The sequence below is a fragment of the Perna viridis genome, chromosome 13 (assembly GCF_037379345.1).
Source record: "Perna viridis isolate PV_CMFRI_1.1 ecotype Kerala chromosome 13, ASM3737934v1, whole genome shotgun sequence".
Lineage (NCBI taxonomy): Eukaryota > Metazoa > Mollusca > Bivalvia > Mytilida > Mytilidae > Perna > Perna viridis.
The window spans coordinates 4,784,058-4,856,146 of NC_142457.1; the positions used below are offsets into that span (position 1 = coordinate 4,784,058).

Consider the following 72,089-nt stretch of genomic DNA (forward strand, 5'->3'; position numbering starts at 1 on the left):
AATATCTGAATACAATTGCCTGTAATAATTTACATCAATCATATAATCATCTAATTATAAGGAATGACATTGCAGTAAATGATAGCATTATGGTATAACAAATGATTTACGAGGAAAAAGGATAAGTTTCAGCCAATTATAAAAAGAAGAAAAAAAACGACGGATTGAAAATAGCTATTGTCGACGCGTTTCCTAAATCTCAAAATATTTCTCAAAATAGTTTATATTCAAATGGACAAAAGTAGAATAAAAGGCGTGGTAGCAAAATAAATGATGACAATACATAGGCAATTTAATACAAAATAGAACGAAATAGTACAAACAAAAAGCCGGCAAGAAATACAATTCAGAGGATTCACTCTTGCAAACAAAAAAAAGGGGGTTCAAATTTCAGCTATATAGACATGCAGTACATGCTCTCCTTACTACCAATTTATATACCCGGTTAGGCTATCATGTCATTTCGGTTTTTTGTTTATACTTTCAGTAACACCAACAACTTATTCCGGAACAAGCATGTACTGTGAAGAATCTTTATTCGATTTTCGACTTAAATGTACCTTTGAAACATCCGCTTTAGAAAAATTAACACCTAGGGTAAAAATATCCAAATCATATTTGGTGTGAATCGAGAAGTAAATAATTTACATTTCTTACGGACACATTTATTTTAAAACTTTGTAGATGATTATATGACCATATTAGTCGGTAGAGCGTCCGTTTGCGTTTATCTAAAATATAAAAAAAACTACAAATGTCATTCTAAGGTTGAATGTCCTCTCCAGTAAGATAAAACATATTCAAAATATGTTTGTTGAATACTTTAGAGGAATGAATAAAAGAATAACAAACAAAACAAAATCAGACATTGGGTGCATTAACAGTCTTGTACTTCTGAACAACAGGAAACACACAAAAACACTAAATTATAAACATTAAAAAAAAAAAACAAATCAAAATACACACATACACACATACACACACACTTGGGGAAGAGATCCTGATCAACTAGATAAGTCGCACTGAGATTGCATAGTGTTGAATAAGCCAAACTCATGACAAAATTTACTACAAGTTTTAAAGTACGTTCAAACTTTATATTAATCAACAGACATTTCTCTTTACGGTAAAGCAAAAAAATAGCCACTTTATATCCAAGGTCATATATAAATACACTAAAGGTGAAAACGAGACAAGCCGTTAAATGCAGCGGGATTAAAGTTCTTTGGCGTGATCACAACCCTCCCCCTATGAAATCTGGCTTCTGTGGAAGAAATATTACACAATTTAACACACCTAATAATCAGTTCAAAAACTTCTATGTACCTTGTAACAACAAAAACAAAGAAATTGAATATTAATTTCACAAAGTCTCTTATACGTCCATATTACCAGTATCACCCATCATACCTTTGACATCTTTAGCGAAGTTCGTTATTGTCTATGAGGTTTGTTGCATGGTATTAGAGAATCATTTTGTTATAGTACACGATGTGAACACCTTTGCTGTCTTGCTTAATCCTGAATGCCTGATTTTGTAATTAACTTATCAGTAGGAATGATGCATTCTGAAAGAAAATATATCAGGAAGCGTAAATAATTTATAATTCAGATACATCAAATTCAACTCTGATTGTAACTACGGTCACAATGACGATCTACATATACTTTGTAACAAACATTACAGAAATAATACAGAAAGAAACCGAAGATTAGGAAAACAATACGAAATGAAAAAAAAAACAAAAACAAACAGAAACAAAAACAAAACAAAACAAAAGAAATAACAGTACTAACTCTAACAAACAACCGAAAGTGAAGTGCACCGGAAGAATAACCATGTTTTTATCCGCCAGCGATAGCTGCGATAATGCTGTACCCCTACAAGAGTCATGAAGGCGTTCTGTTCTACAAAAAACAAAACAAAACAAAACAAAAGAACAAAACAAAAAACAAAAACAAACAAAAACAAACAAAAATAAAACAAAAAACAAAAAATAAAACAAAACTTTTACAATAAAACTTATAACAATTACGATCAAAAAAGCAGAGAACTCAAATAGAATTATTCTTGTTAAGTTTGATATGGTAGTAAATGTAAACGATGAATTAAGTAATAGGTCAATATAAAATTTCAATGACAGTTATCAATCGTGTGTCTGAATGCTGATGTTTTAAACAAATTTATAATGAATAATTTGTATTCTGGGACCACTATCGTGATGTGGGGCAGACATACATATTTCCGCTTTAGGACGTCACAATATATTGCTAATTGAAATAGTTTTTAAATATATTAGTCATACAATTGTGAAGTTATTTGTTATTTAATACAGCAAACTTATAAAAACGGGTCCTCTTATTCATACAGAATTTATATCAGATCCGATAATTATCAACGGAACAGCATGTGGAATATTTTACATTTATAAACCTGAAAATCAAGCGAAATGAATTGCAATTTCATCATCATTTCAATTATTCTATTGAACATGTTTTTGCAATTTTCAATTTTCGAACCATCAATTCGTCTTAAATGAATCACAAATTTAACTATTTGCCCACATTGTCGAATTTTTTTCCCCAAATTGCCTGATTGTTATAAATTATATCACCTAAATATAACTGTTTTCTTTGTATCAATGTACCTAAAATTTAAATTTAATAATTTATGGTTTTATCATGTCTTCAAAACTCTCATTTCCTTACATATTTATCTGAAAATCAATTATCGTTATTATTAATTTACAAGTTTAATTTTATGAGGATACTATTGCATCAAAGTAAAACCTTGTAATGTTTCAATAAATATTATCATTTCATTTAAAATTTATTGAATATTTAATCACCTTTCAATAATTTTGTATCCCTTGTACGAAGTAAGATAAACCATTACACAAATTAATATTTGTCTTACATGAAAATGTTTCCGTGTTAATAACCTCATTTGTTCACATCATATATAGAGTTTAAATGGTTTCTATTTATACATGTATGCATGTTGAAAATTAAGTTTGAAGTCTGTTCACAGAAAGTATGTAACCTTGTTTCTGTGTTTAATTTCTCCAAAGAAGTTAATTAATTATTTATATTACTGTCATGCACAAAGGAGAAAAGATATCTTCCATTTATAATTTTTGATGTGGATGCATGGTTTTTGTTCAATGATTCATGTATCCTGTTAAGGCTTGTGTTTGTTATATGATCGTGACTAGACAGATTTTTTATTTGGTCAGAATAAATACCTGATACGAATTCAGTGTTACGATCGTAAATGTTGGCAACAAATTAAGGAATGATGTTTACAAATACAAAGTGATTGCGATTATACACGATTGACTTCTTTCGCATTGAGAGTACCTGTAAGCGTGTAACGAATTAGAAAATATGTTGGCGGCTAGAGAATCAGCATGATAATATTCACAATTTTGAAAAGTTCATTGCGATTATCTATATATCTGGATAGTTTGCTGACTATACATGAATTAGTGAATGTCAAATTACGTCTGCACATGTTTACTTTCTTGTAATAGGATTATTGTAAGAAAACATTTCACAGAGATCACCGAAAGGTCTTTAACAAGTGTAAACAATCACAAAGTAAGTTCTTCAAACAAACGTAATTATATCCACCGTAAAACAACGATGGCTCTCTTCAAAATGAACTAAAAAGCCAATTGACAACACAGTGACACATTAATGTGAATTTCAACTAGTTGTATACAGCCCTAAACCAGTCTCCTTTAATGTTAGGTCAAAAAAAGAACTTAAACAAAACACAAAATAAAATTAATTTAATGGTGGAATTCCATAACATATACCACATAGACAATACCAGATATCAACTAAAGACACTCAAAGTAACTGAAAACCTACTTAGACTATAAAAACGAATAACAAAACAATCAAAAAACCAACCTTTCCAATCATCACATTACAATTGAAGGGGATCTGATTTGATGTAATTCAATACTCAACAATAAAACAAAATACGTAGGAATGTAACTAGTGATTTGATATCTCTATGTTTTCTTAAACAAGGCTCAAATATTTGACAATAGTTTAAAAATATATCCTTTACGGAGAAATCTTTGAAAAACAGAACACAGGATTTTGTTTAAAAGACAGTCCTGTCAGTACTATATGTTCATAAAGAAAATGGGTGAACAACACTGTTTTTAATTAAGTACCGGTTAGTGCTATATTTATTATATTTATGTATCAAAAATTCGTTCCGGTGAAAATAAACTTTTGTTTTTAGAAGTTTGTGTATAATCGGAAACTATTGAAGGAGGGTGTTTCAGGAGTGTCACCATCTTGGAATGCAAAATAAAAATGAGTAATCAAGGGAACCAAGGTTAGAGCGGTAATCGAAAGAATGTAATCCAGGGACAAAGACCAGACATGGAAAACAAACATACACAACAAAGGAATAAAAATCATACATACAAAGTAACAAAAGTAAATGAGCAACTCGGACTCCACCAAAAACTGGGAGCATGGCCAGCTGCACCGGTAGGGTAAGCGTCCTCTGCCTTTCTAGAAACACCCGCCGAGTTGCTCATAAAAAGTCAAGTCTGTGGTAGACAAACGAGGAAAGGAAAACTATGAAACGTTGAATAAATCAGTTTTCATGGTGCTGAAGGATACACCATGATGATCCACGAGCTCATGATGACGACCATAAAACTCTGTAGTGATGACTTCAATCTTGTAGCAACATAACCCTGTTCCAGAAATAATATAACAATCAAATCATATATTTTTATTTCAAGGTTGCCATTTTCTACCGAATATTTAAATCTAGAAAAATGTATGATTGTTTACTGGTCATTTGAAGGATTCAAACAATTTAGCCAGTTGTATGCCAAATTTTTACTGTTCTTTGTTCAATTTTTTTGTACATTTGTCAACCAAAGAACATTTTGCAATTGTCTTATTCAATGATTAAGTGTAACTTTTTATTTATACAATTGGTGAAGCTTTGAATGAAATAATCCACCATATCCAAAATGCTATTTGACTATTTTGCACCATCGGAATCAAGGGAAAAGACAAGAGTTTCCATATCAATTTAGTATATTGTGTTACAATTCCACTGATATACATTGTAAGAGTAATCAAGGGAAGGTTCTAGTGGAAATCAAGAGAATAAAATGCATGGACTAAGACCAGACGTGTAAAACGTTGTTTGTATGGGTTCTTGTGGAGTTTGGAAATCCAGTACATAGACGGAAAATCACAATTATCGTCCTTGGTAGAGAGACCAAAAGAGGATAGCACAGATTTATGGTTTTCCACAATCTCTTCTTTGGAAAGTGTGGTTGCAGTATAGGGCTTATCAATGCTATTATTTTCCACGTCTACCTCTGATAATAAACATTGGATATAAAACATTTTGTAGACAACATAATGTTGTTTTTGGCTTTGTCTGCTGCTACGACAACATATTTGTCATGTATAGTAGACAATGTTTTTGCTACATCGGAGTCTTTGAAAACTGATGCAGCCTTGGTACTCATTGACCTACTTAAAACTTTCATTCGTTTCAAAATTAAAGACCTCACGGCCTTTAACCACTCTGACAGAGAATCATTCAGTAGGTTTTTAAAATGCACAAAAGTTACAACTTTCATTTGGTTTCAGAGAAAATAGCATTTTTAATCAAAGCAAATATTTAAAAATAGTTATATAATATACCAGTCCGTTCGGTTTTCTCTAATAAAGTATTTTATAGACAATGTTGAGGGTGATAATGGATTGGGTAGAGTCTAAGGCTTTACCTTTTATGTGCTAAAGATTCCAAATTCGTGTCTATTTCTTCTATTTTATCCGAAATCTGTATAATATGGATTCATTTTACGAATGACTATGTGTTGATAAAATGATATGGACAATGCAAGAGAAAAAAAGAGAGACATCACCATTAAACGGCTGGTTTAGATATGTTTATTTTCGTTTTAATTGGAATTAATTCATTACACACTTTTGAAATAGGTAAGGTAATCATGGATGACGCAAATATATAGTAAAATCAAGAACAGAAAACAAGACTAGGAAATAAATAACGAGACAATAAAACAAATCATAGACTTTACCAATTGTAGGGAGGAATCATAGTACCCACCAATATAATCTAAATCGAAAGGAAAACGAATCCGAAAACCAACATATCCTAACACCTACCTAAAAGATATAGGTATAATATATGAAATATTAACATAAGATTAAAGAGTAATCAAGGGAACCAAGGTTATAGCGTAATCGAAAGAATGTAATCCAAGGACAAAGACCAGACATGGAAAACAGACATACATAACAAAGAACATAAAGTAACTAAAATCACACATACAAAGTAACAAAAGTAAATGAGCAACTCGGACTCCACTAAAAACTGGGAACATGGACCAGGTGAACCGGTAGGGTAAGCGTCGTTTGTCTTTATATTGAGCTAACAAAATGTTGTTAATGAAGCAATCAGACTGTTGCTCCGTGCCTTTCAGGTATTGAAAACGAACTATGTGCATTACAGCAAGGGAACAGAAAATTTAACACACACATATGTAGACAAATTATGGCGCTAAGTCGAACCAAGAGCGTTTACGCTATTTTGCAACATCGGTTGCATTCACAATTAAACTGAAATATAAACATACATCGTGTAAAGTGATATGAGAATGATGTTACATGTAAAAATGCAAAATTGAGCATGTTTTTAGTTTTATAAATTAGTGTGCCCTTCATCATCAACATTTTCTTTCTTTATGTAACACACCTTTAAACTGCGGGTTCCGATAAGATATTGTTAAAGAGTAATCAAGGGAACCAAGGTTATAGCGGTACATAAGAAGTTAGTGCTCTATTAAACTATAATCGGAATTCAGCGCTATTACAATACATCAGTTTATCCTGTTTCTAGGACAAGTTCTTATTGGACTCTTAGTTTATTGTAACAAGACTTAAATCAGAACATTTTGAATGATGAAATTAGCCCAACTTTCCTTTTTAAAGAGGTTCTTAACTCAAAGTCAAACAATGGAATGACGACAATGATCATTTTAGTTTACCTTTAACATGGGAGTAGGCAATGACTAATTGATATGAAGTAATTTTGTTTTAAGACATAATTTAGGTTTTATAGGAAGCTATTACTATTTAATTCAAGAATACATAATGCATACATGTATTAAAAACAAACCATGAAGTCATTTGTGGAGCAGAACAGGGCGCGAATATACAGCAGTTCTTTGTAATTTATATCTATCTGACTTGAGCTTTATTTGCAGTGGTGTGGCTCCCCTTTGTTGTACTCTACATATTTTGCATGTGCTTCGAGAGCAATGTACTTTCAGAACGGGTTTTCTCCATTTAAAATTTTAATTACACTACCATCATTTGATATGGCGATACATTTCATTACGCTTCTTTTCAAATTGTGGAGTAAATTATATGCACATGACATATTGAACGCGTAACTGTTAATGTATTTAAAGTTCATTGTATTGACAACGTGTCGGAAAGCTTCACTATAAAACTAAACGTCATACTAGATAATACTAACTAGCATTATAAGGGAAAGTGCTAGCGGAGCAGGGTATGCTTAAAATTTTAAAGCACCTGATGTTACTCTCAGTTTTTACCGAGAATTACTGTTGTAGCTTGTTGTGCCTTGTTTTTCACGATCTTCAGTGTTTAATGTTTTATTGTATTTACAACAAAAAATTTGCTACATAGAGTATTCGATTGTACGTTTTTTTTTCTTTTTAAAGTACGAATACCAAGTTATATCGTTCTCACTTATTTACGACAAGAAACGTCAAGGAATGACAAAAACCATAACGTTGTCTAAAAAAATATATATATCCATATATTCAACTTTGTCCTCTTACTGGGTACAACCACCTCATACTATAAATAATAAGTATACATTTTTGAATTTGCATATATTTACAAAGATAAAAGAAAATGGATTTTTGATTGAATTGACGCTGGCACGAAAGTGTCTATCTAGTTTCACACCTGGACAATACCTTTCTATCAACAACATATATTGTAAGTATACCTAATTTGCAGAGTTGAATATGAACGAACGCAGTGGCTGTAGATCGCTGGTTATCCGGTTATCTGAAGATCTTTTACTAAAGTAAGATATATATTAAGTATTTAATTCAACATTCTGTAAATCTTTGTCATTTTTTTGTTTGTTGTTCTTTTGTTTTGTTTTTGTTTTTGTTTTTGTTTTCCTTAGACATAATATCGATACAATTCTGCATTGACAAGATTACTTAGAAACGAGTTTTATTTTGTCTTTGATGTAACGATAACAGCTCCAATTATTACACATTTAATCTCAGATGAGTATAAAATACATGGAAGGCTAAAAGAAAGACAAATAACTTTTTCATCTGACCATATATAAATTTGCAAGGAAACTTTATAATCTGGTTCAAAAACTTTTCAAACATATTCTCATTGGTATTTGCATGAATTTAACAATACAACATACTAAAGCAAGGAAAATAAACCAAGAACAAAAACAAAAGAACAAAACACACACAAAAATAAATAAATAAATAAATAAATAAATAAATAAATAAATAAAACAAATGGAGAATGTAATTACATGTTGATGTGTCTCCTGTACATGTCAATCTGGTTTCTGCATAGAGAGTCTGAATATATCAAATACAATACAAGAGTATCTATTTACAAGATAAACGATCCCTAATCCCCTAATCTATTTACAATTTATTTTTCATCCTATTTTCCATTAAGAAATCTCCATCCCTGATAGAAAACATCAAAATAGTCTATCGGACCAATTGTAATTTTAGAATTGCACTACATCAATTTTCTACATTAAAACTAAAATTCTCAATTAAATTAAACTCTTCCTAATGGAAGATACCTACATATATTTAATCAGTGTCGATGTTCTCCAAATCATAAATTCCCACCCACACTCTTTCATATGATAAGAGATATTTCCCAGTACTGTTTATTTATTTAATGATAGTTGAATTCCTGTTTAGTTGATTTTCACTTTAATACAACATACATATATATAGTTTTTACCCTGAAAGAAAAAAAATGCTGGAGGAATGTTTAATTCACTGAGATCAAAATGTCATTTTTATTCTGTTTTAATGAGGTAGACCTAGGGTAAGGGACGCAACCCTTAAAAATCATTGGAACGTTTGTATTCAGGATTTAACATGTAGGCATCTGATAAATTTGGATTCAATTTATTCTGCTTCAAATGAAAGCTTGAGAGACTTTGGTGAAATTGAATATGATACAAACAAATCACTGATTTCATGAGTTATGTCCCTTACACTAGGTGTACCTTCTTAAGTTTTGATTGAAGTTCAATTCTCTGTTAGAATCAGGCAATGGGTAAATCATGGTGTAAGATTTTAAACATAAGAGCAAATAACAACGTGTGCGTGGATATTGTTGAAAGAAGAACATTCTATATAAGTGCTAGTAAATGGTAAACAGCCTTGATATTAATTTGGTGCTAGCTAATACACCACAATACAGAAATCAGTGATCTGAATTCAGGCGTGTAGGAAAACATACATGTTACTTCTATATATTCAGGGAAACAAGATTGTAATCCGTAGTTCATCCTGTGTTTAGGTTTTGTTAAAAACGAACATTTGAAAATGAACATTTAAAATCCCAATTACTGCAGATTGTTAAACGAATAAAAGCAAATATTATGACGAATATCCATCCTTTCTTTTTCTCAGAAGGTTACGCAAGTTAATCAAATAAAAAAAAAAAAACAGACACGTTTTATTAAAAAAAATCATTTTGCGACCCTCCCCCCGAAAAAGAAAAAACATTAACAAAAACAAAAACAAAAATAAAAAAATGCGAAAAGGGAAACTGAAGTTTAACTATATCGAATCTTTGAAAGTTGGAGGGCTTGGTTTTTTGGTGTTTTCGTCTATTACACACACTAATTGCATATATGCATAAAGAATGATAATATATGGATCACAACTGAAAAGTTGGAAACCACTGCATTGGGTATTTAAATGTACAGGCATTTCCAATATGAAAGATCATGAAAATAACCACTTCAGTGATCATTTCAGTGGATGCATACATTGAATGATTGTTTTTTAATTACACAGATAATGGAGAATGACACATTCTAACTATAGCAGACTCTACTCTATTATACAAACTACGGTTATTTTTAAGAAAAACAAAATTAAGACATACCTTAATATTATATATGGCATGAAAAAGCAAAAAATAATAATAATATTAATAATAATAAGTCATCTATTACTAATAGTTTATATAGGGGATATGGAAGAGTAATCAAGGGAACCAAGGTTCTAGCGGTAATCAAAAGAATGAATGGAAACAGATATATACAACAAAGAAAATAAAGTTCCTGAAATCAGACATACAAAGTAACATAAACAAATGATCAATTCGGACTCCATTAAAAACCGGGAGTATGGACCAGGTGCACCGATATGGTAGGCATCTTCTGCATTTCTAGAAATCCGCCGAGTGGCTAATAAAAAGTCAAGTCCATAATAGTCGAACGAGGAAAGGGAAACTATAATACGTTGAATAGATCAGTTTCCATGGCTCAGATGGACACACCGTAACCATCCACGAATTCATGATGACGACTATAAAACTTCTGTTGGGATGACTTTAATCGTGTAGCAACATAACCCTGTTCCAGAAGCCTACTTGTTAGAAGTCTTGCGCAATACAAAAAGTCTGCGTAGTTTCGGCAAGCTCTAGCATAACGTATGAGTTATATATGAACACTCCATACGCTGAAGGGATGTAAGGTAAGCTAAGGTCATGAAATAGTGTATTGGACAAATGTCCAAATGTGTTTTGGTATGGAGTATTTGGGTATGAATATTTTGGCTTATAAATATCGGATGCGGAGGAAACATTACACTATGATTACGGAGCTCCTTAGCAATACGATCTGTAAGATCGGCATATATTATACTCTTTATTCAAAATCGCAATACTGCAACAGACAAAAGTATATCACTTTCTTCCGGAAAAATTGGCAAAATTATATGCTTCGTTTAAACTCCTATTTGGTAACCGACAAGTTATTAAACTGTAAATTACTCATTTCATGGCTATGCATAAGACTATTGATTCGAAGCTTCAGCTGGCTAAATGTGTCCGATTTTTGTTTTACTTTATCTTATTTTCCTTTCACAATAGGATACATACATGGATCTATTACCAACATGAAAAAACTGTCCCGAGGTAGGAAAAAAATGGAAAATGAACATATTCGTTACCTCCTGGAAACATCATTTGTAAGAGATAAAGTTAAATAAGTGTACAGTGTCAAAGTTTTACGATAAACCTCGTTACATGAATATATATGTTTTCTCAGATTGTGTATACATGAAAATTTATGAAGTAAGAAAGTTACATTTAGTTGATAACTATCATGATTGTTTGTTTTCTCGCGTTAGCAAGTGCCCGTATGGTGAGGGAATAATAATTAACTTACGCATTTGACCAAGAAATACATGGCATTCCAACAAAATAATTGATATATACTTTAAAATTTGCATCACCGTAAAAAAGGTAGTTGTAGCCAATATGACCAAATAAAGGTAAAGCTCTTAATTGACAGACTTTCCGACAAAAAATGTTGCAAGGAAGATCTAAACCATTTAAAGAAATCGTATGTGAATATTCCAGACCAAAATATAAGTATTTTCAATTAAGCTAGAAAATTCAACTTCTAAAGTAAATGTTAGACCTCCATTAGCTAACGAACGCTATAACCTTTCTGACAAGTCACTTGCTAACAGTCACAGATTGGCAAAACAGACACTGTCTGATTGACAAATAATGACATTATAATCTCATTCTACGATTTATAAGAATTATTTCCTGATTATTTCCACTCAAGAATCATGATTGGAATTAATTGCTGAGTACAGCGATGACGATAAAAACGACAACGACCTAAGCATTTAACGGAATGAGATCGAGTGAGTTTGGATGAAATAAATTTTACATGAATATCATATTGGATATTCTACCTTACTAATGTAAATTAAATAGAAAGTTGCAGAGTTGTCGAACACGGCGGAACCTTCAGAACACTTAAAATTCTAAATGACAATATTTAAAAAGGAGTTATTATACACGAACAAAAGATACAGAACAGGTGTCGTTTTCACAAAAAAAGTTGTAAGTGTAAAATTGATCGTAAGCAATGACCTCACAACCTACAACAACATCGTAACGTCATACATTACGACCAATTTAACAATTACGATTTTTTTGTGAAATCTACGCCAGTTGTCTTATATACTGAAGGAATTGCAGAATATTTATTTTTATTTTTCAAAGATAAATACACTCATGTCCGTAGATTTAGGGAGTTTTTTTTTACTCGAGATATAATTCTTGAGAAGCGAGGCTGCTTAACCTAATGTTGCAGCTGGTCCATGCTCCCAGTTTTTGGTTGAATCCAAGTTTCTCATTTGATTACTTTTGTTGCTTTGTACATATCAATTAGTTATTTTATATTCTTTTTGTGTATGCCTGATTTTTTTTCATCTATGGAGATATAACCGTTGACAAATACTGCATCCTACAACAATGATAATAATGTCATATATCGTCGATTGCACTTTCAGAAGGCAAAAACAACATGACATAAAGTAACACTTTTTTTTTTTTTTTTTTTTTTTTTTTTTTTGCATTATTTCATCATTGCTACTAATTCGTTTTTCTTCATTAAGTTAGTACAAATCACAGGCCAGTGCCATAAGATGCGTTGATATCTATGCATTGAATGATAAAAAATAATAGCCTTTCGCGTCACTTCTAATAAAAATGATTTGTTTTAGAAAATCGGTTTATTTCTAATTGTTATATTTTGAGATATCGGTTTGTCTTATTTTTTTTCATTTATATCCTATTTATCCCATGTATCTTTATAATATATATGGCTTATCTAGTATCAAGGCTTTACCATACAAATTCAACACTTTGATTCATTGAAAAAAATATAATTTTTCAAACACATGCTGTCTAAGAGCTAAAAGGTAGGCGTGATAACTTTGAAAGGCTTCATGGAAATCAATTTTCAATATCAATAAGATGCGGGAACTGCACAACAAATAGGTAAAAATTTCAGTACTGCACAACCTTTCAGAAGCCATGAGCAAATTAGTTGTACTAAACTTTATCAATGAGTGAAACATAAAGAAACTTGTAAATGGAACTTAAGGAGGTAGACAGACCTGGAGTAAAGGGCATAACTCTTGAAATTAGTGATATGTTTGCATCATATTCAATTTTACCTACTCCTCTTAAGCTTTCATTTGAAACAGAATGAAATCAATCTAAGTTACTTTGATGCTTACATGAGATTGATATAATAGATCCTGAATACAAAACGTTCCAATGATTATAAAAAGTTATGGCCCTTACCTTAGGTTTACCTTCTTAAGGAACATATTTGTCTCTAGATGATTGCGTATTTATTTATTGCTGACCCGTCAACAGCCATTCGAGTCATTAGCTTTTTTTTCCTGCTATTTTCGAGGTACGCCTAATGTATCCACGCGGAAGTTACAATATAACAATGAATTACGGCTGTGCTTTCTTTACATTCTCTTCCGCCATGCTGGGAATATACTTGGTTTGTGCCAGAAAAACAATAACAAACTATTGTATGTTGTATATTTCTAAACAAGCATTATAAATGTTGATGAATAAATGGGTATTCAAATTATGACTGCAATTTCCAGGTAGATTTAAATCCGCAAGCTGTGACAAAACAAATACATTAGTCATACCCAAGTTGATAGAATATTGACTTACATATATGTAAAAAATAATGTTTAATTATAAGAATAAAATCAACAGGCAGCAAAAAAAAAAAAAAAACAAAACATGAACGATATTATGCAAAGTAAACAAAAGCTACCTGAACTGCACCTTAGTTTATATATTTACATCTATTTTATTTCTGTTTTTAAAACTTTTTTCTTTACAACGGATATGCGTTCTTTATATCTCTTTTTTATTGGCAATTTGTTCTTTATGTTCTCTTTGTTTTGTTTTTTTTTTTTCATCATGAACATTACATTTTTCAGCATACATCTATTCATAATTCGATCGGCTACCCATTAAGAAATGCCTTTTAATTAACTGCAAACTATTATTATTATTATCTTTACTTTTCCCAGTGCATCCTTGAACCTGAAAAATGTTCATTGCAAGTAAACTACTGTTTAATGATATAGTTTTTTTTTAATGTAAGTGCAACTACCTGTTATCAAGATACCAAGTGAGTTCAAATGGTTAAATGATATATACGATACCACATAATGTCTGACCGTTTCTGTATGCAACACTAACCTGACTCTAGGCGCTTTGTATTTAATTATATTCTTTATAATTAATATGATTTTTTGTCGTATTGTTAAAGGGTAAACAAGGGAATCGATTAATAAGAGTTTCTGTAGCTTCTTTCGAGATAATTAAGTGCAAGACGTTGTAATGTGGCAAAAAAATTGAGAGCTTAGATATGTACAAACATGTATTTATATATTTTATTACTCGCTCTCATAGGTCGTCTATGAAAATGAAATAAATTGACCAAACAGAAGTGAACAAATGTTGAACCCACCTTGTTGAATTATCTACTTCTAACCATTACAGAACTTTAATAATACTAGTGCAGTCGTACCAAGATTTAACTTAGCAATTTTGTATAGGATCAATTCGTCTCAAACTTAATCTTAAATAACCTAACAATCTGTGTAAATCCATTTATGTAAATTCAAAAGCATTTTAAGTCTTTGTTTACACAACACCATTCTTTAAGTTTGTAATTAATAAATAGTTAAGTCCAAAGGGGTTTCACAGTTATACTTTAACAAAACTTGAAATAGATATTATATTTATATACTTTTATAACTCCGTTTTGAAATGCAATAAGCATATGACGATAAAATACAATCGTCTGCTTAAGATCAACTTTTGCAGATATATCAACGTTTATGAACAATAAAAAGAGAGACGGCTATTTATGTAGCTACATATAAATTATGTTGACACGTCTAAAACGCAAATGGAAACTTGCTTAAAACTTAAGGAGGTAAACATAGGGTAAGGGACACAACTCTTAAAACATCATTGGAACGTTTGTATGCAGCATTTTACATCCGTCTTAAGTAAGCATTTGATTAACTTAAATTGATTTTATTCTGCTTCAAACAAAAGCTTCAGAGGCTTTGGTGAAATTGAATATGATACATATCACTGATTTCAAGAGTTCTGTCCCTTGCCCTAGGTCTACCTCCTTAAGTATTTAAGTTTGTAGGACATGCATCTTATTTAACATCAAAAAGCATTTTAAATACCATCATTATATATGCGATATTAAACATTTTCAAACACTTTCATATAAACTTATCGGAGATGAAAGCAAATTTTATAATGCATGTGGTTCCTGCATTCGATAATCAGACAAACAGCTATTTGTTTGTCTTCAAAAAACAACCGCCGATAGTTTATTTTGCAGAACATTCGTCTCCATTCAAATTAAAAAAAAATGTGTCAATATAAGCAAAAGTGATCTGTTGATTAAAACTAAGTTCATGTAAATCATGGCAGACAATTTTACTAGCTTAGTTTTAGAATTATTTTGTCAATGCCAGAAATAAAATGATGCGGCATTACAAGTTTTACACTGGGTATGTACATTATATACAGGAAACCACTGAGAAGCTTATTCCGTATACAAAGAAACGCACGTTGCCGGTTTTGCATCAAAATACATTTGTATTTTAGGCATTTATTACGCCACACTTGCAATGTGGGGGCAGATGGTGATAGGGGTGTCTGTCCTTTCTTCCGTCCATCCTTCTGTCCTCTCGTTACAAAAGGGTATCTACCTCTTATCTGTCATTCCTAACGCTCAATAAATTGGAATTGAATGAAAGTTTCACAGAATCTTTATTGCATGTTCCTATTGTGCACATCTTATTCTAGAAGCTTATCCTAATCAATTTGAGGGTTTCACACAGTAAAGCATGGACTTTTTTAGTGTATGGAAAAAAACTGAATGTATCAATATATCTAAACAGTAATCAAGGGAACCAAGGTTATAGCGGTAATCAAAAGAATTTAATCAAGGGACAACAAAAACCAGACACACACAACAGATAACATAGAGTTACTAAAATCATACATATAAATTAATGTAAAAAAACCAAATGAGCAACTCGGACTCCACCAAAAACTGGAAGCATGGACCAGGTCCACCGGTAGGGCAAGCGTCCTCTGCTTTTCTAGAAACACTTTTTTTCTAAAGTATCTTTGTATAAAATAAGGGTTTGTTTGGTTAAATACCTTTCCAACATGGAAGTATCGAACAATTTCCTGTTTGACGCAATTATAAACAATATAGTTTAAGATTTAAAACTTGATACAAGGTCTTTGAAACTTGTAATATATTTTTTTTATATATATCTTTTTTATTAATGCTTTTTTTAAAATATATATTTATGTATGTGTTGGTATCCTATACAACATTATTATTACATTAACGAAATGATATTCAGATTACTTATGTCATCGTTGGTGTTAAATGTATGTATGTATATAATTGATTTCGATTAGATAACCTCTCAGCCGTTAAGTCATCGCGTTAACGTTTTTAAATGAGTGTTTTGTCTCGAATCGACAGCGAAAGAAAAGAAACAGTGCGCAAGTGCTAAAGGTTTGGTTGTACCGACATATACTGTTTGACGATATGAAGATGTCATTTTAGAAATAAATATAATCATGCTACTATACAATATCTAGAAATTATTTGATGTCATAAGATTTTGTTAATGTATATGCCAAAAAAAACATGTCTTAAAATTCTGCAAATGTATTATAATAATGTTTCACCACTTTTATTTCATAACAGCCACTCTAGAAAATAGATTATTCATTAACATACCAAAATTCTCATTGAAAAGATTCAACTTATCTTTTGGAAGGTACACTTCTTCAATAAGTAACAATTTTCTCCTCAGAAAACTTAAAAAGGAAGGAAAACAAATGTTCAGAGAGGAAATATTTAAATACATACAATTAATGAAGTATTTTGCTAGGAGAATGCGTAAAGTAATAACTTCCATTTTGTTTTGCGTCGTAATACTAAATATAACTTTACATGTAATAATTGAAATACCATAGCGAATTTATTGTTGAAAAAAGGTTATAACAAGCCATGTTTGATATCGTAAATAACTCATGGTCAAATTTGCATTAACATTACTTTTTTAAAAATAATTGGGCTGCAATTTGGGCTGCAAATTGGAAACAACTGTTTGGGATTTAATATACATAACGTTATATAATAAACATGTTTGATTTATATTTTTCAATTAAGTGTCCTTTTAGTTGTTTTAAGATTCGATGCGTCCACATTAAACTGATTTCATGTCCAGTGGTATTTTAACTCGTTATCACCTTCAATGGAAATCACATGACAAAGATTAAAAAGATAGAGAAGATGGATAATCATCGTCGCATATTGCTATATTGTTAAAATGGCTCAAACTATATCTGTCGGGATTAATATCTGCAGTTATGGAGTGGTTACTAAAACATTTATCGCAGACGGCCAGCGTTTACACTGTATTATTGTATTTTGTGAGTGTGCGTAAATTTCAGTAAATAAACGCAATAAATAGAACGTAAGATAAGTCATTTCTATTCGAAGATACTTCAAACGCAGAGGATAAACGTCTGACATAAAAGTCCTGGTCAGATCGTCATTAAATCTGACAATAACACCTGAGACAGTTGTCTGTATTGATCACAAATATCACAATATCATAACAAAACCATGTACTAGATGTGAAGTATGTAAGTTACGTGTCTGTAACAGATCACAAAATATCCCGGTCAGGCATACGGAGAATTACATAGAATGACAAAATAGAGCAAAAAAAATAATACAGTAAAAAAATAAATAAATAAAAATTAAATAAATAAATATTAAAATTTTAAAAAAATCTGGGAAAGGAAATTATCTGAATATATCGTCATCATTTTAAAAGCAACTCTGGTTAACCAGAGACGGAGCCTCGTGCTGTTTAGAAGAAAGTCATAATAGTATTATCACTGCACTTCTCGATAATATGTATTTGATAAATACATCATCGGATACCATTGTAAAAGGTAACAACGGTTCTTTTGTCATCCAAAATAAAGTTTACTTACATCAGGCGTAGAATGGTACATTTGGTACCAAATTCAAGGTGATCAGAATAAACTAGTTTTTTTATTCTGTTTGTCTTACTCAGCGTATATTTGCGGCTCAAGTCTGGTTATCATGACGTCACCAAACAATGACATCAAAGTCCGAGTTAATTCGAAGGATAAGTGTAATTATGAATGACGAATATCTGCAGTGTTTCAAAACAAAAATAAATCTAATTAAAATTTATGTTTCAGCAAAACGTGTAGCAGAGTCGCCCTCCGTTTCCGTATCCATTCTTGTGACACATATTGTCAATTGAACTGCTTACTCCTTTTTGACGAGGCCTTAAAAACCTAGATATCAATATTCATAGAAATCAGAAAAAGTTCAATTTTTTAACCGCAGTGGTGACTATTTTAAAAATGGTGGTCGATAGGTGACTCAAATTGCCAATTTGTCCATAGATTTTTAATAGGAACGGCCTACAAAACCCAGATACCAATTTTCATAAAAATCAGACAACGTTAAATTTTCGACCGCGGTGGTTCCTATTTTCAAAAATATTTGAAAAATCACAAAAATCGGCCCAATCTGTTGGCCTTTTCTTTACCATGACAACACCAAAAAATATCGATTCACCTTTTTTTTTGTATTATACTGTAGAGATCATCATATGTACCACCACACAAATTTTCCAGTATCTGGTCACTTCTGGGGACTAGACTTAATTTCTTCTGAGACAAGTTCACCGGTAAAAAATAATAATACAGCAAAATCCTGGAAAAAAATAAGTCTTAAAACAGTTCGTGGTCGGCTTCTTAATAATAAGAAACACAGTAAAACAATTTAGTCACTACCACTTCGTGGTTGGTGATTTAATAAGACGAAACGTAGTTAAAACAATAAGTCTCCGACCAACTTTATGGTTGACGACTTAATTATAAGAAACACAGTAAAACAATAAGTCTCTACCACTTCGTGGTTGGGGATTTAATAAGAAGAAACGGAGTACAAAAAATAAGTCTCCGACCACTTAATAATAAAAGATGGCAGATAACATTTGTGATTCACAATAAAAGATACACACATCGTGTTGACGTTTTAGGCAAAGCTCATATCATATCCTCCACGACATAATGGCAACGTACACCGGTTGTATTGGACTCATACCAATGTATAATCAACATTTCCAAAGTCGTCATTCGTTTCAAGCCGATGAGGTTTTAATCTTACGAATTATCTGAAAAATACTTACTTTGCAGATAGTAAAGTATTTTTGTCTTAAAGGAGACCATCTTACTGCTCTGAAAATAAACAAACAAAGTATTTGTTATTGTGCAAAAGTGCATATTTTTGTATATAGTTCATGGGAAACACATTTTGTATGGTTATAAAAATATCAAAAAAGTAATTTAGCTGTTTTATCCAATGCAACAAAATCTTATTTGTCTTAAAAAAGTAAATGTGTCTTTTCCGACATGATTTTTTTTTTTGCATGGACATGTACTGCTGTAAATCTTGTACCAAGCATTATTGTCCGAAAAGTTCTATATCTAATTATCTTAGGACCAAACCATTATTGATAAAGTTATTGTTGACATAGAAATAAATATATCCATTCCATCTATCATGATCAAATTATAGTAGCGATAACAGATTACATTTCCTTTTTTAGTATGCCTGTTAAGTAATGAAAGGCAAAACGTGTGGTTAGACTGTCACGTTTTTCGCCACCTCATGCTTAGTCTACACGAGTATCACTTGAGTTGTTGCCGGTATTTATGATATTTTAAGGTTCTTTAACTAAGTTTCAAGTTTAAATATGTCTTTAATGTTAAGCACGGTTTTCCTCACCCCCTTACAAAAATAGCTTACGAATAGTATAAACCTAAAATTCCCATTATCATTTTTGTCCATCCCAATACAACAAACATACAATTCCCAAATGTCCATAGAAAAAAAAATAAAATTTCTATAGTAGTAACAATAGTAGGACAAAAACAATTAAAATACGTGTTGACGTTTTAGGCAAAGCTCATATCATATCCTCCACGACATAATGGCAACGTACACCGGTTGTATTGGACTCATACCAATGTATAATCAACATTTCCAAAGTCGTCATTCGTTTCAAGCCGATGAGGTTTTAATCTTACGAATTATCTGAAAAATGCTTCATTTAATTAAATTGTTCGTTAGAACTTTTTTGTGCTTCTGTTGTAATCGTTACTTTAGAGTTTTCATATCACAACTCATACGTTATGGTAGAGTTTGCCGTAACTACGCCAACGTGTTGTATAGGGCTGGACTTCTTACAATTAGCCCATTCTGACTGCCTTTGTCCCTGGATTACATTATTTTGATTTCCGCTATATCGGTTCCCTTGTTTTCTAGTTAACACTTTGCAGTTAAAAAAGGAAAAACACTTTTTTCAAGTAGTTCTCCTGTGTTTGAACACAAACGTTTACGTTATTCATCAACAAGGGAATTCGAGTTAAAATAGATCATACTTATTACAAATAGCATAAGGTTTTGTCAACCAACCAAAATATCCAGTGATATATGAAATAAGAATGATTTTAATAATGTAAAACCAGCATGTTCAAATTATTTCAAAAAAATGTTTAAATAACAGACTTTATTGTAAAATTACCAACATTTATTGTTAATTCTATCTACAATTTGTTTTATAGTTTTTTCGAAAAAGTGATATTTTGGTATTAAAATTATTAAGGCTCAATTATCTTGAAATCAAGTTCGGTGTATTTTGAAATTACAATTCGTAATACACGTTCGTTCAAGGGCATCTTCCAAAAAAAAAAGCAAGACTTATCTACTAGAAATATTAGGTATGATCTACCTTAAATGCAAGTGTAGACGATATACGTTCAGTCTTCATAAGTGACAACTCACGGTTGCACCTGCAGTAGAATAGCTTGATAGACTTATCACAGGATATGATTGTGCAAAAGCAACTTTCTTATCCAATGATTACGTCATTTATCAGCACGTCAAAAAATATGCACCAATAGATCAACTTCAGCGATCATTATCTGGAAATGATTAGATACTTTTGAAGGGTCAGTCGAATGCTGGACGTCTTTTAACGACAAAGAATGATTTCCCATCGCAAATGTTATTGCTAATTGCACTATAGTCGGCGTCACATAAATAACATACTGTTAAAATTTGAATAAAAATATTTTCTACTACTTTATTGACACCTACCTTCGTTTAAATTGTCTTAAATGACTTGCTCATTCGTTTAGCCAAACGGCTTCTCCCTAAACATTGAATCGTTAAATTACGGTCAGATTTTAATTTTAGGTGCCAATATTTACATTGTAAAAAGTCGGCCATGTTTACAGTGATCGGGTTGCTAGGAGATGTTGTTTACGTTTAAATGGTTTGTCCAAAAACCGAAGAACCCAGAATGCACTTCGGCGTTATTTCGGATATCTCGGATTTATTTTACGCGAACAACGTACAATACCGAGAAGGTGATCAAGCAGACGATTGTCACCGGAGTTCGACGGGAACTTACGGACTTCGTTTGTAAACAAATCGTCCCGTAGAAACCAACATGGCGGATATTAGTATGGGATTTTCCCGTAAGGATTTGTTACGCATGATTTAAGCTAATAAGCGACTTGTTTAGGGAGAAGCCGTTTGGCTAAACAAATGAGCAAGTCATTTAAGACAATTTAAACGACGGTAGGTGTCAATAAAGTCGTAGAAAATATTTTTATTCAAATTTTAACAGTATGTTATTTATGTGACGCCGAGTATAGTTTATGTAAATTAACCTATTTGTAAACATAAAATGAAACTTCATTTGCAATAATAGAGACATTACTTACAATGATCAATTTGTGGTAGACGGGCACCTGTTTCCTATTCTTGGACAAACAAATTGGTAATGGGGCAAGCAAAGAAACAGCTGTGCATATAATACAACTACTTATTTGAAGAGGAAATGCCTGGCAGACATTGTTAATATTAATAAAGTCAAACCGAAACAAAGCAACAAATTGAAGAATTTAGTTATTTTATCTATTACAATACCATCTTATAAAAAAGTAAATGTTGCTCTGTTGATAAGAAAAATGTCAATTTTTTGTTTACATGGTACATTGTAAAACCCTTTTTTTTTCTGGTCTGGGAATATAAAAAGGCTGATCTTCATAAAATTGGGGTAAAATATACATACTTTGCAGATAGTAAAGTATTTTTTTCTTGAAGGAGACCATCTTACTGCTCTGAAAATAGACAAACAAAGTATTTATATATTTCAAAATAGCTTTCGAATAGTATAAACCTAAAATTCCCATTATCATTTTTGTCCATCCCAATACAACAAACATACAATTCCCAAATGTCCATAGAAAAAAAATTAAAATTTATATAGTAGTAACACTAGTAGGACAAAAACAATTAAAATATAACATTATTATTATTTTTTATTATTATTTCTTTCTTTTTTTTTATATTTTTGTTAAAAACAAATAACTATTTAAAGCCGGTTTCCGAATTCACCCCATCCAGAATCCTACATTATCCATCCCATTCCTAATCTTAATCGCTCCTGCTCAATCTCCCCATTCTTTTTTTCTTCACCCTCCCCATGTTCCCCATATCCTATATACCATATAATGTTTAAAGTTTACCCCATACAACTACTGTACTACATATGAAATTGAATATTAATAAAGCTCGATGGATGTTACTATACATAAAGCATGATATTGTTCCCCTACTGTGAGTTTCCTTTCGGTAATCATGATCTATTTGTATTTTTCTCATCTTCCCTAATATTCGATGCTGTTTTAACTTGAAATTGATATATTGCCTCGTTTTAGAGACACGTTAGCAAATAAGAACAGGCAAATTGGCTCAGTTGACTTAGGTTTTAATTACAGTTTACCTTTTTAGGTCATATTAACGCTAATGATAATACTTGAAGGTGATTAAAGAGGCCGCACATAAAGTGACATAAATAATTGAACTTTCCAATTATATTACATTGCACACACTGTCGATCCTATTCAGAGGCTTTTGTAATTTATTTTTATCGGATGAACGTTTATCGGAATACCGTATAGGCGTAGACACTGATTCTGTTGTTCTATGTGATTTTACTTTATAACATTTTGAACAGTGTTGCAATAAATATGAAACAGTTTGCTCTACGCAAATAGCAGTACACAGGCAGAAGCGTAATTTGCAACAATACAAATTCAAATTGGTTTTGAAATGGAAAATATCACTTTGGAAATAATGCATCATACGGAATGGCCCGATAACAATACAAGTCTTCATAGTGTTTCTAGCTTTTATTTCTATAAGGTAAGAATTACTTTTCGAAATATTATTGGGATATTTTGTTTGATAATATCAATAAAAAAGATTGATCAAGGCATTCATGTAAACATTTGAATTCAGAGAAATCACTTGACTTTATGTGCGAACCTGATTTCATTGAGAAACTCATAGCACAAATATCTTGATTTTAATTCTAAACACTGCAAATACATTAATTCTTCAATGACTGTTGTTGGAGAAAATCGGATATGCAGTTTTCATTTAATAAAGATATAGCATATTTAACACTTACTTGAATGTATACCTATTCTGAATCGGTACCGACAAATTTTATTTTTCTCGTCAGTTTAAAGAAATCAGTTTTTGTTTCCATACTTCCATAATTTCAATAAAGAAAGTACAGCAACACCGTTGATTAATGAAGAATTTTATGACATTATTCAATTGTTAGTATAAAAAACATAGGTTACAAACTGTGTTTTCCTTACTTAAAACTTCATATTTCGTTTAAAATTTGGTGCATTATAAAGACAATAACAGTGCTCTGACTTGACAACAACTTCGATATACGAATTCGACTCAAACCGGTGAGCTCATTCTCGCATGTTCCCGCGGTTTTAAGCCTTATCTGTGTATTAGTTTTATGTCATAATAGGGAATAGCGGTTTGTCGACATTTCTCGACGTGTTGGGACGTAAACATAAGGGACCGGATCTTATTTAAGTAGCAGCCTTCCTGAAATTAGACAAAAGGTTATTCATGCATGTCAAAAACCCACCGAATTCTGTTTAATTGCTTGTTCAGAAATAGGTACTGATCACATAACTAGTCTTCGTTTCTTGTTTGGTTGTTGCGCTTTTGAGATAAAAATTATTTAGATTGTACATGAAATTTGCACAAAACAAAAATTATCGTTTTTGATTTGGCTTCATTTGGTAGATTTCTGTGGGAAACCAATGCATGATTTTCTAAAACCTGCAGATCTGAAAGAGTAATCAAGGGAACCAAGGTTATAGTGGTAATCAAAAGAATGTAATCCAGGGACAAAGACCAGACATGGAAAACAGACATACACATCAAAGAACATGAAGTAACTAAAAAACATACATGCAAAGTAACAAAAGTAAATGAGCAACTCGGGCTCCACTAGAAACTGGGAGCATGGACCAGGTGCACCGGTAGGGTAAGCGTCCTCTGCTTTTCTAGAAACACCCGCTGAGTTGCACATAAAAAGTCAAGTCCTGGGTAGACAAACGAGTCCGAGTTGCTCATTTACTTTTGTTACTTTGTATGTATGATTTTAGTTACTGAATGTTCTTTGTTGTGTATGTCTGTTCTCCATGTCTGGTCTTTGTCCCTGTAATACATTCTTTTGATTACCCTTTAACCTTGGTTCCCTTAATTACTCATTTACAAAGTATATCAATAAATGTAGTTTGAATCGAAAAAAAAATATGTACTCTATCTTTTTTTTTGTGATATTTGCACCAAATCATCATATTGTAAACATCAGTCATTTCACCTTCTTAGTCTTTTATATAGTATATAATTGTCCATACAACTACTTGTGAAAACAGTGTAAATTTAGGCTATTACTTGTACCAACTTTCATATTATTCCAAAGATATCAAGTACAAATCGAATGAGATTAATTGTGTTACCCGTACTATTTTTCCAATTGATTTTCCAATTTCTACCCGCAATAAGGGATACAATCATACACTCGAAGATTTGAGATTCCGGTTTGTACCTAGCGGGATTTTCCGTTACAGCAACGGCAGATACGATATTATTTAGAAAAAAAAGAATTAAAAAATCATGCTTCATGAGGTACAGTAAAGTTTTAACATCAAATCATATGTCTTTTTTTCTCTTTTCCAATTGTTGGTGTTGTAATGGCATTCGTGGCGGGTGTTCGTATTAAAATGGCGAAAATGTGACATTTCAAAAAGTACTGAGTACTGTATATGAAAGTTTTACATACTGTTCAAAAGGTTGAGTGAAATAAGCAAGATATGATTGAAGTTATCAACAATTACAGGTCGATGTTTACACTATTTAGTTTGGTCGGATTTACCATACGTATACGGTGCCAGTCGTTCGTTTTTCTCTTGCTATTGCAGAAAACGGGCCTTTTTTGTGCATGAATCACTTATTTTGTATAATTCTTACATGGACTGCTACTTAATGAAATTAAAAGAAAGGTAATCTTTATTCAAACAGGACAGACAAAGGAGAGATTCATATGATTCTGCTTAAAACATAGTATATTTTACAGAATGTGTTTACTACTAGTACTCAATATACCAATTAATTGCAACAAAATCACTTTATAGTATAATATGAAGTAACAACTCTTGAAATAATGGTCTCGATAATAAAGACACTTCTCAGAAGTTTGGTTTTATCTCTATACAAAATCACGAGGATTTCTTTTCTCAAAATATCCTTTGCACAATGTGTATATTTAATGATATAGAAATTAAAGTCACCATAACACAATCATACATTTTAACTTAGAAATATAGGTGTGAGAATTTATTTAATGCATGCTGACTACTTATAATCGCGCACAACAGACGATCCCTTTGTGTCATGCTTGAATGCTATATGTTGCGATGGGTAGTCATACGCTGATGGGTGGAAAGAGTAACCAAGAGGAATCCAAGGACTAAAACCAGACATGGAAAACAGACACATACAACATAGAACACAAATCAAACAACATCATACACACAAAGCAACAAAAGCTAATGAGCAACTCGGACTCCTCTAAAAACTGGGAGAGCATGGACCAGGTGCACCGGTAGGGTAAGCGTCCTTTGCGTTTCTACAAACATCCGCCGAGTTGCACATAAAAAGTCAAGTCCGGGGTAAACGAAAGAGGAAAACTATGAGACGTTAAACAGATCAGTTTTCATGGCGCAGATGGATACACCATAACGATCCACGAGTGCATGGTGACGACCATGAAACTTCTGTAGTGATGATTTCAATCTTGTCGCAACATAACCCTGTTCCAGAAGCATATATGTTAGAATTCTAGCGCAATTCAAAAAGTCTGCATAGTTTCGGCAAGCTCCGGTAAAGACAAATGTTACAATCTTTATTATTTTGACTGATATTGTTAGAAGTATTTTTAATATGTATTTTAACCAATCCAGTACAGTGCCTTCCTCCAACACAAATAAAATATTGTATCCTTTCATAAACGACTGAATGGTCATAGGAGCTACACGAACAAAACATTTCAATTATTAGTCAGTACTATGAAAAACTGACCGCAGTTAATTTCATTTTTTTTATACAAACAAGGCTTTTATTGATCTCTAAAGTCAACGAACTACCACAAAAGGAAAGGCACGGTCATGATTTTGGATAAGACAACTTAACGATTTTCCCTCAAAGAAAATCAATAAAAATCCTACAATTTCATCTTTGCTGGCCTTCAACTGAGTAATCAAGCATATTTTTTTTTATTGTATATTAATATATCAAAGATCATCTAGGTTTCTCTCTTTTTTTTCACTGAGTTAAATATCGTTAAAATTATCATTACATATTGATTCATATATAACAAGGCTATAACATTTTTACGAAGCCTTTTCTTTACAAACACAACATATTTCAGGATTCTAACATCACACACGTGATTGATTAATATATGGAACCACTATTATGATTCGGAATGTGTACTGCTTGACAAAAAGCCAAGCTAAACAATGCATTTGAAATTTTATCTTAATTAGCCGTAGCCTATTGATCGTTATACGATCAAACTGTTTGTGGAATTCACTTGAAGAAACTATTCTTTGAACTTTCTAAAACATTACAAAGTAAGTCCCAAGACGATTATTGTGTATCCTGTATCTTATTGTTATAGAACACTTTTAAACGGCATTTATATTTGTCATATTAGTTGTCACCCATGTTTTAAGGTTATAAGTTATACAGTTTATGATACTTGTTGCAGAATGACTTAAACATGTTTTAGATAGCAGTGATTGATCGATTGGAATGTTCCCTGTACATGAAAACAAAACCTAGCCTATGAAATATATTTCCTCCCTCCAAAACGTCAGAAACTGAAGTATCAAATCGCTAGTCACAATATTAAAATCATTATGCTAAAAATGACAAAAGAATCTTGCTAAAGACTGTGGTTAAGTACAATGTTTTTCTCTGCCGAATGAATCCGTTGACGATGTGAAATTAGTCACGTTATTATGAAATAATGACTGATGAAAGTTGTTAAAGTCGGTAAAGAATATCATAAATGATTCATGTTCGTTAGGTCATTCCTAGCATAGGAAGTTTGCATAACCTTTAGGCTTATCTACGATGCAACGACTGTTTATACGCTTTCCTTCAAGTGCTATTACTTACGCGCCATATTTGTAAATACAACATGCGTCTGAGTTTTTTGGCTAATCCGTTCTGTATATGTATCAAATTGAATTGAAAAAAAAGTTCGTATTTCAATTACCTTTATACGCTAAAAAACTGAGACATTTTATGTTTATAATCAATTCTCCTTTATTTACTCATAAACCTTTATAGCTGATCCGATAGAAAATATATCATTTTGCTAAATACTTTAGATTCCGCAATAAAGATGACGTTTTATCTTCAAACAATTCTTGTTTCTTGGATTTGATACACCGCATCTACCCAAAATAATTTGAGATAAAGGATACTACATCTGCTCTAACAGATGAATGGTAAGGGAAAACTATTGACCAAACTTTACGACAAACGTGATGAATTTTCATTCAAAATTGAATCTGTGGCAACATCCTTTCAGCTCCTGCGTATGGAGTTTCATTTCACAACCCTTGCTTGCTGTAACAACACAGACTTTTTATATCGCGTTAGATTTCTTACAATTCGGCTTCTGAAACAGGGTTATGTTGCAGGTATCACTGCAAAAATTTTATGGACAATCATCAACTGTGGATCGTTACGGTGTATCCGCCTGCATTTGAATTTCCGCTAGATCCTTGGTTCCCTTCATTACTTTTCCTTATAGTATTTGTATAGATGAAGTAAACTTTCGAAAATTACAAGTAATTATCTTTTATTATAAATTTTGAGTTTTACAACAGAACATATGGAAGGTGAAGAAAACCCGAACACTGTTTTTTTCGGTATGTTTTGCACGTGCTGATATGCGTGACGTTTGTATCATTCTTATATGAGTCAATTACATATTTTTGTTTTTATCAGTTACGGAAGTAACGGTGAATATTTATTAAAGTTGTTATTTACAGCGCAGCTTAAAGGAAGATTCGCTTTATAAGTACTTCCTACAATGGTAACATGAGACAAATATTTATTTCATGACGTCATCGGATGCAATTATAATAATATTATAATAATTAAAAAAAAACAAAAAAACAAAAAAACAAAAACAAAACAAAAAACACTAGAAGCTGTTTACCTCAATGATCTCATGTCTCTAAGAACATTTTATTTTAAATCAGCATTTGTATTTGACCTCAGTTGATACTTTTGTGAATGGTTTCTCATATTACTTTAAATAGGTATGATACAGTGATTCTAGAGTATAACAGTATCGTCTTAGAGTTAAGGATTGGTAGGAAGTCGAAAGGTGTAGGTGAACAATCATTATATGAATAAACTCTGATACAATTTTTAATAAAATTTTACATGATCATATTGTAGATCATATGTATGTGTATCCCTTTATTTCAATTAGTGGAATGCTTTCTATGTAATTTATGTAATATCAATTTTTTCAGTAAAGTATAAGACAACACCCATTTTTTTTACAAAATATGTGTGTGTGTGTCCTGACACCCTTTTCCATGGACATACTCTCAATGATCTAATTTAGTTGTATATTAAAAAAATGCGGAAGTTTATAATGTGATCGACAACCCCATTACTGTGTCTTCCTCATTCAATTATTTTTCATCATTTCATTTCTGTTCTTGATGGTAATGTCATGATACTAATCAATAGTTCATTCTAATTCTTGGACTCTCAATAACTAGTGTCTGATTCTTTCGTATTATAATTTGATGTTATAAGTATCGTTTTGTTAAACATCTTGCTTGATATGATTCATTACATACTTAATCTTGAGTAGCACTCATTAAACTTTTGAATAGTTATTCTAGTGTATGTTTCCCTAGAAATAATGTACGTTATGATTAAATTGGTGAAACCGTTTTATAATATTTGGCAGGACACTTTTCTTTAAAAAAATACTTTCGATTACACATGAAGTAGATTCTATATTTTTACAATCAATATCGACTAAATATAACCTTGCTGATACTTTGAGTGTTGTCTCCTGCGTATGATGTTTTGTCTCCTGTCACAAGTAACGTGTTTGCTGCTTGCGTGAGATCTGCAAAAAATACTTACTCATAGATTCCCATGATCATAAGGTAAAGATATATCAATTTTTTTTTTCTTAAAAAAAAACTATTGAATGATTCCTATCGTGAGCATTAGCATTATCTAAGGTAAAATATGCTTTTCAGTAGATTAGTTTTATGTTACAAAGACGTATTGCATTTTCCCTTACAATGAGGATGATTTTCAGCAACTAAGTAAACTAAAAACGAATTTAAAAAAAAAATAACTTTAAGGGAATAAACATATATGGCGGAAAGAATTAGAAATAAAACTACAAAACGTGATATATTGAACCAGTTTTATAACGAAATCACTTATACATGTGATAAAATGTGCTTTATCGTATTTTTGCTCTCTGTATCTATCAGTGACAAAAAAGTATCCACGCAGCTAATTGTCAGAAGTAATTAGGAATTTGCGCTTCGAACAAGTCCTCCTTGACCAAACAACAGTTTTTGCTAATAACATCGACCATGAAAGCATTTGGCACCATGTGATTTTTTCCTATAACAATAATATAATTGACAAAACAAAGTTGTCACGATCACAGGGTTTTTGTTACAAGAAAGTCACATTTTTATCATATTGTAGTATGAGCGTGTATTTGCAACCCCCATTCCACTTTCTCCATCACAGAGCATATCATACACAAAGAATTCTTTCAATTAAATATGAAATTCAACGGTAATTTGGTTAAAACTGTTGATTTTTTTCAATCGCCAGATAAACGATTTATCGTCATATTATAATATAAGTACCTCTCTGTCTACGAATCAAGCTAAAATGTGTAAACGTCATGAAAAATAATCTCCAGAAATATTCAACACAGTTGTATATGTTGCTTGCAAAGAAGTTGGTATATCACTTTATCATATAGATAACAGTGTTCCCAGTGTAATAAATTTCTATAGTTCACACTGTGAGGTAAATTCGGTAATTTCACTCTTGGACTTTCTTCAGCCAAAACGTCACAACTTTGATATCAGTCCGCCAATCTCAAAATTAAAAGATTATGTTGAAATTATCGAAAAATTATGACGATAATAATAATAAATAGGATAATAATTTTTTTATCGTGAATACCCAAAATATTATCACTCGTGCCAAGTACATTTGTAGATTTTCGTGGAACTCGTGCGCGGAACACGTTCCGCACACTCGTCAAATCTAGGCTTTTTTCCGGCACTCGTGATAATATTATGGTCATTCAGTCTATCAAACTAATTTTTTATTAGAAGTTGTAATGCATGGTGGAAAAAATAGTGGGAAAAGGTTCCCGCATTTTATTATAACATTAACACTAAAAAAATATTAACATCATCGATGGTTCGGAAAGATGAATGACATAAATTCGAAGCAAAAGTTAGGAAAAACTGACTGATTCTTCAGATTGAACTAATATGATCATCAAATTTCAGGGTTACCATCATTTTGTTATCAATTGATAGGTTTGTTGAACCTGAATTTGTTTTTTTTATTTTTATTTTTTTTTTTTATTTTTTTTTTTTTTTTGTATGCTATATATTGAAATAAAACATGGTTAACTTCAAACTATGGACAAATATAGCCATTCACTTTGAGTGCTTGGAATTATCTTGCTGTGTCAGCAGCGTCAAAATTTTGTAAGCTGGTATAAGCCGACCTTTTTCTTAAATCAGAAACCATCTATTTGTGAATTAGCCGCTTCACGACACATTATTTAGTACAAATGCTATTTTTCATTATGATATGTAACCTAATTTTGCAAAAATAAGATGATTATTATTTAAATTTCTCCTTATCTACAGAACCACTCTGCCATTTCGTTTATCAGGCATTGTTAAATATCATGACACCAATGCTGTATTTATGGTTTATATACTTAAGACAAAATATTGCGATAGATTTATCTCTCGTTTAAGTTTGTATATCAAAGGAGAGGTTATGAATAATATTTTCATCATTAAATTACTAGCCTCAAAAAAATAATTGACTGAGCGTCATTGCCCTTGAAAATGTATGGTAATTGAATTTCATAAAGAACAGTTTTATCATAAAAATCTTGTACTATTCTTTGGACCAGATTATTTCTTAAATTTGTGATTGATATGTTAGATATATTTCCTTATTCAGGCTTTATCCACGGACTATTTACTTTTGATTATTGATCGAATCCTCGGTCCGTTAAATAATCTTTGTAACATGTTTTTGTTTTCTTTGTCATGTTAAAGTGTGGTTATACCTGTTAGAAATTCATTCGAAGAACACAAGCTCAATTGATTGAGCATATAACTGATTAAATAGAAATATAGACCAATTCTAGAAGAACAGTATCAGTCGACATGTAACAGCTGAGTCCGCTGATCTCAAGGGATACAATTGTCATGGTAACGTTGCAAATTATATTATTCGATTTTGGGTTTGATTTGTAAAAGGCCATCCCGCTCTGTATAACTGTCCCGTAAATAAATTATTTTTACATAGTATTAGTTTAAGTCGTTCAATCTCGTGACTGAAGTAATTGTTAAAGTTGTTTAAACCTGTTGTGTTCGGCACTATAATTCAAGTGAGGTTGACAATACAGCTGCCGTATATAAATCAAAAATACAACTCATGCTTTAAGAATTAAAATTGATAATTTTCTCCTCCATTAATTTGCTCTCGAATATTTTTTTGTGAAAGTAAATGTGATTTATCATTGCGTGTTACTATAGGTTTTGTAACAGTTGTTCTGATTCAGATACAATATGTAGGTAGCTTGAAAGCTTGCATGTTTTCTATATATCTGTTTATATGTATTAATTATATATGTCGATATAATTTTGCTAGATGACAGAAAAATATGTTCTGCGTATTCGGTATGATCTACCTTAAACATGCACAAATTCGTTCTGTCAGAAGTGACGAATTTCGGAAAGTACGTGCACAGTTCGGAAGTGATTGTTTGAACTTTAAAGAAGTTTGATAAAGTCTTGCATATTCCCATCGGTGAGGAGATCAATGATCCTACAGCATAACGGTGCATTATCAACCAAGTCAGGTGTTATTTGAGTACAAAAAAGCCAAGTTCATCAAAACCAAATCTTATATCATGTAAAGTTAAACACTTGTGTTTTGAAAGGGCAATATGACAATATGATAAGTTTACAGGTGGGTAATACCTACATTTTCTTTCTTTAGATTTTCCAAATTGTGTACGATTACACGTCGGATGAACAAATATTTAAAAGGAAAAATCATTGCTCAATTACAAAGCTGTCGCTATGCAATGCATATACATTAACTTATTGAACCCATCCGCCCTTTTAATCTTACTTAATTGAACGCATTTTAAAATGACCCTACCAAATAATATTAAAAATGAAGATCAGTTAAACGTTTAGCATTATAAAGTATAAAGTAGTTAAGAACACAAAATGCATTAGCAATATGGCGAGGTGCCGTTTGTGGAACAGGACATGCTTACCCTTCCGGAGTATCTGATCACTTTTTTATGGGAAAATTTATTCTAGTACTTCGGATTATTGTGTGACGTTTAGGTTTTATGTGTAATATTTCAATCCGGTTCGCTACATTGTGTATGTAGATAGTCTCATATGTTCAGGCCATGTGAATGATATTGGCGTGTTCGAAGTATCCCATTGCTTAGGGTTGTTGTTTTTTTTCCTCTCTCTTTCTTTCTTTTTTTTTTTTTTTTGTTTGTTAACATCGTCTAATTTATGATACTAGTAAGCTTTGTTTCAATATTGAAAGATCCATGGATTTTTAAAAGAACTGGATTTCACAGGGAAATGTCATACAAATTTCCGTTTCAGTTTTGCATCGATGAAATTAATTAAAAAGACTCAGAGCAAAATGGGTGGGTCTTACCACCGGGCACTTCCCCTTGGATACGCTATTGTTTAATTTGGAGTTAGTTTTCCCTAGTTTTGACATTACGTCACGTGCACTTCTACTAGTCTTTATAAAGATAGTAATGAAGCTTAAGTAAAGTGTTAATGTTAGGGTATTGGTAAAGTTCATTTACAGTTAGACTAATGTCTTTACAATAGGGTGAAAAACATCCAGAATAATTTTATCTGCAATTTGGAAAGTATATTAAATTGATGGCAAATCATACTGTATAGTAAGTTTCGGCTTGAAGACGAAACAGTACTCTGTTAAAATAAATATCTTTATTTAGACTTCTAGATCTTAAATCACGCAAATATTTCAATCCCTCTGAAATTAGAACCAAACTGAAATTCACAACAAAATCGATTACTTGCTTGATATGCAAAGAACAAAAACGGACATCGTGAAACACTTTTGAAATTTGAAGAAATTTTATTTGATTATTGATAGTTCTGATAATGTATAAAATGAAAGTATTTGACATTTACGTTCTGTAAGGATAGGTTGGTCATGCAGAGTATCTTAGAAGCTTTATTTGTAGATAAAAACAATGATATTGGTTTCAGAGAAGGAATGATTAAACATGTATCATCATACGGTTATTTGTACTTTAGATTCGGCACATAATGTAAACATGCTCAATAGTCTAATGCATAGCATGAATACTTTAAGCGAATGTTGCTCTGAATGATTGTTATTTTATCATTAACATGTTCTAAACTGAACCGTTCCCAATAATACTTAAGCTTATAATGATTTCTTAATCATTGAACATTGTTTATTTAACAACACTTTAATTCAAGTACTGTGGTTCGATTAATATAAAAGTGCTTTGTTACTTAGCAGAGTACGCTTACCCTACCGGTGAACATGGTCCATGCTTCCAGTTGTTAGTGGAGTCCGAGTTGCTCATTTGCTTTTGTTACTTTGTATGTACGATTTTAGTTAATTTATGTTCTTTATTGTGTATGTCTGTTTTCAATGTCTGTTCTTTGTCCCTGGATTACATTCTTTTGACTTCCGCTATAACCTTGATTTCATGTATTACTCTTTAACAAACAAGGAGAGTTAAAGCTTGATCATACCAAAACCATTTAAATGCCAGTCACATGTAATTATGTTACACAAGGAAATCATCTGCATGCACAATTATAAGGGCGAGAAAATCTCTCGATTTGAATCGTGATGGCTTTGAAGAGTAATCAAGGTTATAAGTTACTTTTGTAATTTAGATACTTCATGATACATTCATGTAGCATTATTTCCTGTTGATAATTTTGTTTGTTTCTTTTTTTACGTTATCTACAGCCCGAAATGTATTGCTTAAAAGTAGAGATGATGGTAAATTTATTTATTTATTAATTTACTAATTTAAAATATATGTATGAATAATAATCACATCCACGCTAATTAAGAAAGATAACAATTGAATTAGTCCTGTTTGTTAAATGGATGAATTGGTCAATGGCGGACTTTTACGAAATTGTTAATTCAATTGTATCTAATAAACAAATTTGCATTGTATCTGGTCGAGAGCAGTCATATCAATTTATTGCTAAAGGGCCTACTCGTATTGTAAATTTGATCGTGATAATATTAAATGATTTGGTAATACATTATCATACTGCCACACCCAGGAAAAATACAGGAATCGTTGTTGTTGTCTTTGATAGGGAAATTTCGTATTTCGGGAGCGATATATGCATTAATGATGTGATTGTTTGAACTTTCATTGCAAAAGCATATCGTGTGTGATAAGATGTTCGCATTTTGCCGTTGGTTGAGATATCAGCTATAAATCAACATAACAACGTTAAATATAATTTGATTACTTAAACTATATCCTTTCTTGGCAAACCTTAATTCAGGATAACAAAAAAGAGCATGTAATTGACAATATGCTTTCTGTGCTTGCACAAAAAATGAATAAAATACAAAAGAAAACTTATAATAAGGAGAACTGCTTTAAGATCTGCGGCTCTTAGTAATATTTAATTTTCCGCAAGGTTCCCCAATATACACAAGACAAAACAACGATGTCCTGTAAAAAAAACAAGTGACCGTCTTTACGGAGTAAATTTGACACGAACCGAAGCAATGCAATATATACTATAAAATAATACGTTCTTAAAAACACATCTTCTGTGGCAGAATTCATTCTTTTTAATTTTTTTTTTCGAATGTAATGTGTTTTGTTTTTTAGAAAAATATATAACTATAGAAATTTTATGGGTTTTAAACGGGATTATAGAATGAATAAATTATACCATTCATGAGATGTTACATCAGTTTTCAGGTGTTTTATTTTGACTCTCAAACGTCTCGTACATTTTTTTGTGTTTTTTTTTTTTTGCTGCAAATACATACTTTATAAAAATAACAGAAAAAAATGCTAGATTGATACACATCATATAATGCAATATGTTTTATGTTCTCTATCAAGAATCCTTCGATTTTATATCTTAATGATGTTATCAAAGACTTGCCCGTTATGTGTTTTATCCAATATTCACGTATTAAGGTCGCGTTGTAACTCTTTGCAGAACACTGTTATTTAATTACACTACGACGACTCTTCTTCATTTTATATTGTTTTCAGTAAATCCAATTTCCAATTATCATTTATTCTTGCTATCACGACTCATGATTTTGTATTTAAGTACATATTTTATTAAGTAAGATGGGTTTTACTTTCTTTGTCATTAGAGTAAATGAAGACAATAAGACATTGATTAATACAAGATATTCATAATACGATTATTATCGACACGATCGTGTACCGTGTTTGTTAATCGTACGAATTGAATGTCGTACTTCAGGAACGTAAATATTGCGGTTTCATTTAATATATTCTGTTTAGGTACTGGAAAAAAGAAATTTCGTGAATCCGGACTATGTTATTTGGAACTGATTTTCCAGATAATGAATAAACGTTTTAGCAGATGAAAATACTTTTGAATTGAAAAATTAAGGCGCAATTGTTAGATGAACGAACATGAGAATTATATTTTGCTGTCAATTTTGCCTCAGAACATATGAAGAGAAACCTGTACAGGAACTTTCTTTTATTTTGACTTTGATATTAGACAATATTTATACAGGTACAAGATAGCGGTTCTTATGTCTGTTAGAAAACAAAAAAAAAATAAAAATAGGAAAACATTTACGAGAAATCATTTAAAATATTTTGAAGTATGCATCATGAACTGTATGACATACCGGTATATTTCAAAATGCAGATTAGACAAGTAATGTATACATGTACGTATGATTTAATCGCTTGGCACAGTATACACTCTGCACTATAATAACTAACTTTTGCAGCGTGTCATGGTTTTTCTCTCCTCTCTCGCTAACCGTGGAGCAACTCTAGAAAAGCTAGGACGCTAACCTTACCGGTGCACATGTTCTATGCTCCCAGTTTTTAGTGGAGATCGGGTAACTCATTTACTTTCGAGTAGTTTTTTTTTTTTTGTTTTTTTTTTTGTTTTTGTTTGTTGTTTTTATTGTTGTGTGTGTCTGTTTTTCATGACTGGTCGTTGTCCCTTGTTTAGATTCTTTCGGTTTCCGCTAGAATCTTTGTTCCCTAGGTTACTATTTCGTATATATAATTTGCGGGAGTCCGGCTTGAACTCATTACTCATCTACAGAAAACTTGTGTAAAGATAATGTATTTGACCCCAATTTTCCTTTTGTTTCGTGAGAATACTACTTATCAGGGGTTTCTGTAGTCATGATATATCGACTGACAAAACTGTTTTGAAAACAGGAAAGACCATCTCCGTAAATGACACTATCATATAAATTGAATGAACTTGATTAAATGAATGATAAAACAGTAACGGACACAAACACAATTACTCAAATTCATTGTTCTGATAAATTGCTTGATGACAGAAAAGAAATTAAGTTAATCCCCTTAAAAGGTGTAGTCATCAAAAAAGAAAATAAAAACATAAATTAGAATGTGGTCAATTATCTCCTTGAGGAAAATGATTTGAAGAAATATTACAAATTGTACATTCAGCTTTACCATGTATGTCACTCCAAATCCGCAAAAAAAAGAAAAAAAATGTTTTAAGTAAAAACCAACATTCTGTTACGTATTGAAATTAATTAGCGACTGTTATACAGTACCTGTATGGGATGAGCGATATTTTTCATTCACTATTTTTTTCCTGCACGTAACTTTTTTAACTTTAACAATGTAACTGATTTTAATGTGGTATTAGGACTTGCATCTCTAAGGTTTTGAACAGATTATGTGAAGACAATCACTGAATTAGTTATGACATTTACTTCAGTTGTCCTAATACCTTCTTTGACAGTCAGTTCATATGGTCCCACATGATTTGATGGATTTATACTGTTAATACACTTCCATAGACATTTAAGATCTTTTGAATTTATAACCATGTTATCACCGTATATTTTCTTCTACTCTTCAATTAAATGCAAAACACTATTTCTCCAGAATCTATGTTCTGTCTACAAGTCCAGAATATGATATTCATTTTTCTGGCATATATTGCGTCATCATTATACCACTCAGGTTGCTTATTTCGTTTGATCATTTTTTTTTGCGTTTTAATTTTATGAAAAGTCTATATGTTATATGACTGAAAAAATGATTTCTATTATCTTTTATTTTTCTGTCGGTACAGTTTCTGTTTTTATGCTCTTCCATGGAAACGCAAGTCACCTGGTAGCAATTCTGTTTTCTAATTGGCTAAATACTGATAACTTAGTGGCGTACGAAAACAAAATTAATCGAAAATTGTGTGTCATGTGTGTATATATATCTCTTGAATGAAATGTAGAAAATTATAAGTAAAAGAAAGAAAAAAAAAATACTGCGTCGACCATATTTTTATATAAATTTCTGTAATCCTTGTTGGTGCTTCTATAATTTGATGACGACCAAAAGTCTCTTACATACTTATCCATTTAGTTGGTTATATATCAGGTACCATGAAATGAATTATGAAGCAATTTGTTGTTTTATATATATTTTAATAAATTAATTGTAATAATATAATCATAGATTTTCCAAAATTATTTAGTAATAAAAAAAGCATTACTTAAAATATTGTATCCATAATTAATAACGAATTAAGAACAGAATGAATGCACGATCGTAACAAATCCACTCGAAAAAACATTTATAGCAACAACAATCTGATTTTGTTATTTCCGGAACTTCAAGTGAGAATGAGACACATACAACAGTAAAGATATAACGACACACAAGACAATTAAGTACACTGTTGCAAAATTACACTCAGAAATTTATTCCCGATCAAGTACAATTTGAAAAGCGACAATTCATTACCTTAATAATAATAGGACTTGACAGATGGGACATTAATACTGGTTCAGACACAAACGAAATTACTTTCAGTGTTGTTAGAACAAATCAGAGTTTGACAAGATGACAGGTTTTTGTTATTATTGTATAATTGGATAAACCATTTAAGTCGTTGGCCATACAATTGTGTCTGAGAATGCACTCCTAGAAACAAATCACGTTTGTATAGGAGTTCAATAAGTACCGGTAATGAAGTGGATCTAATAGGCCAATATTAAATATAAAATAATACACTTCAGAGATTGAGTTTGGCTTGCCATGTTAATCGGCCATTTTTATTAAAAAAATGTCTCAGACACTGAACTGATGATTATTAAAGATATTTAACCATTCTATTATCCGATATCATTTAAAAGTAATCAAGGGAACCAAGGTTATAGCGGTAATCAAAAGAATAAAATCCAGGGACAAAGACCAGACATGAAAGACAGACATACACAACAAAGAACATAAAGTAACTAAAATCATACATACAAATTAACAAAAGTAAAGTATTTAGAAATTAAAAATATCTTTCCAGTATTTTTCCAGTCAATTATAATTACTAAAGAAGTTAAATAAGTAATGAAGGAAACCAAGGTTATAGCAATAATCAAAAGAATATAATCCAGGGACAAAGACCAGACATGGAAAACAGACATACCGACAAAGAACGGAAAGTAACGTAAATCGTACATACAAAGTAACAAAAGCAAATGAGCAACCAACTCGGACTCCACTAATAAATTATAATTATATTTTAATCTATTTTCAGGCGCCGTTACTAGCTGGTTATATATTCCTTTTTTTACTAATTGTCTTTGGAAACTTGTGTGTTCTGACCGCGATCGCAGTTTCAGGACAGGGCAGAAAGACCAGGATGAATTTCTTTATTATGCATTTAGCAATTGCAGGTATATTTATAATAATTTTTATTTTGCTTCATTTGTTAGAAAAACATTTTAGTGTAAAGGATCCTTACCTGTTTCGTTTTATATTTTGTGTTAAAAAAAAACGATTGATTGTAGCCCATAAGACAAGACACATAGCAGATTAACACCTTTTTTTTCGGAAAAAAATAAAGAAAGCATAATTCGAATGTATGTAGTTCTACACCATTGTTCATTGTAATCAAAATGTTAAAATATTGTATACGTAGCGTATTGACTCCATTATTTATGTCACAAATGACACAATATTTTTAAAATCATAACAATTACATATAACTTCATTTATCACTCAGGGAAACAAAGTCTGGTCAAGAAAGTCAGAAAAAAATGAAACACTGATTTTGTTTTATTTGCTCTAATAAGAGTTATAAGGAATATACGATTCTAGTGTAACTGAATGAAAAGGAAGACATCGATAGCATGTGGAAGCTGAATCATATTGGTACATTTGCAAACACAGACAATGCATGTTTTGTTGGAAAAAAATGAAATCCACGTGTCGTATTTGAATATCATGCATTTTCCAGATAGAAAGCTTAACATTACACTTTGAAAATACCAGATCTATACATTCAATCTTTCAAAAACAATTTAGAATAAAAGTGCAACAGGAAATGCACATTTTAAATAAATGTCAAAACCTTATCTCATACCCTTTATCTAATGCAGTCATGATGTAATAATTTTTTTTCAAAAGACCAATGACATATTCTGCAAAATAGAAATATCACGAACTTAGTCAATTATGTTCCGTTAGAGAGTTTATATTACCGTTGCATTTTCCAAATGTTTGCAAAAAAATTTCAAAACAAACACGTCATAAACAGCACAACAAGTACCATAGTAAATTTCAGATAATACTCATAAGTTTACTTGATCCTTTGACTGGCCATTATCTGTTGTTCCTCAACATAATTGGATGATTTTCATTCGAAATTGAGATTCCTGGCAGACCCATATTTAGATAAAGCGTTTTAATCTCAATGTATATAACCAAGTGAACTGCATATGGTATTTGATCAGGTATTTGCCATTATTAATGGGAAAACCAAACATATTCCTTGATATTAACTTCAACACTTTCTGATACATTAACCGATTTATGCTTAAAGCTGGCATAATGATTATAGTAGGTGTACCTGGTGCTACGTACATAAATTGCTCCCTCTAAAGTGACATACAGTATGTCTGAACAATCTCGATTATTATCGCTAATGAAACATAAAAAAAAAAAAAAAAAAAAAAAAAAAAATATCTATAATGAAAGCCAACGCAGTGTATTTTTTCCTTTTTTTTAAATTTTCTAAATTTTATTAATGAAGCAACACATAGCACGCAATTTTAATTTTAGATACAGTTATTTAATTTTCTTATTACTTTTTTTTTTGTTGAACGCCACTAAGTTTTTAGTATTTGGCCAATCGGAAAACAGAATTGCAGTCATGTGACTTGTGTTTCAATGGAATAGTGTTTGTAGGCAGTTTTAAAGTCAAAGGGTACGAAGCGAAACTATAACGACTGCGTCGGAAAAAAAATCCTGTGACAAAACGATCCGTATCAACAGCTCGTCTTTATAATAGAAAAATAATACAACTCTTCATTTCAGATTTTCTTTAATCATGCGTTTAGCAAATAATAAATCGAAAATAAGAATATAAATTGGTTTAGAAATGAAGTAAATATGTTACATGAATAAATTATTCGTTTGTTTTTCACTAAATGCCGACTGGATGTTTGATTTAGAACAAATGAAGCATAAAATATATAAAATATATTCCTGTATATTGGAAAATGTATTAGCAAATAAATTCCATATCAAAACTGGATTAGATTTTACAATTATTCCGATTTATCACGAATGGCAGCAATTGAGACCGATGATAAAGGAATTGCATGTTTTGGTGTCAATCTGTAGGCAGTTTTATAGTATTTTGGTTTCAAATGTAATATAACTATACTAGTGCATTAGATTGCAGAGAGGTTTTTGAAAACCTAACATCTTATTTAGTTTTAACCGTTTTGTTATCTGATTAAAATAACTTTACTTATAGAGATTATCATTCAATAATCACGTGCCCTTATATATATTTCATTTCATATGAACTTTCTTTTTCTAATGTATTATTATATTTAAAGCATTCCGTCAACTTTCGCTTCTCTTAATGAATGCGGTATTGTTTGGATGTTTTCAAATTTTAAGTCGCCAATTTGAGCACAATATAACTGCATCTGAAAAAGAGTTCAAGTCATGACGCAAATGAAAAAGAGACTCGAAAACAAAATAATATTGTTAAGACGTCGCTTTTAAATGATGCATATCAACATGTTTTTTCTTTGATAAGCCTGTTATTTTTTTGTTTTAAGATCTGAGTGTTGGCCTCTTTTATGTGACAACAGAGATAGCTACTGTAGCGTTTAACTATGAATGGGTTGCAGGAACATACGTGTGTAAGCTGGTGCATTATGGGAAAGTAAGTTGCACTAACATATAACACATTTTCGAACTAAATGTTATAATTCATGTTTGATTGCTGTTTCAAATCGACATGATTTCTTTGCTGTGATAAATATTTATAGAATACACAACATCTATTAAATGCATGTGTCAATTTAGAAATCAACTTATTTAAATGTGAACATTTCAATTTGAAAACTCTACATCGACATCGCCATGATCGACATGTCATGGAGAATGATGAAGGCCATTGAAACAAAACATATTGGCATAATTCAAAAATATATACATACATGTAAAATGAAAGGTTTGATGTTACCAGTTTGTTCATCTGGAATGATTTATCGAATTTATTGAATTAATCTTGTAATAAAAAACAAATTACAGGGGACATGGACTAAAAAATCTTTTATCTGCACGCTTTATTTATACTCGGAAGATTTCCCGTGATTTTGATGTGCTTAACTATCTTTATTGTTAAGTTACCATCGATATTTAAAAAAAAAACGAGTATTAATTCGAACGTTTTAATCACATGAGCCCGATCAGTTTTTGTATCGTGCAGGTTTAAAGTATCACAAATGAAGTTCTGTACGAGCTATTACAGTAATGTAATTGACATGCCTATTGACAACACGCTTCAATGCCCTTTGTCCTCTGTTTCTGCGATCTGTTACTGCCGTTAATTGCAAAGGAGCTTAAGGATAACCTTGAATAGATTGAACTCTTCTGAAAATGATTATGTTCATTAAGTACTCATTTATACCATAGTTTTTGTTTTTCTTTAAATGTTTTCAACGCAGATGGTTATCAGTTGAAATAGTTCATAGATTACTTACAAATGCAAGAATTATTAGAAATTTCGCATCAACAAAATGCAAGTTACAGGCTTTAATGTTTGTCTTTAAAACTATATATATCTACAAACAAGCAATCACATGATCTATTTGATAATACCTATCATCTATACTAATTCGAAAATTTTGATAAATGCAACAATATGAGTTAGTGTGTTGTAGAAGCACGACGAAATGGGAACACAATAAAAACATGCATATAAAAGCCCACCGATCGGATAATACAATTTCTCTCAATGGTACTTTTTTTTGTTTGAAAAGACCACTATTTAATCTCTGCATCACTGGATTTGCTCAGAAATTCTTCCATAGATTGTTAGAAGAATGAGGTCTACGACAGAGTTTTCTGTCCTTGAAATATTAATTTTCAGTGCATTTCAATGACAAAAAAGCAAATGTTACCAAATGTCAACAATTTTGTATTTATTTCCTCAATCTGATGGTGCAAAAAGTCAAATAAAACTTTTAAAGGGGTTGATTTTTTATGTCATTTTTCACCTTTGCCTGATTCTTACATACGCTGACACTTAAACGCTAAGCATTGCACCTTGTTTGATAATCGATAAAGTGTAATTGCATGAAAAAAATAATTCAATTTATTTTATTGACAGCTGCTTCAATTTTGAATCGCACATAAATCTTTTAATAAATTATGAGATACTACACTATTTCAGCATGTTCAGACCTCACATGAAACAAAATATATCTGAATGCATTTACTTTTGAAGTCAAATTTTCTTTCGGTTTAATGCTAATATCTTAGAAAAAAAATACCATCATACGAACAGTCCCTGTTTTTCTGAGTAAAAACTATCGTAGGGAAAGAGAGGAGTACTTGATACACAGAATAGCAATACCTTACGGATGCAATAACAACATCAAAAGTACAGGAAACCTTGTCTACTATACATGACAAATATGTTGTCGTATCAGCAGACAAAGCCCAAAACAACATTGTTTTTGTCTGCAAAACGTTTTATATCCAATGTTCATTATCAGAGGTAGACGTAGAAAATAATAGCAGTGATAAGACCTACACTGCTACCACTCTTTCCAAAGAAGAGATTGTGAAAAAACATAAATCTGTGCTATCCTCTTTTGGTCTCTCTACCAAGGACGATGATTGTGATTTACCGCCTATGTACTGGATTCCTAAACTTCACAAGAGTCCATACAAACAACCTTTCATAGCTGGATCTGCAAAATGTACCACCAACCCTCTTTCAAAACTTTTAACTTCTATACTCACAACTGTCAAAGAGGGTCTACAGTCCTACCACGACACTTGTTACTCCCGTAGTGGTATTAATTCAATGTGGATCCTGAAAAATTCGAAAGATCTTTTGGAAACAATTAATTCAAGATTATTATCTGAACATAATAGCATTAAAACCTATGATTTTTCAACACTGTATACTTCTATTCCCCATACTCAGTTAAAATCCCCATTTAAAAACATTAAACATCGTTGTTTTTTTCCAAAAAAGATGGTACACCTAGATACAAATATATAGTTCTTGGTAGAGATTCCTCATACTTTGTAAGAAATAATTCAAAATCATCTTCCAAATATACAGAGGAAGATGTTTACAAAATGCTGGAATTTTTAATCGACAACATATTTGTCCAGTGTGGTGGACGTGTTTTTCAACAAACGGTCGGGCTTTACTTGCTGACCTATTCCTTCACTCTTATGAGGCTGACTTTATAGCTGAACTGATCAGAAAGAAAAAATATCGTTTGGCTAGATCCTTCAATCTCAGTTTCCGCTATATAGATGACGTATTATCTTTAAACAATCCTAATTATGGGGATATGATACATCGCATCTACCCAAAAGAACTTAAGATGAAGAATACTACAGACACTGTGAAGTCAGCCTCATATCTTGACCTACACTTAGAAATCGATGGTAAAGGAAAACTATTGACCAAACTTTACGACAAACGTGATGACTTTTCATTCAGAATTGTCAACTTTCCTTTCATCTGTGGCAACATCCCTTCAGCACCTGCGTATGGAGTGTTCATATCACAACTCATACGTTATGCCAGAGCTTGTGAAACTATGCAGACTTTTTGTATCGCACTAGAACTCTAACACATAGGCTTCTGGAACAGGGTTATGTTGCTACGGTCGTCATCGTTATGTTGTATCCATCAGCACCATTAAGACTGATTTATTCAATGGGTCATAGTTTTCCTTTCCTCGTTTGTCTACCCCAGACTTGACTTTTGATGAGCAACTCGACGGATGTTTTCAGAAAAGCAGAGGACGCTTACCCTTCCGGTGCACCTGATCAATGCTCCCAGTTTTTAGTAAAGTTCGAGTTGTTCATTTGCTTTTGGTACTTTGTATGTATGATTTTATTTACTGTATGTTCTTTGTTGTGTATGTCTGTTTTCCATGCCTTGTCTTTGTCCCTGGATTACATTCTTTTGAATAGCGCTATGACCTTGATTACTCTCTATATTACATATCTCTTAAGTTGAACCTGTTGAATTATTTAAATTTTCGTCGTTAGTGTTCATCAAATTAGAAAAAAAATAAAAACATAAGAAATGATTCAGATTGAACGCCATCCTGATTAGTGAATATTTTAAGGTTTTGCGTATAATCTGCCGTGTACGTTTTCAAATGTGTTAAATGTGTTAACTGATGATTAAACTAGTGAATTTGGGTTGTTTTCCGGCACTGCAAAAAAAATGATTTTAAAGTAAAAAATATTTCCCGAAAGCGTATTTGGCTTTCCGTTTGTCTTTATATTGTATTACAATCATTGAATAAAAGCTTTCCCTCTTTTGAAAAAAAAGTATCTCAATCCATTCGTCTCCTTTTCTATTTGCCTCTTTGTTTGTTCTTCAGTTTGATTTCAATAATTTTCAATAAAGTCTTATCACACAACCTTAATATATTCTATATATAAACAAACGCTGTATTAAAGCATGCCATATCAATTGTGACTTATTCAGGTCTTGGTGATATTAAATACATTTTTTTGTGATTTTGTTTAAACAAATCTGAAAATCGGAATAGTGAATTGGTGGCTAGTATACTTCGTTTCTCTTTAAATGGACAGTGAAAGATGAAGATTTATAACAGTTGTTTTTAATATATATGCACAATATATATTCTACTTGGTTGCATCTGTAGTGTATATATATGTATATTTTTTTCATTGCTGTTCTTTCTGAAGATGTATTATTTGCACAGGTTGATAAAACTCTGGTATATTTGAAACATAGATAATTTAATTGTGCATGGTGCTTCTTTTTTGCATGGAACTGAATCACGTTTCGACTGTGTAAAGCACAATTCTTTTAACTTGGGATTATTCTAATTTAGTTTATCAAAAAACTCATATTTTGTGAATTGTATTTTCGTGTTGAAGAGAAGAGTTCGGAAGTTCTCCTGATGAGAGACATAATTAGGTTACATTGATACTATGCACAAGTGAATTGAGTCATTTGAATAGAAGTTGTCAATGAAATTAAGTTGGTGGAGGCACTAGACGTTTGATGCAGTGCTTTCTAACTGCTTAGTGAGTCTACTTTACCATTTTACTCCTGATGTGCATTCTAATTTTTATTTTCTGAAAAATAATGTGTAATTTATTTTAAGACAGAGAATAGACCCACCAGCTGAATTACATGAGAAAAACATCTGCCAAATATGCATTAAATGATCCTCTATAATTGTGTTATGTTGTTAATTTCATGCACTATCACGGTTTGAAAATGAAACGAAATATTTATTAACTACTGGAAAGACATTGTATGCAAACACGGTTAAAAGAAAATTAGCCGATTGATCGGCCAAACCAAACTTAAACTTTTTATGGCTTATACTGCTACAAATCATCATTGGCCATTGTATGGACTCGGCGATATATCAAAAAGTCGTCGCTTCGATAGTCGTTAGCATTGACTTAATGAAAGCTACAAAGTATATTACCAGTGTATGATTGCCTAAAATATATACCACCGAATTCCTATTCAACGGATGTTACATTCAATTATACATCATTATATTGTGTCCATATGATTATTCATACTTAAAACTTCGATACCCAGTATTAAATATTAATTTTGTATCCGTTTTCGTTCTTGTCTACCATATGATAAGTTTTGTTTTCTTTTCGCAATATTCGTGGAAAAGGCAATACAAATGTAAACACTGTAACTAAAAAAAAAACATTATTCCTGCTAATGGATTACAGGTTCTCGACTATGTCTAAATACGAAATTTGCTACGCACAAATGAAGTTGCACATTTTTAGATTGAGCATACATGTTATGTTCAAGCAGCATCCTTGTGTAGTATGCAAGTCTAAACACAACAAATAATAAAAAAAAAACAAAGAATGAATTCATATTTTGTATATTCTTTAGGCTATTGTTTTCTATGCATCGACGTACATGCTGGTGTCACTCAGTATTGACAGATTTGATGCCATTGCTCGACCAATGAACTTCTCAAGAAGTGGTAAGTACTATAGGTACCGCATGCTATATCATTGAACAAGCTGGTATCTTACTTTGTCTTTATTGTTTGTTTGTTTGTTTGTTGGGGTTTAACGTTCGAGCAGCAATATTTCAGCTATATTCAGACGATGAACATGAAACTGATGATGAACATTTTACCACAAGGATCTGGACTGGGTTTCATGAACTATCTCAAATTAAGATTATAAAAGTCATTAATTTGATATTCTTTATGGTATTTTAAATGGGCATGCTTGTATATTTAGAAAACTTCTTATACGGTATGACACAACTATTTGTTTAATATCAAATAGGAAACTGTTGGTTTACAAAACAGATCTTGCTTTTTAAACTCAAAAGGATGTTCTGATAATATGGGAATGTTTGTTAGATATCATGACCATGTGTTGCATTAATTCATATTTCATAGGTTTCCGTGCAAGAATGTTGGTTGGTCTATCATGGATATTAGCAGTCATATTTTCTATTCCATCCTTCGTTTTTTATGAGTCCAGACAAGAATCATCATTAAAAAATATGACAATGTGTACAATCAAATTTCCACAACGTTGGATGTGGCAGGTACGAATTTAATTAAAGATACTGGCCAAAGATAAATATTGTACAGTTTAGAGAAGGGTCACAAACATGAAGTTATTGTCCGTTCATTCCACGTATCCGGAAGTACCAACCTTTGGATACAATAAACACATTTGCTGATAAGTATGTGCATTGTATAAATTGTAAAGGATAATTGTAATAGATTAACTAAGTCAAAGATTAGTTGCATATTAAAGTGTCATTCACTTAAGAATTCTGTAAAAAATGAGCTCTTATATTTTTTCGAAGTCTATTTTCGAATTTAAGCATGGAGAAAACAAATAGGAAAACAAAGATATAATGTAATGTTTATATTTATGTTTTTTTCAGCCCTACCTTACCTTGATAGCAATTGCGTGTTTTCTGGTACCTGGACTTATCATAGCGGTCTGCTACTCCATCATAGCTGTGATAATATGGAAGAAAAGTAAAGCCATAGAAGGCGGACCTTCGTCTATGGGAATCCGTAGTAACGGACAAGGTTCGAATTTACATTCTTTGTTTGGTACGCTCTATTTTATCACTCACATTATATATTTCATCACTTTTATTCAAAACCTTCTTTATTGTTGCAATTATTGTCAAAGTTTCTTTTTTTTTTGCTTCAGACAACATCATGAAAATAAATATAAAAGGTATTTTCACCAGGGGTTATCATTATATATCTTTAAAGTAAGCTTACAAGATACCATGTACCTTTCTCTGTGTGTAAAAATGTAAGAATATTTCATATAAATGGTCAAACTGTAACTATGCAACGAAATGTTTATATATTTTTGACAATTCTATTGCAGCCTTTGTTACAGACTTTAATCCATCAAGATGTGGTGTTGTTGGGACGGTCATACATCAAGCGAAAATCAGAACGATCAAAATGACGTTCATCATTGTAGCAGGTATATAATTCACATACAATATAGAGAGTGTTCAGACAAGACTCGGACAGTTGGAACATTCAAATTTCGTTTCCTAATAACTTTCATCCATTTAAGATCACAAACTGATGTTTTCTGAAATATAATGTTGTTTGGTAATTACTGAAATGGTAAGAATGAAATAGATTTAATAATAAAGCACTTCGAAATTTAAAATAAAGGGATTTTTTCTTGGTTCCCTTAATTACTCTTTCATGATTTACTCTTTATTCAGTTGATTCATAATGAAACATTGAACATATATGCATGGTCATCCGCTTTTGATAAAGCAAATCGCTCTTCTTTCTGACGTCCTATTGAGTTTTCACATTGGAACGTCAAGAATGTTCGGATAAAATCTGTCGTTTACAGATTCTCAAATATTTGCTAAGAAATTATGCGAGTTTGTCATTATGGTGCACTTATCAAAATTAGTACCTTTAAAAAATGCAAAATTATGATTAGTGTATTCCAAAATGGTTTTAAAAACCAAACATGCATTCACACCAATTACAGCAATTTATATCGACCATTGTGAATCCAGTCAAGTACTTCAAAACTTTAAACAGTAAAAAGCGGCTGACATATGAAAACATGAACACTACAGAAATGTTACTGTTTTATGGTTATATAAGAATGACACAAACAATCCCTACTTATATACAGTTATTTATATACATAGCAAATTACTCATTCATGTCTTTTTTCTTTCTACTTACAAATAATTAAGAAAGAGGAACCAAGGTTATAGCGGTAATCAAAAGAATGTAATCCAGGAACAAAGACCAGACATGGAAAACAGACATACACAACAAAGAACACAACGTAACTAAAATCATACATACAAAGTAATAAAAGCAAATGATCAACTCGGACTTCACTAAAAACTGGGAGCATGGACCAGGTGCACCGGTAGGGTAAGCGTCCTCTGGTTTTTTTATAACGGTTATAACACAATTTGATTACTATTTAAAATCTTGCTTAATCTTCCACTGCTTTCTCCGCGAAACAAATACTATTTTGTTGCAATTAAAGAAGACATAAACCAGGAGATTAAAGTCGATTGTTTATAATGACTCTCTTTCCTTTTATTTTCTTTTCAGTATTCATGATTTGTTGGAGTCCATATTTTTTCGTATCGTTGTTGCAAGTATACAGCGTAATAGACAGTCGATACAGCGGTATTACCATCATGTTCCTGCACATGTTGGCACCGTTAAACTCTGCAATCAATCCATTAATATATGGCGTCTTCAGTACAAGGATTTGTGGTCATCTAAGGTAAATTAAAGTATGGTAACCGAATCCAGTCATAATAATAATCAAACTTCCCTGACTTTTCTAACAGTTTTCGTATCTATACTTTACTTTGTTAATGCTAATAAACGGTAATTTATTATTTGATCATTCATATCTGGTATGCTGTTATAATTGTAAACATAAACTTTCTTAAATTTCTTTTTCAGACAAGTTCCCATTATCAACGATTTGATAATAAGACTTCAATGTTGTTCATTTCAACGAAAGGCATCTTACAGACAAAGTCGAAGTGGTTCAGAAGCTGAGCAATCAAACAATGGTACATTCATACGGAAACAAAACTTGTGTTGTCAGAAATCAAAAACAAATTTAGAAAATGACACGATTGTAACTTTACTAAGGACCAATAGTGACAGCACTAAACAACAAGTCTCCTTCTCACCGCAATTGACGAACGGTTATCATGTGACTTCTAAAAAAGTCAAAGGTTATCGACGACCTTCTGGGTTGCCTCTAGTAAAACGTAACATGACAGAAGAAGAAAACATTTTGTTGAGATCATTTGTGTGTAAAGCAAAACAGACTGTGCCTTGAATGAATAAAAAGAAAAACTTAAATAAGTGCTTAGAAATTAACAGTTATATGATTACATTTAAGATACAAACTCAAATATAATTTGCATCAACTATTTCTTTTTACGGGAATGATCAATTGTCTAACGGGGATAACAGTAAAATATCCTTAAAATACTTCTTGAAATCATTGACAATTACCAAGGGGTACCTGTTACATGTAGTCCAAAAAATCGTATCATTAACATGTCCATGTTCCTTTTGTTTTGTATATATTTGTCATTCAAAGTTCGTGAAATGTCTAAATATTTTATCTGTAACAACAAGGAACAAAATATATCTATTCAGATAAATTACTTTATTTGGCATATAAACAGAGCAACCTAAGAATTAACTTTACTATGAAAAATGGCGATTTAAAAAAAAACATCGAAACAATCCTGTCAAACAAGTTTATGTTCGAATACCAATAATATGTAATATATACTAATGTAAGGAATATGAAGAAGTTTAAGAGAAAAGCATAGTTGAAATCTATAGCACAGTGTAAACAAAAAACTTTTGTGTAACTTTTTTGCCACTTTTGAAATATACTCCATTGTTATTGTTGCGCTCTAATGAAAAGGTGTGGAATACTGCATAAAGTACCAAATACTATGTAATATTATAAACAGAACATTGACATAATGAACATCAACATTAGAACTATTCAAACGTAAACAATATGTATATACTAACTACGCGTATTTGAAAGAATATCTAAAGTAAAGAATTTATACTTTTATTTATGTGTACATAGTTTAATTATTTTCTACATTCATGTTTTGTATTCGAAATTTGATTTGTAAAATATTAAACATATCACAGTCAAATATGTGTTTTGTTTTTTTTTTTGTTTGTTGTTTTTGTTTTTTTTTAATCCTTCCCATTTGTATAAAATATACAATACCCTTTGTTATCAGCTATTTTGAATTATAAACAAATGTTGACAATTATTTTCATTTTTTTCTATATTTACTTTCCCAATTGCCGATCTACAGTTTTCTTAATACCCTGTATACACTAACAAAATATGTTGCATTACTATCGATCCGGGAATATTTTTGAAAAATGGAAAACAATTTTGTTTTCTTAGGAGTTGTGTGCGTACATTAATTGTTAACGAATCTGGAAATTGGGGAAAAAAATTATAAGTATTGAGAAATGAAACTTAAAGAATGTATCTTTAGTTTGTTGACAAGTATAGAAATAACTTATTTTGGTATCAAAATGTTAGGTTTTTATTTTTGTTTTCCGTTCAATCTCGTATACATGCTACACATAATCAATTCTAACTTAAAGGAAGGATGTACCGAATTGCCCTCGACATTTTTTTTTTTTTTTTCGAAAAAAAGGAATATTGTGCTCTATCGGAATGTCATTTCGTCCAATTAGGTGGCTTTTTATATGAACTAAAACAAGGATCAATGACTTAAATTGCTGGATCTGTTTTATTCTCAATTGTATTTCACAAAATTAGATTTATTGTGTCGTGTTACGTAAGACAATCAAATAAGACATAATGCCATATCTATCCAGTTAGAGGTCCTAGGCTCTAATATAATGAAAGAAAATGTTATTACAAGACGGAAGTTTTATCGGTAGTTTTTTTTTAAATAAACGAATTGCAAATGATTATTTGTTCATGACTATGGCTGCAGTACAAACAATCGTGGGTGCTTGATTTCCGCAGTTCATTGCGAACAATAATTTTGTCATACAAATATTAGAATAATTGGAGGCTTTTTAATGGATTGTCCAATTTAAGAAATTGAGCATATCCTACTTCAGTGTCCTGTGGTGAATTTTATTCAACTTAATTATTATTTTTGATGTTATACTCATGATAATATAGAGACAGATTAGGACAATTGGGGATGGTATATGGTGCAAATAGAAAGTTTTATCCATTCAATTTCTTTATCTCCATCATTCTACATTATTATCAATTTTTTTTATTACTTTCACCGCATCTTCCAAATATGCCCCCTTTACAGATTTCGTATCCAAATGAGGTTCCCATAACAAAAGCATAACCTTTTGTACATCACCATGTTTGATTATATACATTTGTCATTGAATATTTATTCGATTTTTCTGTTATGCGTTTGCTTTCTAGATTTGATCCAAATATTTTGAGGTACAAAGTCGCATGTAATCAAAGTGGATTATAATTTTGTGATCACTGCGCATATTGTTTCAATTCCAAGTGAAGTCATTTCATGAATGTGCCAAATTGCCTGAACCCATCGACAACACCTAAGCTAAACAAAGACCGTTGTATTACGAATTTGAAATCAAATTTAAATTACATCACTATATTGCTTAGTTTGCGTTTTACATTCTCTGAAATATATTGTATTATATAAAAAAAAATCTTTTATGTATATGCCTGCCTTAAAATAATGAGGAATTAAGTTGATAACATCGTAACTATGCCATTTTGTGACTGTTTACTGTTCGATCCCATTTAATACAATCCCCATCGACTTGCGATATGCTATCAATTAACGTTAATTGGAAATTTAACAGTAGAAAACAGTTTTAATAGGCGATTAAGTGAGATTTGAGAATTGTAGCTGGATATATCAGGCGTCATCTAAATGATGTTTTTACTACATGATAATATTGTATGTTGCATGTATTATGACATACACAGGCAAAATTATTTCACATGATTTTCACCTGAATTGAAAAAATAAACTAAGTGACAGAGTTCACGTGAAATTCGGGTAACTTGAGCCTTCACGTGAAATTCACACGAAATGTTAACACGAAATTCGTGTTTAGTGAATTTCACATGAAAATCATGTTAATTTCGTGTGAATTTAACATGATGTGAAGCTCAATTAACATAAATTTCACGTGAAAAATATTTGCCTGTGTATGTTAGGTATTATTTACAATTAAATAATTTTATCTTATTACAACATCATTATTATTTCTTATATATGATTGATCGGTTTTTTTGTCATGACTTGTAAACATATAAGAGTAATTATGAGCAGTTGATATACTGCATTTTGTATCAATTTATTAGTGTGTCAAAGCTACAAAGCCTTTTACAGAAAAAAATATATATAAAAACAACGATAGGTAAAGTGTATTCAGGCAATTCCCGAAAATCGCCACGCGTTAATCATGTTAATAACCACATTGTTTGCTCGGACTGTCTCATAAACAGCGTGGTTAAGTGTTAGTTATGCCGCCACCCATAACAGTGTTAGTTTCAATGGCTTCTTTGAAAAAAACTAGTGTTAAAGGAATAAACATTCAAAACAAATATTATTATAATTTCAAGTATACGCAACTTAATCTTTATTTTAAGAACCGAATTTACGATAATTGTTTGCCAATCATTCATCTTAGTTGCTTTTTTGAAACTTTATACGTATAAAAATAATGATTGCAAGTAAAATCAAATCATGTTAAAACTGATATTTGAAACAAAAAATATATAATTTACATGCTAAATGCGTAATACTCTGTTTTATTGTTAAATTTCCTTTTTAAGATATTGTGTGGTCTTTGGGACAACAAAAGCATAATTTTCCTTGACAATATGATTAATTCAAGAAGATCGCCGTAATAAATGCCAGATATACATTGCTTACAGTTCGTGTATGCTATAAACGATCATTTTCGTTTACTTTGGGGCCGATTTCAGTGGGGTTTGGGTACCTTTCTTTCGATAAAATGACATGGAATACGTTTGACTGTGCATTGCCCTAGCTCATTAGAAAGGTAAGATGCTACAAAAATGTTTTAATATCCAAATCTTGTGTGAAGTTGGGTACCTGAAAAAAACATTGCCCATTACAGGTACAATGGAAGAATATATGAAAATCCAAAATTTCCCATTCTATGAAAAAAAAACTCATTATTGTCACATTGAAATTGAAAATAACTTGCCTGAAATGAGAAGATATGTTAAATACATCGATAAAGAAAACAATAGTATCCAACATGCCTTTTTTACATCGATTTTGTGCAAAAAAATAACATTTGGGTTCATGTTGAAGTATTCTTTTCATGGGTGGGGGTGGCTATTTTTTGCCTAGTTGGGCTTCGAAAGTTGAAATATTTATTACTCAGACTAATTCCAAAGCTAACACACTTTATAATTATAGTTGAATATCCAAAAGCTCATTTGAAGTATGGTATTTAAAAAAAAGAATTGCCGATTATAAGTGAAATGGAAGGAAAATGAATGTCAAAAAATTTCCTTTTTGTTACAAACTTATTATTGTCACATTGAAACTAAAAAAAATATGCGCCTGAAATGACAAAATCTGTTGAATACTTCGATAATCAAAACACTAGTACCCAACATGTCTATTGTACACCGTATATCTACCAAAAATTAACATTTTAGTTCATTTTTTTTTTCATGGGTAGAGGTGACAATTTTTCACCTAACTTGACTTTGAAAAGTTCAAATATAAATTATCTGAGCTAATTTTGGAGCTGAGACATTATATTAATGTACTCTTTCACACGAAATCGTCTTTAAATTACGGTAATATGAAAAAAGATAATATCAGGTGATATAGAAGAAAATTCTGAAATTCTGAAAATTCCCTTTATTCCGATGTTGTAGTAATTGTCACCCAAAAAGGAAACTCTAAGCGCCTTTATTAATCAGACATGTTAGGAACATCATTATCCTAATTATAACTTAATTGACTTTTGACCTAAAAATCGAAAATCCCATTTTTTGCATTTTTTAAATAAATTCTGACTACGAAAATCGCAAAAAATTATCCAAAGAACCTCAGAAGTATATATTGTGATAGTACTAAATAGAAAATACCATATTAGCTACCTTTTACTAACGAATTCTACAGTAGAGGTTTTGACATTGAAAAATATGTCAATTTAAGCGATTTTTCGGCGGGGTAGGGGTACATTTGTTTCATTTTACCGCAAAACCCTAACTGTTACCGCATCTTTTTTGTACCATTGGGCTACACCTTGATACCTAAATTTGTTTAGATTATTTTCATATGCTATCCCAGGAAAGCTTAGACGCTCAAACAATTGAGTCAAAAATAATCTTGGCTTTTTGACCCAATGGGGTACAAATATAGGCTTATACTTAAAAATAATCACCATGAAGTTGATTAGTGGGTGGGGGTGCACGGCGAACCCTTCCAGCCCCTGGTCTATTGTTATTTTCATATTTTTTGCTATCATTATTCATATCATTTTGATAATTTTATTTACTATGTTTTTTCTTCCTTCATTATCTGTTAATATTGTTATTTTTCACCGTTCTTCTGTCGTGCGTTTGAACGCACGGAAGGAACGTTCGTTTATCGTGCTTTTAAACGTACGATGGGGGCATTCGCTTAAACGCACAATAGAAGCGTTCGTTTATCGTGCGTCTCGTTAGCGTTTAGCTTGGGTTTAGTAATCGTGTGTGCGGGGAAACCTAAACGTCTCAAGGAGTGAAGTGAATCCTGTATAAATCGAACCATAAATAATCGATAAATATGTCTGAGCCGAGTAAAATATTTTATACATACTTTTAAATATCTGTTATATTGGGTTGATTTTGTATGGGTAAATTACAAATAACAATAATAAAAAAAAACAAAACCTTAATCATAGCATATTTTCATGTGTCCACTAGAACACGTGTCAATCGTAAAAGTAATGAACTTTTGAGTAATGAGCTGACGAGTAAAGAAGCATTGTTGATAATGACATACGAGATGACTTGTAAGTCATGACAAGTTTAATCGAATAGTCCTATTGATAATGACTAGAAGGGAAAGAAGGAAAAAGCACCGAACTAGTCAATTCTTATGTTGTAATTATTCATAGGTTCTTAGCTTTATCAAGAAAATGCCCAAAAGCAAGGTTAAGAAAAGATAAAACAAGATGATAAAAATGTCTTTCTATAGGAAAATATTCAGTCACGTGTATTGCTTGAAGACGTTTACACAAAAAAAATATAGTTGATCTGGTTTATAAGAAAGGGAACGGAAAGTCAAATATGAGATAAGGTTGTTGTTCATGAAATGTATTAAACCCTTCGATTGAATCCAGTCGTAATATATGGAGAATGAATATATTGAAAATGTCAAAGAGATAACAACCTACATGGATGCAAAATGTCAGCTAAAGGCCTCCTATAAGTTTTCAATGAATCACAAAAAAACCTCACACCACTGGGCAGGCTGCAGTTGACCTTAAAACAACTTAATACAGAGGAACAACAAAATAAGTGCCTATATATATATCCGTACAACATAAAAGCGATACTTCATGACTGGTTAAAGTAGTTTGGAGTTATCACAAGCCCCCCTCCCCCTTTCGAACCACTACGGCAAATAGCATTAGACACTTAAACATACATGCTCCTGAAAATCATATCCAAAACGTCTTATTCTCTTGTTAAAACATAGATAGATAAATTGATTACACATTACATGCATACACACTTAAAGGACTACTACCAGTTATCTGACATGCCAGCTCAGGACGAGCTTGAATTTACAAAAAGCCATATCATCATTGTATGTAATATCATTCCCAATTCTTCCAAACTGGGTTGAGAACCACGGTATATCATTATTCATACAATAAGCATACAACGCATGTCATGACGAAAACTGCTTTTACATATAATATGTTTATTTCTATGTAAAAACCCTATGATAAAATCAATTTTTATGTAAAATATGCTATCTTTAACGATTTGACAACAATATCATTACAATATATATCCCTAATGAATTAGCCTATTCAATGATTAACTCAACATATTGGGTGAGCATTGAGTTGTTTTGTGATGGTTATTGCCATAAGATATAGGATGGGAGATGCCCGCATGTTTTGACCGTTTACAAGTACATCTGTACTTGAAAATGAGTTCCCTCTATCGGGTGAAATATTCTGTGAATGTTTTAACGAGCTTGGAATATCAAAAACTGTGATGTAGTATTTTTTTTTTCAGTATTCACTTGGTAAAATCCGATATATCGTTACAAGTAACAGCAAATCCAACTTATTGTTATATGTTCACACCATATGTTGGTGACAAAGGGACGTCGCTATCTAAAAATGAAACTACATTCAATGTAACGGGAATACTGTTATATCAAAAGAGATACAAACTTATTCAAAATGCAGCCAAATGCCGGAAGTGTAAAATATCTATGACAAACAGCATTGTCTCCGCGAGAATAGTAGATAGAATTTAAACGTATGCGGTATTATGTGCAGTGCAATTTAGTATAGTGGTTATCCTGTTGTCTAACTTGTTATTTATGCATGAACTTTTCAGGGCCCAAGACGTACAATTGTGTAAATTTAACGACCAGCTTTTCAAACTGGTTATTTGGTTACTGAAATGTTACAATAATGTATTTTTAAATGAAGCATTTAACCGTAAGTATATTGAAATTTGCAGTACATGTATATCAATTTATTTTTGGTATGTTTTTGTATTTTTTTCAAAAATATACCAATCATCAGCTGCAGCTGTAGTGAGATGGTTTTAAAGAGCGATGGTTGGTTTTCCATACCTATTCTCGTTTAACAATAAATCATTCCGTAATGACTTTGTCGATAATCTGGTTATATAACTTTATTTAACCCTACTAGCTGGGACTTACGCTATTAAACCATTTTGAATAAAGTAAATTCAGCATGATATGTTCTGGTCGCAAAACAGAAATTCGTACTTTATATATATATGTATATATATATAGTTCATTGTATCCAAACTTAATACTGAAAAAGTGCAGATGGTTCGCAAGAATGTGAAGTTTTCGAATGCGTCATCGGTGTCATCACTACCTCATGATGTCTTGCATATCACTATAAATCAAACGTGACACTTCTATGATTATTTCTTGAGATATAAATACCTGGATAATGCAACAAAAGTTCTGGTTTATTTTCTTCATGGGCCACACCTTATACACATTTTGCCTGATTCTAAGTCATATAAGTGCTGAATTTTAATTGAGATGCACCCACGTTTATACCAGTAATATTGTAAATTTTAAAGTTTACAAGAACAGATATATGATCTTTTATGTTACTATTATTACAATGAAATATAATAGGACAATGGCATGTGCCATCAGCGAAGAGAAAATGACGTAAATGTTTTTTTTCTTTTTTTGCTTCTTTATCAGTTAAGAGTGAAAATTGCTATATATTGAATCATAACCTCATGCACTTATTGATCTTTTTAGGATATTCACCTCGGACATGATAAGTTATGCCAAACTCAACGCTTACATGGCCTTTCTGGTTCATATACCCCGTTGTTAGTGGCGACCGTCTTGCTCGTTGACTGTCGTTTATATGTGTGTGTTTTATTTTAGTTAGTTTATATCTTAGTTTAGTTTGATCTATTTTCTTTGCCTGCTGGCTGTCCCGGATTGCGGTCTTTCTTTTTATCAAAGTTCTTATCCTAGTTCCATTGATTTCCTCTTGTTAGTGAAAAATGACTTGTGTAATACGCGCAAGAGATATCTATTATTTTCATGAATTAGACCTTTTACTTTGTAAAATAATGTTCAAAACTGGGAAGCGAATGTAATGACAGAAAGTGAGACGTTATTTATCTATATCCGTAGTGAACTGCCTTTTTTAGCAAGGATAGTATTTCCGTCTTTGAACAAAGTGTCAGATATATCAAAATCAAATGACATGACCAAGAACTTCAAATAACAAGCGAAAATATATTAGATTTGATCAGAGACCTGGATTTTCCTTAACTATGAGTGCATTTATGGGTGCAAAGGAATGTTTCGGATACGCTGAACAACGGATAGTAAAATATAAAAGCTATAACAGGGTTAACAAATGGTTTTGAAAAGGATTTCTTAACGATCTATGAAGACGACCATAAATCTTTTCTGTAATTCTTTAATTGAGATGCAATACTGCACTGTTCAAGAATCTTGATCTAGAAAAATCAAGCAGGTTTCAAAAGGTAAATTCGGTAGGTTCTGTCATAATGTTTGCGTTGTGAAATGAGATATCCGCACGAAGGTGCTGACAGGATGCTGCCACAGATGAACAAGAATGGAAAGAAACAAGAAGTCTAATAACATGTCCAAATTATAACAAATGTTGATTGTTTGATTGGAAGTAAAATATAATGCTTGATAATACAGGTACATGGGGTAAAATATAGTGCTTGATAATACAGGTACATGGGGGTTTGAACATACAATTTCGAAATCAAGTTACGCCGCAATATAGAAGAACAGAAAATAAAAACAAAATAATAATTTTAAACTTATCCTTCCTTGCTCATTTACTTTTGTTACTTTGTATGTATGATTTTAGTTACTTTATGTTCTTTGTTGTATATGTCTGTTTTCCATGTCGGGTTTTTGTCCCTGGATTACATTCGTTTGATTACCGCTATAACCTTGGTTCCCTTGATTACTCTTTTTTAAAACCACGGGAATGATATCATGTCTTCTGGAATAAACCTGTTCAACCAACAACACTTGTCATTTTTAAGTGTATCCTATAGGTGTGTGAAAATTGCGTCAAGATATATGAAATATGATTGAGATATAAATTTAAAAAAAAGTAACTTATGACCAACACTGATGTCACATGTATAAATGCGATAAACAAAACATAAAAAAATACAGGATCATGAAATCGTTTTAAGATTTACGTACAACGGTAAAAAGAGAATGTCACAATAAGAACCAGAACATATATACTGCATTAAAACATGTTCATAGGAAAACAAGTACTGATGTGTATAAAATGACGCAAACTGATGAACATTGAATAACAACATTTGTTAAAAACCATTTGGAATCTAATTCAGTTCCTCTTGCAACTTTGTAACTGTTACAAAGTTGCAAGAGGAAACTGGATTAAATGAGTTACTTTCCTGAACTAGAAACAAAACTGAATTCGGTGGTTTTTTTTTTTGACATTCATAAATCACCTCCTGTCTGACTCTTAGCAAGACTACTACTTAATAAGTGTGATCGCTTGTGATGAAAATGCATCACTTTCTTTTTTATAGAAAAAAAAATAAACGTTGTTATACCCTGTTCATGCATTTAATTTCGAATTCACATGTAAAACTGTCATATCAAAAAGTAAGAATTAAATTACAAAAACAGACGTTTACAGCAACACTCTACATTTATCTAAAGCAAAACTACATATTCGATTGAAATCATCACTACAGAAGTTTTATGGTCGTTATTATGAAGTCGTGGATCGTTACGGTGTATACATCTGCACCAAGAAAAGTGATTTGTTAAACGGGTCATGGTTTTTCTTTCCTCTTTCGTCTACCCCGGACTTGACTCTAAATGAGCAACTTCGGCGGGTGTTTCTAGAAAAAAACAGAGGACGCTTACCCTACCGGTGCACCTGGTCCATACCCCCCATTGTTTAGTGAAGACCGAGTTGTGCATTTACTTTTGTCACTTGATATGTATTATTTTAGTTACTTCGTGTTCTTTGTTGTGTTGGTCTCTTTTCAATGTCTGGTATTTATCCCTGGATTACATTCTTTTGATTTCTGAACAAGTAAGATAATTGATAGATATGCTACTCTATCGTTTCTGTAGTCATCTACTTACGGAATGTTAAACGTTTACCTGGTAGATAGTTGCTGTTTTCGTTTAAATGTTATTTGTCTAAATAAGGTGATGTTGGCATTGCCGATAAGCGTACACACATTCAGCTTCAACATTTTTACCCATACCTGTGGTACCTTCTATAATTTTGTTTTAGTTTTGGTCGGTCCGATTTATAATTATTACATATTCTGGAAATAGTTCTTAACGATTTTTACACGTAACCCTATGATTTAATCCTATATCAAACGGGCAACTTTATCCACATTTAAAAAAGAATTTCGATCGAGGCAAAGCTTCGTTTCGATTTGTATGATGCAATCGGATCTACATTTTTTAAAAGGTAGACTAGGTTCTTGAACAGCCAATGGAATAATGGGTAAATGCAATGTTTCCTGGAATTTTAAAAATAATGAAACAAAAGAAAATGTTTGTTTGTCTAGTTTTCATGTCGAGTCATTGTCCTTAGATTGCATTGTTTTGATGTCCGCCCAAAACTTCTTTCTCTTGATTACTCTGTCAATTGAATTTATTTCTGAAGCGTCTGTTAATTCTTCTTTTTAAAAAAATATTTCAGATACGATAAAATCCGAATAGTTATTTGTTGCGTCCGGTCATCGAGTTCGTCGATAATCGATAAAGGATTTATAATGTTTGTTTTCAATGTTTTAGCTACTACACCAGGTGGTGCATTTGCCACAAAAAATACACACCAATATTTGAATGCCCAGCTATTCCATTGTAGGCATGAAAAGGGAACAAGAATGGTTCGGGATGGGATAACACAATCTGGTGTCGTTTCCATATGCTATGAATGATTACATCAAAACTGAATACTCATCGGACCCAACGAATGTTGACCCGGGCGCTTAAAATGCCGCATGTATAATACGTCTTTAACTCGCAAAACCTCACATTGAATGCGAATGAAACGACCCAATGAATTTTTAATCATTTGCACGCAACCACCTGGATCGATTTTGGTACTCGCTATTCGGTCAACTGAGAAAGAAAGTCTCATGAAAGTATTAAAAATGGTCCAACAAGTAGTTCAAAATGAAACATATAATTCTATAAAGTTTGAAGTCAGGCAACCATAACATGACTGATAAGGCATATTAAGGTATTATATCATTTTATTAAATGAGAAACGTATTAATACATTGCATTTGATGCAAAGGTCTTTAGGCCATTTGTGAAATAAATTTAAATGCACCATTAAATTCCCCAAAGTACATTAGTGATTTGAGTTAGTTTTACTTTTTATCAAATATATCCCATAAGGTATTAATATAAATGGCTTCCCTATATATGAATAAACGTTATGTAATGTTTCTTTTTGTCTCAAATCTATATCTATATTTTCATGGTAGTGAAATATGATAAACAAGCTTAAATTGGAAACAGAAGACTAAGACAACGCAATGATAATTGACAAGTTGGTTGGATGCTATACGACATGTGAACAAAAACAAAAAAAAAACATTTGATAAATAAAACAAATATCAACCATATTTGTTTTGCGTATGAGGCTTTGATATCAAAACAAAAGAGTGCATTTCGTATGTTCTGAGTAATTGAGTATAATCCAATGCTACAAAATTAATCATTATAATCAAAACCAGAACGGCAACGAATTTGATTCGATGCAGGTAACTATTTATTAATGCACATTTTTCTGTAACGTAAAAGCTATATATTTACACATTCGATTGACGTGAATCATCACGGATCATCATATTTTCATACTTAAACCAGAAAATGTTGCATGTACATGTTTAGTAAGTTAATGCTTACTATAACAGACTAGTTTCATTTTAGCTCATTACTCTTACGCTTTAAGCTTATGATTTCAAAACTGAATTAAGTTGGTTCATCCAATCGTCTAATGATAACATGTTTTTGTGTTTTTGTTGGTCCTATGGTATACTTGAATATGTCCAATACTTGTGAATTTACATTTTCATAGCAAAGCTGTCCCTCTACATGTTTTGATCTCTGTTCATCATATCAATTGAAAATGAATATTAGGAAATTATATTCTAATTAAATCAAAATGTTGATTGCAATATGTCTCTTGATTTTTTACACATTTCTGCAAATTTTTCTGTAACAAACAAGATAGTAGACACACAGACCGATGAACATGAAATGACCAAATTACATGTATATACAGAAACAAAAGTGAATGATCAGCCTGCCTTCTACTCGAACTAAGAGCATTGACAAGAAGTACCGGTATGGTGAGCGTGTTTTGCTTTTGAAGAAACCAAAGACTGGTCCATAACATGTTGTCTTAGGTAGAAATGGATACGCAAAAAAACTATTGTTGAGAACATCATCAAGACCAATAATTTCATGTCGTTTTGACTGAAATATTGTACTAATATCAGCCTTATTGTTAGAAGTATTAAGAGATACAAAAGGTTTCATTTGTATGTGACAAATCGTCAGGGAAAAAGTTTTGTTTAATAATAGTAAATCGATTACTTGTCTAAAAATCAAAGTCACAGCAAATAAGTAACCTGATTACGTTTGCTACTTACTTTAAATCATTTATGAAAAATAAGTTTGAAAGGCAATCAAATCTTTGCATAACGGATAGGACTCTTATTCAATTTCTTTCTATCTTTTCTAAACTTTATAGGTCATTCCACGATTAGATGTTGTATATGAATGTTTTTAGATCATTAAAATAAGACACTACAACTGATACTTTCGTTCATCTGTTTAAATATTTAATTTTGACGTGATGTATACAGTTAAGTACTTATTTTTTTAAACATTATTGATATAACATTGTACATATTTACTATCTTGTGTACTATATATTGTTCCCAGTGGGTTGATCGATAAATAAATCGTATACAAGTTTGTATTTCGTAAACAAAGTCCCCTTTGTATTAATCCCAGTGTATTTATTGCCTTTGTTCTTTTAACTAACCATATTTCACGCGAACCTAGAATTGAACTTTCATTTAGAATGATAACAAAAGAAACACTGAATTTGGATCAACAGCCAAACAGTGAGTAGAGGTTAGGGGTTTCCATGTAAAGAATATGCACATCGTAAGAATCAAAGATTGGTTTACCATCGACCATAACCAGTTTTTACCAGCATATCATCGCATTGTTTACCATGCACCCTTTGTATATTAAATAATCAATATTCAATCATGGCAGCCTAGTGCATACAATGTCATGTTTTTCGAACACTTTAAAGCCCACGTGCACAACCTCAATTGATATTTCTTTTAAGTGTTCAATACAAATTTTATTGCATGCGCTGGATTTCTTTAGTTGCTTTTTTTGATGTCTTTGTAGAAAAGTACTAAATTTCCTACTCAGTGACTTACTGTTCGTCATAATTGTTAAACATATTTGTTTGGTATATATTTAATATGGTCGTGTGGTATATTTATTGGTGTGTTAAGCTCATTAAAAGTGAAATATGTAATGCATATACCTATAACATATTTGCCCAATTATTGTGGTCTGAGGGTTTAATCCTGTTTCTCCCACTTTTAATCTTTCCAATTAATAATAAGTAAACAAAAAAGGCAAAGGGTTTACTGACCATAAAATTGTACACTCTTTTTCATGAATAAAGGTATGATATATATGTTTTGTGTATGTAGATAGACCATTTTCTTATATGTATTATACTATTAACTTTCAAATGGAAATAAATTCATAAATGTTAAATGAGGATTATATCCTTATATTCTCTTTGTTTTATGTGAAAATAAATTTTCAATTTAGAATATATGTATACATGTCAGTGTAAGTATGTAAATGAAGACTAATTTTATTCTATGTTTTTCGTGTAAAAAATCATAAGTAAATACTAAGTCAAGATTAAGTATTTATTTTTTATCATCATAATATCCGATCATTCAATTTAATATTGATTCAACAAATAATAAAATAGCTAACAATTTTATGATATGTCATAACAATAATCAATATAAAGGATATAAGCACTGAATGTTTTAATTACAATTCTACAAAGTCAATTAAGTGCAATAGGTGTGAAGCTGCATCTGCGTAGGTTGTCACACTGATGAATCCTTGTTGGAATCTGTCTTTAAGTACCTGAAGTCTGGTGTCAATAACTTTGTATCTGTGTCTCTTTGGTGGGCGAACTCCTCCTGCAGCATACTGGAGGATGGCACATTCTGTCACGGCTTGTGCTTTCTGCAAAAGTTCGATAATTTCATAGATGTTAGGATGGGGATGGTGGACTTTCTTCTTGATTTTGTTGTGCCATCCTTCTAAGTGAATTTTAGTTCTATGTCCTTCTGTCTGGTAGTGGTTCTATGGGAATAGGTTTCCGTCAACCCAAAACTCTGTCACGTAGTCGGCAAATGTAGTTGTATCTGGAAAGTTGTCAGCTTCCCCAATGTCCACAAGTGCGTTCAGCCAAACGTCCTCTACCAGATGCTGCGGAACAAGTAGTAAAACTGCTGCTCGTCGTAATAGTCGGGTGATGTCGTCGTTGGGTAAGCTGCAACTCTTTTACTTCAAATGTTTAAATCAGAATACTGTAGCTTGGATGCAGACTACATATTAGTAATTGTCAGTAATTAAGCTTGGGTACTAAACAGTTATTATTTGGAAACAAATGGATAATTAATAAACTGCAATAATGATGCAAAATAAATATAAGACGATAACTGCAAAAATATCAAGTTTTTCATAAATTGTATGAAGCATAACAATAAGAAGTAAAAAAAAAGATTCTTAGACAGACCATTTTGTTTTTTTTATACAGTTGTTTTGTCGAAGTAAAGTATTTAAATTATTTCTTTTGCATGCTTAACCTCTAAGAATGGATTTTTTTATGTGAAACACTTGTATTTTTGTACTTTTTAAATGAAATTAATCAGTCATAAATAAACTTTTTTATACTTCTACATATTTTAGCTGTGATATATAGGTAAAGTACAGGTAACATTTAAGCAATAATTCAGAAATAAACTATAATAGCTAAAACAACATATCATCCCATGTTTATTTAGGTATGTAATTAAAAGTGGAAGAAACAGGACGACACCGGTCTGAGTCTAATAATCGTGTTATATTTTTATAAATAATATAGATAGCCAACGCCAGGAGTGTGATATCACTTGTAACGCTGAATATGTAGTATAGAGACATTGTATTAAATGAAAACTGTTAATATCTAAGATTACCTGACCTAAATATGTAACTTTTGCACTACGAACTTTACAAAGCTTACGCAAAATTTGTTCAGGCGATTTCCGTATTGTTAAAAAAAAAACAGGCGGTATAGCGTGTTTCAAAACACATTATTGTTTTACCCGATATGTTAAATGAACAAATTTAATTGTCACTGCTTTAAAATTCGCTTTATATGCACATTACATCTCAGATCAGAAATTAAAAAAAAATAGCATCCGGTCAAAGGAATTTTTTTGTTCATCCTTCCAGTGTTTTTGGCATTCTAAAATCAAATCAAAACATCCATATTGTATATGTAGCAAAGCTGGGAATTCATCTAACGTGATGTACAACGGAAAAGGATATGGTGAATATTTCAAAGAGACAACAACCCCTACAGGATAGAAAATTTCAGCTCAAGATCACCCATGGGTCTTCAAAGACGAAGTAGCCCTTACAGTGCGGTCTGTGACTTTTCCATACTACAGACACCGTGAAGTCAGCCTCATATTCTTACCTGGAGTGCTACAAGTATAATTCATGTATTCCAAATCCAGCATTCAAAAATTCGCACTGATAAGAAAATTATAAAATTTAATGAATTTCAATATGAGAAACAATTGATTGAAAACATAAAGCAAATTTCCATTGAATCTGTTTTAAAAGGAGATTCTTTCGTATCGAACGCATACGGATAAGTGATAAATTACCTAAGGTGAGCGTTAATTCCAGCTTATAGAATGGAGACAACGTTCTTAGGCAAGCATGTTTCATGAAGGTTTCCTAACTCGAAAAAAATCTTGGTTATGTAATAATCTGCGCATATTGCTTGTTTCAGATTCATGACCATAAGACAAATGTTTATTTAAAATGTCATATTTGCACAATTTGAACAGATGTCTTATTTCCTCGTACTTGACATACTTCGTTGTAAGATATAGGACAACCTCGTTGCCGATTTTTTTAACACAAGACAAAGGAATTTCTTAGAAAATATGAATATACGAGAAAACAGACGAGTAGCAATCTCATTAAACAGAAAGTTGAAGCAATAACACGTATTTTATGCCATATATACAGGGTAATGTTTGTGCTGTCTAGGCATCTTTTGTTATCGAAGGATTGAATGGGATCATTATTATTTTATTTTGTCTGAAAAATGATATTGCGGACCCACATTCCTAAACTATTACTCAATCCAACTATATGGTGACAAAAAAGGTATTTGATGATATTGCACACAATATGTTAAATCATTATTTTAACTTAACCGAAAAATGTGATGATGATGTTTAGTAAATTGTAAAAAAAAGGCGTTGTTATCGGCAATCAACAATTTTTTTTTTTAAAGAATTTATAGTTTAAAGATATTTCATTTACATTTTGACTCAAGCGTGTCCGTTTTAAAATAACCTACACAAAATGTGATAATGATGTTGAACAAATTGAGTTTTAATCATTAGAAAGCTACAAAAAATAAATAAGTAGATACATTATATATGCATGCATTCTTTTCTTGTGCTCACTATTTTGCTCTAACCAAAACAATTGTTATACGACGTTGCGCCGCTGGTGGTGCAACTCATTTTTACATCTTAGGAGCAACTGATATCAATCCCGATTCTGTATTAAAAGTGCTGTAGGTCGGTTTTGTTCTCTATTTTTTTTCTCAGTTGCTTATTATTTCATTTTGTCGTCTACATTGTGCATGTGGGTCGTCTTTGATTCTTGTTTTTGCGTTTAAGTTGTGATTTTTGGTGCCAGTAAATTGTCATTTGAGTTGTTGCCTCTGTATTGTAACCAATATCCAATGTCTTTTATTATGATTTATAAAAGTATACTGCTTTTAAATCATCTCATTCATTGTAACATACACTTTAATTGCGTTTTAATGTGACATTCTATCGAAGAGTTTCTTATTTCTTTGACGTTATTTCCGGAAAATAAAGTCAAAATGAATTGGAAACATAATAGTTAAAGGTGTAGAAATATGCACACCAGGACGTACTTTCCACATAATTCTAGACGTTGATGCAGTCAATAAAGTACATCAACTAGGATGATACAGTTATTTAACATTGAACAAACTTAATTCTTAAAGATGTGTATACATTACGTATTTTTACAGATATATTGATATGATTTTAGGGTTTTCGTAATACGCTCGGAGATATCAATCGATTTTATTTTAGTAAACATGAACAAATTGGTTTTTATAAAAGTTTAAAAAGGTTTAAAAATAGCTGTAATTTACATTAAGAAACAAGTAGTATAAAATGGGCGCCACTCACTGAGCAGTTAAATTGACTCATATTTATTTGATGGGAAGGGATGATGGTGAAGGTAATAATGAAATAACACGACAGTAGAACAGTAAATCTTAAAACAGGGTAAGTTTCTCCGGTAATTTCTAAGGTAGAAAGGACGTGGTCTAGACAGAAAAAAAATGATATTTAAGATACATACTAATTGTGATGTTAGCTAGACTTTATTATCAGCTTACCTAGTAAATGTAATACAACACACGATTCCAAAAAGTGCCAATAAGAGATTACTCCTGGAAACACGTGTACAAATAATCGGATTTCAAATATTAATATAATTGGTATTTTTGTATTTACTAAACACGAGATTACAGCATACGAAGGCCAGATGCAAAAATTGATAATGAAATGTAATTGACATGTAGCTAATAGGTTTTCAAATTACGTTTTGGATAGAAAAAAATCAAAATTTTATCTAACTGTTTGGTATTAGGTGTGTTTTTTTTTCAAATATATTGGTTAAACAGAAAAATGTTGTGTGTAAATGTACAAAAATGGTATACCCCCTCTTATTTCTGCAGACTTTAAAATTCAAAATTAGATACAGCATTTTCTTCTCACGAATTGTTTTTGGTTTTATTTTAAGGTGGGGTAAGGTTGGACATCCAAATTAAGTCACTACAGCGTTTGAATAACTCCTAATATGCAAGCTTCAACGTGATGCTGATGTCAAAGAAAAATAACTCCAAGAAAGTGTTGAACTTCTTGAACAAATATGCCAGCCCCAGTAACTGCTCTTTTAGAGTATTGATTAAATATTTCAAATGGGTATATATAAAATATATTTTTACAAGGTGGGAAAACGTTTGAAATTATGCCATATACTGCAAACCTTTAGATAAAATACTTAAATTGAAATATGAAAATAATCTCTGTCATGATACAGTACGGATAACCAATAATCTTGCCAGTTTTATAACTCCTTAACCTTTCGGAGATAAAAACATATATACTTTTATTTATAATTCCTTATAAGACATCAAGCTTTCTGTTTTCATTTTGTTGCTTTGTTCAATATATAACTACCCATCATTGAACTATGTTATGCCAGAGCTTGCCGAAACTGCGCCGACTTTTTGTATCGCACTATAACTCTAAAAAATAGGCTTCTGGAACAGGGTTATGTTGCTACAAGATGGAAGCCATCACTACAGAAGTTTAATGGTCGTCATCATGAACTCGTGGATGGCTATGGTGTATCCATCTGCACCATGAAAACTGATTTATTCAACGGGTCATAGTTTTTCTTTCCTCGTTTGTCTACCCCGGACTTGACTTTTTATGGGAAACTCGGCGGGTGTTTCTGGAAAAAAACAGAAAACGCTTATCCTTCCGGTGCACCTGGTCAATGCTCCCAGTTTTTAGTGGAGTCCGAGTTGCTCATTTGCTTTTGTTACTTTGTATGTATGATTTTAGTTACTTTTTGTTCTTTGTTGTGTATGTCTGTTTTCCATGTCTGGTCTTTGTCCCTGGATTACATTCTTTTGATTACGGCTATAACCTTGGTTCCTTTGGTTACTCTTAAGCATATACGTTTGATGTGTGACATTAATTTGCAAAAGTAGTTGACTCAAGCTTTGCCCGGCAATGCTCTTTCATCAATAAAAATCATCATAATTTGGAAACCTTATTGAATATTAACATGATTTTAGCCATAATGATTACTTATTGAAAAAGAAATCAACAATCATTAAAACATTAAAACAAATATAATATGAACCTTTCTGAAAATTTTATTACTGATTAACATATGAAAAGTCCATATAATAAACATTTGTACGAAAATTGAATTATGGATTTTTTGCGAATCGATGTTTTATATGAGCAATAGCTGAAAATTATCCCCTTTTTTGTTTGGCTAATGATTCAGATTTGTAAAAACACCAATATTTTAGTCTTCATTGTTCAAAATCTGCGCCACATTTAGTATAATATTATGTTCAAAATTAAAGAAAATTGAATTATGGGATAAATTAAATTAATTAAAGTTCTCAGTTTTTTCATGTTTTTTTATTATCATTCTGTTTGTATTGGTTTTTTTTATGTTTAATAGTTTTGTTTGTTTGTTTGTTTGGTTTGGTTTTTTGTATGTTATTTTTTTCTCGGTAAAACAGAACAATGAATAAAAAGTAACCAGGGGCACCAATATTTTAGCGAATATCAACAGAATGTAATCCAGGGACAAAGACCAGACGGAGTAAACAGACAAACATGAAAAAGAACATAAAAAAAATCAAAATAACACAAAGCAACAAAAGTAAATGAGCAACTCCGACGCCGCCGCTAAACTGGGAGCATGGACCAGGCGCACCGGTAGGGTAAGCATCCCCTGCTTTTTTGCAGAAAATAATGCACTCAATTTCCCTTGCCATTTCTGTTCAAAAAGATATAATGCTATTTCTTACTACCTATTTTTTTTTAAATCGAAGATTTTGGTGAAAAAAACAGTATGAATATAAAATGGTGTACGCAATTGTTATAATAAGGATTTGACTAAAAACTGTAACAAATGTATATTCTGTCTGTACATTTTAACACGATACTGCATTTTAAACACTTTCATAGATCCATGTCCTATCACTGCAATCAATATAGGTTAACAGTTAGACTTGTTTATGTACTGTATCATACTTTTTGTAATTATATTTACTCAAAGAAGCAGCATTCGATTAATGAATACATCTG

At 31.5% G+C, this 72,089-nt stretch overlaps 1 protein-coding gene across 3 annotated transcripts; it reads left to right on the forward strand.

Annotated features, from left to right (window-relative positions):
- The first annotated feature begins 21,794 nt into the window (after positions 1 to 21,794).
- LOC148599330 (cardioacceleratory peptide receptor-like) lies at positions 21,795 to 52,390 on the forward strand. Of its 3 annotated transcripts, none has more exons than XM_088559237.1 (9): positions 21,795 to 21,961; positions 39,952 to 40,090; positions 42,491 to 42,597; positions 47,830 to 47,923; positions 48,353 to 48,504; positions 48,853 to 49,027; positions 49,317 to 49,418; positions 50,540 to 50,717; positions 50,903 to 52,390. In XM_088559237.1, exons 2-9 carry the CDS (start codon positions 40,057 to 40,059, stop codon positions 51,288 to 51,290), a joined length of 1,230 nt encoding a protein of 409 aa, XP_088415363.1. In that variant the 5' UTR covers positions 21,795 to 21,961; positions 39,952 to 40,056; the 3' UTR covers positions 51,291 to 52,390. The 3 variants fall into 3 exon arrangements, with proteins under 3 accessions (XP_088415363.1, XP_088415360.1, XP_088415361.1); XM_088559234.1 differs by lacking the exon at positions 21,795 to 21,961 and adding an exon at positions 23,342 to 23,593; XM_088559235.1 differs by lacking the exon at positions 21,795 to 21,961 and adding an exon at positions 23,342 to 23,593 and having other exon boundaries at positions 48,853 to 49,003.
- Positions 52,391 to 72,089: the final 19,699 nt, after the last annotated feature.

Excerpts from the sequence above, each read along its gene's own strand:
- LOC148599330 (XM_088559234.1), top strand. The coding sequence starts at position 23,501 with ATGGAAAATATCACTTTGGAAATAATGCATCATACGGAATGGCCCGAT. Across the intron at positions 23,594-39,951 it reads CTAGCTTTTATTTCTATAAG|GCGCCGTTACTAGCTGGTTA; the intron begins GTAAGAATTACT and ends ATCTATTTTCAG. Across the intron at positions 48,505-48,852 it reads CACAACGTTGGATGTGGCAG|CCCTACCTTACCTTGATAGC; the intron begins GTACGAATTTAA and ends TGTTTTTTTCAG.